Raw genomic sequence first — 72089 nt, forward strand, 5'->3', positions numbered from 1 at the left:
CATGACAGGTTACAAAGACATGCTTAACTGGATACACAGATTACATTTGTAAAAGGCAGGACCTCAATAATCCTAAGGAAATGTCACTAAGGTGAATAAAACTAAACATTTTCCCTTAAGAAGTGCATTAAAGAAGTTACAATAACAATGTACTTTCAACACCTCGAACCAAAAAACACGAATGAGACTCGAATTGAATGCCCTACGGACATCGAAGTCATTAGAGACCCAGCTCACGCTGAGGCTGCGAAAGGAAATCGGCTGTGCCCTTTTAAAGGAACCATTGAGGCATTGGTTTTAAACGATTTCCGTGAATCACATAAAAACTTCAATCTGGATTGCCAGATGGGGATTTCAACCGCTGACCTCCCGAAGTGGAGTCCCGTGCCTTACCACTGCGCCACCTCCCCGCCAGTTGTAAGCAAATAAAATGTTACTACAGAAAATATGCTACAGAATGTAATCTGAGTAGCTTAATGTGGCATTTTAAAAGTTGCGTGTTACGGTAAAGTGCAGTGCTCACCAATGTTCAGTAGTATAAAGTTAAGAAATTGTCCTTACATATATTCTAGAATGCAGCTCCCCACGGACTCACCTCGCTCAAGAGCAATGAAAATAATGAAGGAAGAAAGTTTCGTGTGAAACTAAAACGGCAGTGCCCGAATAACCACAGTGCGATACAAGAAAACTCTAAAATACGAGTATAGGGTAACTATAATTAAGCTCTCGCTACTTCAGCCAGTGTGGGCGGAAAACAATTTATCGTATGGGTATTGTATTGTATGGTATTGTAAGTTAACTGGGGACCTAGAAACGACGAAGAGACTCCGTCCCCGCCGCAGCCGCAGTGGTCCACAACCCCACGACGACCACCGCAGTCCACTTCACCCCTCCGCCGCCCCACACCGAACCCAGGGTTATTCTGCAGTTCGACCCCCGGTGGACACCCCCAGGGAACGTCTCACACCAGACGAGTGTAGCTCCTATGTTTGCGTGGTAGAGGAATGGTGGTGTACACATACGTGGAGAACTTGTTTGCGCAGCAATCCCCGACATAGTGTAACTGAGGCGGAATAAGGGGAACCAGCCCGCATTCGCCGAGGCAGATGGAAAACCGCCTAAAAACCATCCACAGACTGGCCGGTTCACCGGACCTCGACACAAATCCGACAGGCGGATGTGTGCCGGGGACCAGGCGCACCTTCCCGCCTGGAAAGCTGTGCGTTAGACCGCACGGCCAACCGGGCGGGCTTCGTATGGGTACTTATTTATTATTTGTTTAAATAAATATCCATGAGGTAAATGGGTAATGGGTAATGAGTGGTAGGTACCCAAATTTATAGGAACGACGTTCAGACTGTGCACTGCATGATTTGCGTTGTTAGTAGTGTTAGTGTCATGACTTGCCGTCAGGCGCCGGTGCTTGTACGGCGACGTAGTGTCGAAACACAAGCATCAGTGTGCACTACAGCTGCAGACAGTCAACATGGGTCTGGAAAAGGAGAGAAAGGCTTTACTTGTAAAGCTGCTTCATGAAAACAAAGCAACAGTGCTACTGCTCTTCACGCGTATCGATACATCAAAGGAAAATGGAAAGTTCCCTTTACCGCACCGAGGTTGAAGAGCATGATTCGGAAGTTTGAATTGTTGCTGGTACAGACCAACGGCCAATGGTACCACGAATTTCTGAGGAAGCTACTGTTGCCATGGCTGAGAACGCTGGACGCTATGTGTGATCCTCAAGCAGTGCACGAGCTGTATCTCGACAGTTGTACTTCTCCTGCTTGCAATTGCGATATGGTATCTCTAGTTTGGTATCAGGCGGTCTGGGATGCAAATGATGATCGGGTTGAACAACGTTTGTAGCCTAGAACGTAAACATGGTACGCAATTAACAAATGTTACCCTGTCATGTGCAAATTAAAATGTGTTTCTGTCAATGATTCATTCGTTATTTCTCTTCGGCGAGTCCATTCAAATGTTTCACTAAGTTTCATTGTCCTATGATCACTCGTTTCACCTAAGGACCCCTTCAAAAAGTGGAAGATTAATTATAACCACCTCGTATGTCACTGAAGTAGATGTTTGTTACGTTTTACTTTTATAATCGTTGAAGTGTTGTGCTGATCCGTGTCCACGTCGGATCTTACTGATTTCCAAAGACGTCGAAGTGTTGGTACCCGCCTTGGAGTACCCGCGAAAACAGTTACAAATATTCTGGACCCTGTAGAGCGTGTGTACTTACTGTCTACAAACCACGTAGATTTCGTCGGAAACGTTGCCTGCTATATATTCTCACTGGGAAAAATATTATTCGTCCCTTTAAAAGAGCACATTGGTGCTCTGATGAGTCGATATTTGCTATTTTTAAAATGATGCCAGGCCCTGAGTTCACCGACGGTCCAGAGGGGCGTTTAACCCGCAGTGTGTGGAGGGTGTAGTTCACGTCGGAGCTAGTTCTGTGATATTTTGAAGGTGTCCCATGACTTGGATCCAACCATTTTCAGCGTAACCATCCAAGTTACGCTGAAAATGAAGCAGTATGTTTATTTCAAAATATCAGCTGACGAAGTGTAGTCCTTTTTCCCACATCCTCATGAGTAAACACACAGTTATCTTTTCGCACCTCGACTGACACGCTAAGTCACCCGCTGTTAATTGCATAGAAAAGGGCTGGAACTACATGGAACATAGGATGAAATGTAGCTGTCTCTACCCTCGCAATTTGGTAACTGTACGAGTACGTTCTGTGGTCTCTAGTCGTCAACGAGAGGCTTCAGCATCATATTGTTTACCTGAAGAAACTTGAAGACTGTCTTCTTCGCCAAATGGAGGCTGATATCAAGCCTGAAGGCGGTGTTACAAGATGCCTTCTGAGGGGGGGAGGGGGGGGGGGGGGTTGGATCTCATTTTTTGTTCTTGCTTAGAATAGTGGAACAAAATAAAACTTCTTAATTTAGACTGAAGGTCATTAAAACATGCTGTTCTATGTAATTAACAGACCATTGCATGGGGAAATGTTGCTTACAGCAATGTTAGAGTAGTAAATACCGTTTCACTAGGAAATGTGGGCGGAAACGTTATATACAAAATACTAGCTGAGTACCCGCCATTACCCAGGAGTCTATTTATTCCAGTCTTCTATTAGTGCATCTTCTCCTTCCCCGCCGTCTGTACATCTCCTCTGCCCCCTCTCTCTGTGCACTTCCTGCCCCACCCACTCTCTATCCATCTTCTTCCGCACCTCTTTCTGTCCACAACTTCCTGCCCTTCTTTGTGTCCATCTGCTTCTCCCCCCTCTGACCAGCAGCTCCTTCACCCTCTGTCCATCTCCTTCACCATCCTCTAATTCCTTCTCCTCCTCCCATTCTCTCTGTCCATATCATCTTGTCTTCTCCCCCTCCCCCCTCTCTCTCCCCCTGTAGGCCGCAGGCGATTCTATCCCTACAGCATTTCGTTCCAGATTGTAACTAAAATGTGTACCACATTTAATTGAAATCGTTCATCGTTCCAGGGGTTAGAGATGAGATTTTTACCCGTGGATTTGCCCGGATACACACATATCAAATATTTTTCACATATGTATAACATATTTCACACTTACTTGTAGACATACTTCACCTGTATCCCTAACGAATTTCGTCCTCTAGTCATTTTCACGCAGCTCAATGCTTATGACGTCGTATCTCCTAAACCATACAACATACAATGATATATTTTTTACGTGCATCCAGCGACATATATGGTTACTGTGTGCGAAATGTGTTGCGAATAGAGTTAGTGGTAGTGAAGTAATAAATTAAAAGGTCATGCTTCATGTGGGCAGTTTTACTGCATGAATAGCGAAAATGTAGTGAACGACAAAAATTTCTTCTTTCGTCATTTTGTAGGGATGCTCAACTGGAGACATGTTTGGCCATCTAGCAGTCCGAGGCAACATGTTGGCACTCCGTAGAGGATTTTGGGTTATAACAGCCGTATGTGAGCGAGCGTTATCCTGTTGAAAAACACCCCTTGGAATGCTGCTCATGAATGGTAGCACAACAGGTCGAATCACCAAACTGGCATACAAATTTGCAGTCAGGACGCTTGGATAGCCACCAGGGTGCTCCTGCTGTCATCCGAAATCGTACCAGACCAATTCTCCAGGTTGGCTGCAGCCCTCAACTGGCCTCCTTCTATCCAACACACGGCCATCACTGGCACAGAGGAAGAACCAGCGTTCATCAGAAAACACAACAGTTAGTGAACTGCTTATAGATGTTGACTCTGAAATTATTGATATATCGGAGCACCACTTAAATAATTTGACAATTTAAGGGCTTCCTTTACCAGGATACAGATTAGCTGGCTGTTTTTCAAGGAGTTCCTTCCGGGTTGGGGGAGTCTCCATGTACGTAAAAAAACAGTATTCCATTTGAGTCCATAGACGTATCAAGGCACTGCACTGAATAGATATTTGAATGTTGTGCAGGGTCAGTTGAATTTAGTGGAACTAAACTTCTAATTGTTGTTGTTTATAGGTCCCTTAACTCTGACTTCAGAGCATTTCTGCTCAAGCTAGAGAGGTTTCTTGATTCACTTTATAGTAAGTACCAGAAATTAATTATATGTGGTGACTTCAATATAAATTTTGTATATTATGATGCAAGAAAAAGGATGTTGGTAGATCTCCTAAACTCATACGATCTGATACAGACTGTTTTTCCAACTACGGTGCAGGGGAACAATAGCACAGCAATAGACAATATGTTTATTCATTCTTCATTACTAGATGGGCTGTACAGGATGGCAGCCAGTCAAGGAATATTTTTAGGCAATTGGTTTCAGAAATTTATTTCAAAGGCCCAGTGGAATCTTTACAAGTTTTCTACCAGAGTAATTCACGCCGTGTCTTTCAAAACCGAGGCAGTTCTGTCCAGTTAAAGCTGCTGACAGGAGACGCCCTGAGCCCTCTGCTGGAACTGCTAGCGAATTCACGCCATTGATTTTAGCCAATTAGCCAATAGCGTGCGCGGGATACCGATCACGTATGTGGACGCCGGAGCATCCTGCGGTGGAGAACACACTTGCTTCCCTCTCCTATAATCCAGACCTCGAGCGGGATAGACGTCTTTTTGGAAGGCCTCTGGCTCTGCTTTTCACTACCGGCCAACAATGTGAGTTAACATGAGCCACTTCCCCTTCCGTTGTCCATTTCAGTTAATTGCTCGACCTCGTAGACTGACCTAAAGTTGGTAACTTCCGACCCTAGGCGCGCCCCTTGTATACCGTACCCGAAAGTATATTCTCGTTATTGTACCTAATTTCCTATTTGTCATTTAACGGCAGTCCTGGATGCCCACTCTCTAATTCAGACCCCTCGACCTCCTGCACCCTGTCATCAAGAGACATATGTAACAACCGCCACCCTCCCCCCCCCCCTTTCCCAAACCTTGTATATATTTACAATTGGTGGCCAGAAGTGGGATCATATGCATTTACAGGGCATTCTGTTCTTAAAAGGGTGATGACCTTTCAGATCATGATGCACCAATTTATACACTAAACGGCTGTTGTACTCAAACAAATGTCACATATAATTACAAATTATCTAGGAAAGTTAATCCGACAGCAATAAAGAGTTTTTTAAACCTCGTCAAGGAACAAGAGTGGCAGGATGTTTATAGTGCCAATAACATAGTTGCCAAATATAATGCTTTCCTTAACACCTTTCTTATGCTCTTTGAGAGCTGCTTTCCATCAGAACGCTCTGTACGGGACACTAGCAGTAAAAGGCAGTCTGGGTGGCTGACTAGTGGGATAAGGGCATCAAAATGTTAGAAGTAGTCACAGTCAGCTACAGTAGTCCATTACAAACAGTATCGTAAGGTGCTTAAAAAGTGTATTAGGAAGGCACAGTTGTGAAAGAAGTGTCTGGTCAGCAGCACAAGGTCGACGATATAAAGTCAGTTTGCAGCAAAAATATTACTGTTACTGATAAATCATATATATGTGCCGTATTTAACAATCATTTTCTGAGAATTCCTGGTGGATTAAATAAAAATTTAGTTTCTACAGGAAATCATATAACTCTCTGGTCAAATGCCTTTCCGAGATTGATGTCAGGAGTACTCCTCTGTCATACAGACAAGGGGAAGATTGAGTCAATAATTAAATCACAGAAGAGTAAGGACTCTCATGGATATGATGAAGTGCCTAGCAGAACATTAAAGTACTGTGCTGCGCATGTTAGTCCTGTACTTACCCATACTTGTAATTTTTCCTTTAGGAATGGTCAGTTTCCTGAACGATTAAAGTTCACATTAGTAAAGCCGCTTTAAAAAAAGGGAGAAGGGGATAATGTAGACACTTTAAGACCTATTTCTATGCCACCAGTGTTTGCTAAAATTATTGAAAAGGCTGTGTATGTAAGGAAAATTAATCATTTCCTGTCACACGATTTGCCATCAATGTACAGTTCGGCTTTAGAAGTCGTTTAACAACTGAAAATGCTATAATCTCTTTTCTCTGTGAGGTATTGGATGGGTTAAACAAAAGGTTTCGAACGCTAGGCATATTTTTTGATTTAACGAAGGCGTTTGATTGTGTTGGTCACAAAATATTGCTCCAGAAGTTGGACCATTACGGAATAAGGGGAGTAGCTCACAATTGGTTCATTTCTTACTTTGGCAACAGACAGCAAAAGTCATTATTGACAGTGTTGAGAATGGCTGTGATGTGGGGTCTGAGTGGGGTACAGCCAAGTGGGGGATGCCCCAGGGATCAGTGTTGGGGCCACTTCTGTTCCTTATAAATGACATGCCCTTTAGTATTACGGGTAACTCTAAAATATTTATGTTTGCTGATGACACTAGCTTGGTAGTAAAGGATGTTGCGTGCAACATTGGCTCGGTTTCAAATAGTGCAGTTCATGACATAAGTTCATAGCTTATAGAAAATAAACTAACGCTAAATCACAGTAAGACTCAGTTTTTACAGCTTCTAACACACAATTCAACAAAACCTGACGTTTCAATTTCACAAAAAGGGCATATGATTCGTGAAACTGAACAGATAAAATTACGAGTCGTTCAGATAGATAGTAAACTGTCATGGAAAGCCCACGGTCAGGATCTTGTTCAAAGACTCAATACTGCCATTTTTACTATTCGAACAGTATCTGAAGTAAGTGATCGTTCGGCACGATAATTACTCTACTTTGCTTATTTTCATCCGCTTATGTCGTCTGGTACTATATTTTGGGGAAATTCTTCCCATTCTAAAAGGATGTTTTTGCTCAGAAACGGTCGGTAGGGCAATAATTGGTGGCAGTTCACAAACCTCTTGTCGACCCCTGTTTACGAGTCGGGGTATTTTGACATTGGCCTCTCAATGTATATATTCCTTACTGTCATATCTTGTTAACAATATTAGCTTACTCCCAAGAACCGCTCGGCCACTCCAGCCGGCTACTGGATCATCAGTTTAGTAGCATTCAGTCAAGTTGTTTATGATGTAACACCCTCTGTCTTCCTCAGAGTAGAGGGTGGATATGATTAACCTTTCGGTACGTGAGAGGGTCCCTATCAAAAATGACTGATCATAAGACAATGAAATTGCGGTGTTTCTGAAGAGGAAGATGCTAAAACAAGGCTGGTACCTCGTAACGCAGCCACAAGGAAAGATAGTCGCTGCAAGCCGCACCGACGAATGAGCAACACCGACGTAGTCACACCCAGGAATGTTTCGCTGCGCTGCCGCATCGGCTATTCTATTTACAGCCGAGCACAATACCCCTTAGCGAGTCCGCGATCATCGATTTAGATGACAGCACTGTCTTCTAGTAGGCCAGCGGTATGAGCAATGTAGTAGGCAGAACAATAAGTGAAAGTTATTGTTAAATGTACTTTGAGTGAGAGACTTGTATTTGTCTGTATCCAGTGATGCGTTAATTGTCAGAGACAGTTGTGAATATTGATGACATTTCTGTAGAAACAGACTATAGAAAGTTAAGAAATTTTTCTTACCTATGTTGTAATAAAGTGAAGTAATATTCTATGTCTTACAGTATCCATTCGGTCTCCTTTCAGAGGAAAGTAGGAATCCAATGTTGTACCAACGAGTGTATTTTCGTTCGGTACAAAAGAAACTTGGTGGAAGCATTTGTAAGGGTATGCGGAGGGGGAAAGGGGGGAAAACGAAAAAAACATTGAAAGAAACGCATTTAAATTTCCACATGAGAGCGTTCAAATCTGGTTATCTTGCTGCTTACGCAGTTTGGAACGATCGAACCATCATTCGGTTTTCTCACAATTTGTTACGAGGTAACAGAGTGACCTCACGAGCAATGTGAGGTGGAGCTCCATCGTGCATCGGAACAGCTGAGTCTAAAATACTTCTCTCCCGGAGAGCAGGGATCGCATATGGGCGAAGCACATCACAGTAATGTGCGCCGTTTACTCTGCATATCCTTGGTCCTATCGATCTGAGTTCCTCGAAGAAAAATAGATCAGTCATGAACTGCACCGTGAAGTTACACCACTCAGTGACCCATTCACTATGCAGGCAAACTTCGTGAACGTTCGTTGCCGGTGACGAGCCCCAGATGCGACAATTATGAGTGTTCGTTCTGCCGGCGAACGTAAAGTATAGTTCATAGCTCCACAAAATGTTCCAAGGCCACATGTCGTCAACTTAACCCTTGCAAGAAACGTGAAAGCAAATCTAATCGAATGTCTGCGTCGCGTGGCAAAAGCTGGTGAGAAGTGCGAAGTTTGTACCATTTCACAACTGTTAGCAGCAACTTTCGAACGGTGGACCATGAAATGTTCAGCTGTCGTGACACAGGTCGAGCACTGCTTGAAGATCTCACGTTGCGTCCAGTACACCCAGCCTGCCGCCCAGCTAGCCGCGCGATCTAACGCACTGCTTTCCGAGCGGGAAGGCGTGCTGGTTTCCGGCACGAGTAAGCCCGGCGGATTAACGTCGAGATCCAGTGTGCTGGCCAGCCTGTGGATGGTTTCTAAGGCGGTTTTCCATCTGCCTCGTAGACTGCGGACTGGTTTCCCTTATTCCGCCTCAGTTAAACTACATACATACATACATTAATCCTTGTTCCATAGATCATAAAATCGACATTTCGTAATGATGTGGAACGTGTCGCTTTAACATAAGTTTTCTTCACACAAAAAAATTAATTAATTAATTTAATTGTTTTAATTTTTTTATTTGTTTTTTTACAGTTACTATTTCATATCTAAGAATTCATCTATTGAGTAGGAGTTGTCATTCAGAAATTCTTTTAATTTGCTTTTAAATGTTGGTTGGCTATCTGTCAAACTTTTAATACCATTTGGCAAATGACCAAAGATTTTTGTGGCGGCATAGTTCACCCCTTTCTGTGCCGAAGTGAGATTTAATCCAGAATAGTGAATATCATCCTTTCTTCTAGTGTTGTAGCTATGCACTTCGCTGTTATTTTTGAGTTGGGATGGGTTATTAATGACAAATTTCATAAGTGAATATATGTATTGCGAAGGTACTGTGAATATCCCAAGTTCCTTAAATAAATGTCTGCAAGGTGATCTTGGGTGGGCTCCAGCTGTTATTCTGACTACACGCTTTTGTGCAATGAATTCTTTCTCTCTTAATGACGAATTGCCCCAAAATATGATGTCATATGAAAGCAGTGAATGGAAATAGGCATAGTAGGCTAATTTACTAATACGTTTATCACCAAAATTTGCAATAACCCTAATAGCATAAGTAGCTGAACCTAACCGTTTCAGCATAGCATCGATGTTTTTCTTCCAATTCAATTTCTCATCAATGCACACACCCAGAAATTTTGAGTATTCTATCTTAGCAACAGACCTCCGTTCATAGTCTATATTTATCAATGGTGTTACGCCATTTACTGTACAGAAGTGTATAAACCGTGTTTTATCAAAGTTTAGTGAGAGTCCATTTGCAGAGAAACACTTAATAATTTTCTGAAAGACATTATTTGCAATTTCTTCAGCTGATTCTTGCTTCTTGAGCGTGATTACTATACTTGTATCATCAGCAAAAAGAACTAACTGTGGATCTTCATGAATATAGAGTGTCGATTGCTGTGCAAAACACTGAGGCAGAATAAAGGGAACCAGCCCGCATTCGCCGAGGCAGATGGAAAACCGCCTTAAAAACGATCCACAGACTCGCCGGCACACCGGACCTCGACAGCATTCCGCCGGGCGGATTCGTGCCGGAGACCGGCACGCCTTCTCGCTCAGAAAGCAGCACGTTAGACCGCACGGCTAACCGGGCGGGCCACCTCCTGCCTAACTGTTATAGTACTTACAGTGGATCCTGATGAAGTGTGGAATTCCTGTGTGACGGTCGGCCGTAAAATAGCTTCACACAAATAATATCAGTCGATTATCTGATGAATGAATAACCTTGCAAATGTTCAGTGGTAATTTTGGATATTGGCTCAGTGCTGTGCAATGCTGTCTGCATCGAAACTGTTACAAACATTAATACTTTCCTGATTCTGGCACATATTTTTTTTATTCTGTTTGAAAATTAATTTTTTAAAAAAAATACTCATTGGATTTAAACAAACACAACACGGTATGGATGAGGTACTGATAACAGGATATACTAAGACCGTATGGTTCAGTTTAAAAAATTGCGTTCAAAATAAAGTTTCTCCTTCACAAAATCTGATATGAAACATTTCACGTTAACTTCAAAATCAGTGAACTTCTTAACTGTTCTACAATTCTCACTTACTGCCGTTGTTAACAATACTTGGATTGTTACATGACAAAATGTCTTTCATCGTTTGATAAAATAGATTCCAAAATTTAACTTCCTTGTATCAGGTTTACAAAATACACAAAATATTAGAAATAAAGTGTACCTAATCAACCCATAAATAAAATCTGATTTAAGATACTTGGTCCCTACATTCAAGGGTCAGTACTGTTAAAATTAGCAAAATCCACATTGCGTTGCTGCATACTTAATACTAAATGTACAACGTTTCATTACCTTACCAAACTGTATTACACGGCGTCCATAGGCCAACAGCTAAGTTCCCACGGCTAGCCACTAGCTTAAGTCTTACATCCTAGCTTTAACAGAGTGCAACGGCAACTGCTACTACGCTCCGCGCGCCCCTACTTAAAATCGATTCTGCCACTTGGACAACATCTTTGGTTCAGTGATGTCAAAGATACAATCTTTTCTATATGTGATAACCACTTCATATCATTTTTCATGAAACATATTACAAAATCGGCCTCCACGTACAAGTGGACCCCTCACAAACAGTCGGCGGTCTCTGTCAATCAACAGACGAGATCAGCCTGTACGCTTTTGTGCTGTACGTGTCCCTTCACGTTTCCACTTCACTATCACATCGGAAACAGTGGACCTAGGGATGTTTAGAGGTGTGGAAATTTCGCGTACAGACGTCTGACACAAGTGACACCCAATCACATGACCACGTTCGAAATCCGTGAGTCCCGCGGAGCGCCCCATTCTGCTCTCCCACGACGTCTAATGACTACTGAGGTCGCTGATATGGAGTAACTGGCGGTAGGTGGCAGCACAATGCACCTGATATGAAAAACGTATGTTTTTGGAGGGGTCCGGATAATTTTCATCACAGAGTGTAGAGCAGAATCACCAGGCAGAGAAAGATGGTTGAGGCTCGCTGCAATTCTAGACAGGCAACGGCGGCAGTAGTAGCTGGATAAGGTATCCTGATACTACTTTTAGATGAGTATGTGGCTATCATAAAAATTTTAGCATAGTTCACGAACCTTTGTATACGATACACATGGAGACGTATTACGCCCAGCCCAACGTCTCTTATGATTTCTCCAGATCTGGATGCCCGTATGCTGCAGATACTATTCATGCTTGTATTAATATACGTGTCGATAAGCCCTTGCGCGTTTCAAACAATCCCAGCTTGTGCTTCGTTTCTAATAACTTCGATGTCGACAGGACTTTAACTCCTAATCTTCCTTCCTTCCTTCCTTCCTTCCCACTCTTCCATGTACTAGTGTAGCTTTCTTCATCTTTCATTGGGAACAGCAAAGGCACATCTTTGGGAAGTTGCTTAAACTATGAGATTAGCCAGCAAATCTTACTGCTTTGCATGGATTATCAGTTAGCAAAGCTAACATGGCTCTGGATTCCTCCTTGCTAAAGGCATGGACGTGCCGAACTGTTCAACGTAGACGCTTTGCGATGTAATATTGAAATGGGTACACTAAAGGGACTTAGACTAGGAATGTGGTGAGATGGCTAATAAAATATGTTTCTCTTTTTTAAATATGTGAATGGACTGCACGAGCATAGTGACATGTGCTCAACTCAGTTGTTATATTAGGTAGCTATATATGCATTTTTAATGCTAATGTGCTGCAGGATTGGATACAAAAATAATGATTAAAGGGTTATGTACATCGATGTGTTTTCTTTTGTTTTAGGAAGTGTATACTAACATCCTCCATTCATGATGCTTTAGCTTTTATTAAACAAAACCTAATAAAATACAAGCAATTCTCCCCAGCAGAAATCATAGAATACATCTACCTTCTGGAACTTTTAATGAAATATAATTACTTCTTTTTCAATGGAAAAATCTACAAGCAAACAAATGGCTCTGGGTGCTAGCACATCAGGAACTATAGCCGAAATATTCCTCAACCACCTAGAGCATATAATCCAACATGAATTCAACAAGTTCTGTTCTACGGAAGATATGTAGGCGATACACGTCTGATCATTGGTTGGGAAACAAAGATGATGTACAAGACGTCCTCCAAACGTTCAACAAAATACACAAGAATATAAAATCATCAGTGAACAGTAAATAAACAACACCATTAACCTTCTCTATTTAACCATCTTCATACAAGATAACCGACATATCTTCCAAATTTACGGGAAACGGACCACCACAGACATAAACATACATGCTTCCTCCTTCCACCCATACATGGACAAACTGGCAGTATATCGCTCAATGGTCCATAGGACCCTAAACATCCCACTGAGCGCTGAATGCCTACAAAATGAAATAAAAATCATAAAACAGATTTCTGTAGCTAATGCGTATAAACCCACACTAACAGACAATTTAGTTAAACATGAACAAAATAACCTTCAAGTTCCAAGAAAGTACACTAACAACATTTATCTTCTTCCTCGATAAAATCTCCCAAAAAATTTCCAGTATCTTCAAGCGATGCAAAATAAGAATTGAAATCGAAACAAACAATAAAATGCGCCTAAAGCTTCCTCATAACTTCAAAAGCAGTCAAGGTAAACTTTCATCCTCTCGCATATATAAAATCATATGTATTAAACTCCTGGCTTAGAACATAGGTCAAACAGGTCGTACCTTTCACTCCAGATTCGAAGAACGCAGCAACGCCTTCCGATAAAACACACCACACCAATCTGCAGTAGCCTCCCATATATATAAGATACAGGACATCTATATGACAATGTAGAAAGCAACCTTGAAATACTACATACTCTGGACAAAGGACACGGGACGTCTCTATATGAAAAAACAGAAACCTATATACACAGAAAGGAACATGGGGAATATGTACTCCAGGACAATTGTGAAACAGACTCAACCAACTGTTTACACAAGCTTTGACAAAATTCTTAAAGCATTCTCATAATTTACAATTTCAATGCGCAGAAGTTAATGTTATCATTCCCACTCATCCCTCAATAAGTTCAACATATAATACATATGCATGATCTATTGTAATCCTTTATATATAAGAAATTAAAATAATAATTGAAGTGTGCACATTTCTATACGTAAGGCCAGTCCACTCACATTTTTAAAACAAAAGAACATTTATCTATCATGTCATCATTATTTTGTATCCAATTATCCAATGTTGCAGCACATTAGCATTTTAAAAAGTCTGTACAGCTGCCTAATATAATAACTGAGTTGTGTACATTTTAATATTTTGGTGCAGACCATTTATATATTTATAAAAGAAAAACATATTTTTGTAGAATCCACTGAATGTTGTATCTCTGTATACAATGTAAACCAACATAGCTGTAATATGCACAACACCTTCGAAACGACAGTGTAAATCTAATGTGCAGTGTAGAGGACATAAATCAGGCAAGAGTATACAGAAATTTTATAACTATGCCGTCCCTGTAGGTGCAATTCACTGTCAGAAATTCATGTTTCTTAACCTCTAAAGGGCCTTTTCTAAATACACAATTTTTATCATTACCAAAAGACTCAAATTAGTCTACACTGCCCTTGGTCCGTGACTGTAAAAAGACGTCTGTACTCTTCACCAACACCAGCAATGTAAATAAACAATTCTCCATCTGAAGACTATGGAGGGAACCATCGAAATGCGCTGTGGCAAAATAAACAGGTGACTGACACAGAAACTGTTTTATTTGTATCGATCAACAGTCGCAGCCCCTATAATGGCAACCCTTATGGACCAAATTTTCACCTGATCTTTTTGTCAATATATTATACTGGATAGTTACAATTAATGCGCAGCTAGTCATGGAGACCCAGTGTGGACTTAATTGTCATATGGCAGCGAAACTTGATAGACATTCTAATATGTTAATGTGAAACCGACTTACGCTGGAAAAAAGTTAGTTCCAGCTTTGGTCACCAGGTGAAAATCAGGCGCTGTGAATGCAAGAGAAACGTACAGAAATGTTTCCATTTGTAATGGAACGTTGGCGGAAAATGTTAACGAAGTAAGAAAGGCACAATGTTGATTTTTTTAACCGCCGATTACGCAATTTGTTAAGTGTGAGTACCGGAAACTTCGACGAAAAACTGAAACCGCAAAACGGCGTGATCAACAGCTCCTCGCATGAGTTCCGGTGGAATCTAAACAACGTGTTCCTGTGTACTGGCCGTCAGATCATGTGGAGACCGAATGCGTCCCTTGCAAATGTGTTGTTTTAGATATCTCCAGAGACAAAATTCATATGAATACAGATCAGTGGACCTTGCTTTCCAAGGATCTGGAAAACCTCTGGAAGTAACAGGCCCGTGGAAGGTTGCATTTATCAGATCTTCCAGTGGGTGAGAGACAGGAGGTGTTGCTACATCTTGCATGAAAGCAGAGGTTTCCACACAGTTGCGCTCTTCTAAAGCAGGAATCACATGCTGTACAAGTACGTCTCGATAATGTGCAGACGTACACCTGACAGGCCCTCTGGTTGTATTCTCTTCAAAGAAGAACGGAGGAAGAGGAAGCGTGATCGTGAATCGATACCACACAGTCACATAGGGCGAGTGCAGTGGCTCTTCGTACACAGCACGCGTTGAAGCAGTACCGCAAATTCGGCAGTTCTGTGTATTCATTGCACCATGTAGTGTAAAATGTGCCTCGTTACTCTGCAGAGTATCATTCGGCCACATGTCATGAACTTCCACCCATGCCAAAAACCGAAGAGCAAATTCAGAACACTGCTGCGGATCACGAGGCTTCATTTGCTGTAACGTCTGTATCTTGTACGTATACCAGTGTAAATTAAACCAGAAAATTTTCGGTACTGTTGACCATGGGATGGATAATTCTCGTAACTTTCCACAAACACTGCCACTACACATGGCACGTGCTGCGTGGTCAGTTACAGCAGCAGCAACCACGTCGATAACTTCCACCTGGAAAAGACACCTTCCTCTTTTCAGGTGAAACAACAACCACACCCGATTTTTCAAAATTTATTATCATCTTTTTTAAATCATTTGGTAACATCGATACTCTCCTTAGACACATTAGCATATCTACCTTGTTTCGCTGCTATACGACGATTACAGTTCACACTGGACCTCTCAGGGTAGCTGCACTTTAATTATAACCACCTGGTGATCCACCTAAAATTATATTAATATATTTCTTATATTAGAGTGAATTTAAAGCTTATCTATTACAACAATAATTTTTAGTTTTGACCAGTATATTTACATGAAATATCACGAATCTGTGTTTCGGAGTCTGTCTTGTTTTTTTTTTCAGTTATTCGTATCTGAAGCATAATTATAGGGATCATTCACCTAGATGATCACAACGGACAAAACATTACCCACATCACGCTAATGCCGTGTAATGAAGCTTCTGACCATGGAAGTAGCCTCAGTATAGCGAGAAGACAGTCCTCAGGTTTGTTCAGGTATGCGGCATCCATCTGAAGCTATTATTGATGGTTAGTTACCACAGAGATACCAAATTGCGCTGATGTTGATTGTTATACATCAACCGCTGTTCCTAATAGTCCTATATATTTTCTATGGGGTTACGATAGGGCGATTTAGAGGGCCTTTCTACGCACAGCTGCATGCAGTAATGTTCGCCAAACCGCAAATGTATTCGTGCAGGCCTGTGAATACAGCTGCTATCGTTATGGAAGGTGGACCTCATCATACTCGTTATGAATATTTAGAAAGAAGGACCACACTTGGTCACTGAGAATGTTCAAATAAACATACTAGTTCACATTCACCCTAACTTGAATGAGTAAGCCCAAATCGTGGTACAAGAAACACTCTCAAAGCACCAGGGGAGCATCTCCGGTCTGAACTATGGCTTTCACATTCTGCTGATTAAACGCCTCATTGTCCGTCTGAAAGCTTGCTATTACCTGTTCCATTTCAACCTAAGTGCATAGCAGTTATGACCCCGGTGGTAATGCCCTGAAATTATTTCCCTTCTTGTATAAAATTTTGACCCATAGATGAACAACGTGGTATGGGAACTGTTCATGAAATATTAAGTAGTAAGTACACTTCCATAGTGAAACGGAATAAATGAAGGGATCTTTAACATGTAAAGTAATGCCAAAGTCAACCATTTTAACACAACCTATACTGTAACTGCGTTTTCCCTTTTACCGTGATGATGATGTTTGGTTTGTGGGGCTCTCAACTGCGCGGTCATCAGTGCCCGTACAAAGTCTTAATTTTTTACACAGTCCGATTTTCTTTTCACAGTCCAATCTAGCCACTTGCTACAAACGATGATGATGAAATGATGAGGACAACACAAGCACCAGTCCTTGGGCAGAGAAAATCTCCAACCCGGCTGGGAATCGAACCCGGGACACCATGATCCAGAGGCAGCACCGGTAACCACTAGACCAGGAATTGCGGACCCCTTATACTGCGTAACACCTAATAGCAAGAAGCCCGAATCACAAAAGAACCAACTCTCAATATATTCAGGACGCCACCATATCACTCGAAATCCTCTGGATCGCAAACCTACCTTATATCGGATGAAAACTGCATCCAAAAGAAAACTTCTTGCCTGCAATTATTTAATCTTTGTGACTGGATAATGCGGCAAATGCGTTGGTTGGCCTCTTGACTGTAATGCGGCAAATGCATTGGTTGACTGCTCGACTGTAGTGTAGCTAATACTTGAAAATCCAACCACGCATTCGTTGACTGTATAAACAGTGATTTTATAACTTGCAAGCTATTATTCGTGCAGATGCGCGTGGGGGCTCCCGAAATAGAAGTTTATTGTACTGTTATTCTGTGGAATCAACAAAGTAGCCGAAAGTGTCAACTTCTCCAATTTTATCCATACAGTCACAATCACATTTTCTCAAACAGAAAAAAATTTCCCGTTGCCTTCAAGTCCCCTTAATAGTATTTAGCGAGTGAGAAATCAAAACGGAAAGGGACTAATATCTGCAGATGGCTCAAACAAATGTAGATACCAATCCTCGCTAAATGAGAGACGCGTGCCGCACAATGGCCTAACCTTGCTTGCCACGAAAACACATCTGCAAAGCAGAAAAATAATGTAATAAAGAATTACGCCAGTGCAACGCTAGTACCAGAAATCCCTAATACTACAGCTGAGGAACGCCTATCTCAGCAACACACAAGACAATAATGTCTGAACTTAATAAGTAGAACGATGTTAGCTGCTTCAAGCGACGACCGCGGGAATAAAACAGAGCAAGAGCAAGACCTTGTCACATAGCTCTATTCAAACAGAGTCTAACCAACTAGCCCCTGATAAATTGGCATAGCTCTGCAATCAAAGTACAGATTGCAGATATGTTTCACTATACACCCAAAGAAGTGACATTTGTACCCGGCGTGAACACTGAATACATAGTCTTTGAGCTAGGCAAGTGACCCGCAACTCACATAGTGATGCATAATACGAAATATGTTTTTAACAGACGACACTACACACCTTCAGACAGCTACTGTCAAGTTTTGTTTTATTTTGCCCACTGAAAATGTTCAGCTCTATGCGTCGCTGCGAGCAATGGGATTTTGTGAGGTAACCGACTCCGCATATCCATTTCATGCAGCAACTATGGCTCGGAAAATGGTTGAGATGACCTGCAGTCACTGACAGCATCAATGCCTGACGGGTTTGAAATCGATTGTCATCAAAATTTCTCCGATGCCATAGATTTAGGATTTTTTTACGACCCCCGTTATTATGCTGTATTGCATGGCTGTTTGTGGTACGACATTCCATGCAGACATCTTGGACAGTCTACGCCAGTATATCAACAAATTGGACAACTTCATTCACGATGTGATTAGGGGTACGTCCAAACACGATAGCTCTTTTCTGCTATTCTGTCATATCTAAAAGTCGACCTCGACCAGCACTGTCACAAGATAGGTCAACGGAGGAGGGTCATATGACCTTTTGCTATTAGTTCTACATGAACCATAGCGTGCCCGCATCTCGTGGTCGTGCGGTAGCGTTCTCGCTTCCCACGCCCGGGTTCCCGGGTTCGATTCCCGGCGGGGTCAGGGATTTTCTCTGCCTCGTGATGGCTGGGTGTTGTGTGATGTCCTTAGGTTAGTTAGGTTTAAGTAGTTCTAAGTTCTAGGGGACTGATGACCATAGATGTTAAGTCCCATAGTGCTCCGAGCCATTTTTTTTTAACCATAGCGTTCCAACGCGACAGTATGCCCGACATATATTGTTCGGTGAGCGTAAATTTGTAGAACAACATAGTACCTATGGTCCCAGTGTTTTCCGAATGGACAGAAAACTGATGTCCGGTCTTTACGTGTGATACGAGACTTTTCACAATTCCGTCTTAAAAGAACACAATGAAATGCAATTAAACCGATTAAATAGTCGTACAGTCTTGTGAGTTTAACTTCTGACCAAAAGATATCCGTCCCTTCAAGTTAGGCACTTTAGATCACAGAAATACAGCATCCAGTTATATTGATTAACCCAAAGTGTACCAGCCGCATGTAGCACTAGCACAAGTGGGCAAGCTGAAAGGGACAATCGTGTGCTGGCAGATCTGTGACTCTGCGGAGAGACTATATGTAGTGCTTCACACTGTTTTTCCTTGGTGGGTGCCGGAAGATCCATACAAGCGTAGTCGACGATATAGATAGGTACACATATGTTGAAGTGGGTTACGAAACGGAAGGTAGTCGCAGGGAAATTCACTGAAATCTTGAGAATGCTCTCACAGCCATTCCTGGACACTTCTGTCTGTTTGATGAAGTTAATTTTCTCTGCTAAATGATCCCAATATTCTTCGGGAATACACTCATTATATACCTGGGAAAAGTCTCCTGCGGGGAACTAATACAAAATAAGTAAGGAATGATATCCCTATGCATAAATAAAATGGTTCAAATGGCTCTGAGCACTATGGGACTCAACTGCTGTGGTCATAAGTCCCCTAGAACTTAGAACTACTTAAACCTAACTAACCTAAGGACATCACACAACAACCAGCCATCACGAGGCAGAGAAAATCCCTGACCCCACCGGGAATCGAACCCGGGAACCCGGGCATGGGAAGCGAGAACGCTACCGCACGACCACGAGATGCGGGCTCACGGATTTCAAACATGGTCAAGTGATTGGGTGTCACTTGTGTCATACTTCTGTATGCGAGATTTCCACACTCCTAAACATCAACAGGTCCACCGTTTCCGATGTGATAGTGAAGTGGAAACGTGAAGTGACACGTACAGCACAAAAACGTAAACGCCGACCTCGTCTGTTGATTAAACAGAAACCGCAGAAAGTGGAAGAGGGTCCTAATGTGTAATAGGCAGACAAACGGTGAACGTCATCTGCCAGCGTGTGTAGTGCGAACAGTAAAATTCGGAGGCGCTGGTGTTATGGTGTGATCGTGTGGAGGGTACTTGCACCCCTTGTTATTTTGCGTGGCACTATCACTGCACAGGACTACATTGATGTTTTAAGCACCTTCTTGATTCCCACTGTTGAAGAGCAATTCGGAGATGCCGATTGCATCTTTCAACACGATCGGGCACGTGTTCGTAATTCACGGCCTGTGGCGGAGTGGTTTACGACAATAACATCGCTCTAATGGTCTAGCCTGCACAGAGTCCTGGCCTGAATCCTATATAACACGTTTGGGTTGTTTTGAAACGCCGACTTCGTGCCAGGCCTCACCGACCGACATCGATACCTCTCCTTAGTGCAGCACTCCTTGAAGAATGGACTGCCACTCCCCAAGAAACCTTCCAGCACCTGACTGCCTGCTAGAGTGGAAGCTGTCATCAAGGCTGAGGTTGGGCCAACACCATATTGAATTCCAGCATTACCGATGGAGGGCGCCACGAACTTGTAAGCTATTTTCAGCCAGGTGTGCGGATACTTTTGATCACATAGTGTACATTGAGATGAAACGAGAGTGGGGACTATAATTCGTAAGAATGGAAAAGCGTAAGGCGCAGCTACTTGTAGAGCAACTTGCCTACCGCTTGAGCTGTCCGTTGTTATGCATACCAATGATGTACTGGTGAACAGCATGAAGTATAAATGGATAAGTCCATTATTGGAGGCAGTTCATTTTATTATGTCTTATCCCCATTTCTAATGAGTGCTAAAAGTAATCGTATCAGCCTAATCGTAGAGCAGTCGCAATTTATCACCCTAGCTGACAAGCCTGTAATTGCAGTTTCGTTCAAGTACATTTTCACATATTTTTGACTGATTGATCGATTGTCAACACCTCGTACTTCAGAGTGTTTCTAAACTACCTTTTAATGCAGCAAGTGTCAGCTGCCAGCAGAGCGTTTTCTTCCCATCGTATAGATCGTCTCTGATCCCCGCCGACCACTGATCACTGCGTTGGAGGATAAATATTGTATAATGATGAAATTGTTTGTCTTACGGCCACGCCTCTTTTAGTCAACCATGGAGCAAGGACTGGCGGTGTAGGGGAGGTATGCCTACTGGTTCCGTGGTAAAAATGCTTTCTTCCGATTGTTTATATACATTAGTAACGACACAACATAAAATAATGGTGAGTGAAGGGGGGCACTGGTCGGTCTGCCAACGGACAACATTATTGGAGCCAGTTCATTTTATTATGTCTTATCCCCATTTCTAATGAATGCTAAAAGTAGTCGTATCAGTTTTTCACAATATATATAAATGACCTAGTAGATAGTGTCCGAAGTGCCATGCGGCTTTTCGCGGATGATGATGTAGTATACAGAGAAGTTGCAGAATTAGAAAATTGTAGCGAAATGCAGGAAGATCTGCAGTGGATAGGCACTTGGTGCAGGGAGTGGCAACTGACCCTTAACATAGACAAATGTAATGTATTGCGAATATATAGAAAGAACGATCCTTTATTGTATGATTATATGATAGCGGAACAAACAATGGTAGCAGTTACTTCTGTAAAATATCTGGGAGTATGCGTGCGGAACGATTTGAAGTGGAATGATCATATAAAATTAATTGTTGGTAAGGCGGGTACCAGGTTGAGATTCATTGAGAGAGTCCTTAGAAAATGAAGTCCATCAGCAAAGGAGGTGGCTTACAAAACACTCGTTCGACCTATACTTGAGTATTGCTCATCAGTGTGGGATCCGTACCAGGTCGGGTTGACGGAGGAGATAGAGAAGATCCAAAGTAGAGCGGCGCGTTTCGTCACAGGGTTATTTGGTAACCGTGATAGCGTTACGGAGATGTTTAGCAAACTCAAATGACAGACTCTGCAAGAGAGGCGCTCTGCATCGCAGTGTAGCTTGTTCGCCAGGTTTCCAGAGGGTGCGTTTCTGGATGAGGTATCGAATATAATGCTTCCCCCCACTTATACCTCCCGAGGAGATCACGAATGTAAAATTAGAGAGATTCGAGCGCGCCCGGAGGCTTTCCGAGAGTCGTTCTTCCCGCGAACCATACGTGACTGGAACAGAAAAGGGAGGTAATGACAGTGGCACGTAAAGTGCCCTCCGCCACACACCGTTGGGTGGCTTGCGGAGTATAAATGTAGATGTAGATGTAGATGTAGATGTAACGGTCAGGATTTAGTGGCACCTGCTTACTAAGATCAGTAGCCGTGGTGGTCTAGAGGATAGTGGACTAGACTGCAGCTCTGGAGGTCCCAAGTTCAATTCCGTATAGGAGTGGTGACGTTTCCTGCTTCAGGTTCCTTAGGTTCCTTTAGGACGGCCCCAGATTCATTGAGCATGCTATCAAATGAGTATCAGGGATCTCCCTCGGTATCAAAAGACGGCTTGGGCAATGGACCTGCTACCGTCCCCAAACTAGTCACGTAACGAAGAAATGCTGCATTCTTCCTACAGTCAGGCTGATGTAGCTGGTCACGGACTTGAGCCGTAGACATTTTTTTTGTCGGAGCTGGGTTCAAAGAGTGCACATTTTCGTCCTATATGTGCTCAATAGGATTTATGTGAGGTGAGCTGAGAGGTCGTACAAGCCTCCTCATATCTGTGGAGTGTTTCTCAAACCATTCTGACGCAATTCAGAACAGGTGGTGAATGGTATTCCTGAAAGTACAGGTCACATTTGGGATACTTTAGGTGGACCTCACTTTCGTGTATCGTTTCCGGGCACCAGACGACGTAATATGTATAAAGGTCTTCATTTCATCTCATGACAACAGCCCCTGTACTATAATGTCCCTATCGCCTGACTTAACGATTCCCTTTTGGCAGGTGGTATGCTTCGTCTAATGTGGCGTTCGATGCATTCGCACCTTGCTATCAGAGCAAACCAAGACCTAATACGACTTATCAGTGGAGGCGACCATTTTCCATGCTTTAGGCACGCAACGGTCCTGTTACTGGCCCAAATTAGTCTCTGCTCTGTAACGTGCGGTGGTAATAGTTACACAGTTGAGAAAGTTGCTACTCTAGCCTACAACAAGGAGCTGTTTCTGGATGATTTGGTTGCTCATCGCCTGTTGTTACACAACATAGAAATGACGAGTGGTTTTGTGCACTGTTGCCTGTTCAAATGGCTCTGAGCACTATGGGACTTAACTTCTGAGGTCATCAGTCCCCTAGAACTTAGAACTACTTAAACCTAACTAACCTAAGGACATCACAAACACCCATGCCCTATGTCTTCAAGTTATGCACGATCACTCACAAGGAGAGTTCTCTCGACTTTCACACAGATAGCCAGTACAAGGTATCATGTCATCCCAGTCATGCGACATGTCGAAATATTCTGTTCGCGGTGGCATTGGGAGCGCTCTGTCTTTTATTCGGCAGCTAGCTAACAAGGGGCGGCCACGACTTTGGAATCAGAGATTTACTTCAAACTTGGTACACATTTAGTAGGCCATTAAAACAATATAACACAATGCGCGCATTAGTAGGTGCACTACTCCTGCAATTCCGAGTAAATGGCAACAGAAGTTTTACGCTTTTATTATGAATTCATGGTGGTGAAGTGGTTAGCGTTCGAGATTCTTAAAGCGAACGTCTACTGGGCGACGGTTCGACTACCGCTCAACATTAATTTTTAATCCATGTTGTTTTCATCACTGGTGATATTTTTTAAATGTTTACGCCATTTGAAAGGTAAATAATTTAAAAAAATACTTGTAATTGCATGAAGTCTTACTGAATTTCATGTTATTTGACTAGTTACTATTTTAATTAAATTTAATTACTAGGACAGACTTATTTATAACTATCGAAAAATAAACAAAGAAGGGCATAAAGTTTTACGAAAAATGTATGCCTGTCGTGGTTTGCGAATTCCCTTATACATGCAATCTGATAAGGTAACCGCCGGCCGGAGTGGCCGAGCGGTTCTAGGCGCTACACTCTGGAATCGCGCGACCGCTACGGTCGCAGGTTCGAATCCAGCCTCGGGCATGGATGTGTGTAATGTCCTTAGGTTAGTTAGGTTCAAGTAGTTCTAAGTTCTAGGGGACTGATGACCTCAAAAGTTAAGTCCCATAGTGCTCAGAGCAATTTTTTTGGTGAGGTAACCGGAACTATTTTACACCTCGACACTTCGAACTAGCAGGCCCCATTTGGCAGTTAGCCGGCATAGCCGTGAGACGTTGTTAATGTAGCAAGAACGAATAGTGTAAGTGCAAATTTTTTGAATATCACAGAATTTACACTTTTACTACAGAAATTAAGTGTACTCCCTGTTCTTCAGCTACTGCAGATAATGAATGTCATGCCGATGCAATGCATAATGCAGTTACAAAACGACTGTTTAAAGGTGCGTTCGTGTACTGTGAAATTCTTCTTCAAGAAGCGGACCTTACTGATAAAGATCAATCACCAACGATTTCTGCAGATGCAATAGGGATTCGAGACGTACTTTGTCATTCTATTGTCGAAATGTTAGGAGATAAAAAAATACAGTAAAAAATAGGTCTGAACGGGATTCGAACCATCGTTTCGCCCATGACTCTATTGCATACCGCGAACGCCAACGACTTTCTTTTTTTTCATTTTGTTTCTTATTGTTCGTTGCTTTTATGTCGGGGCGGAAGCCACATGACACCCGTTCAAGTTCATTGTTGATCCGTTCCCTCAGGTTTGTTTTTTATTTATTTATTTATTTATTTTTATTACGGAGGGCAGCTACCACTTGGTCACAAGAACTTCTTACGGGAGGCATCTTCGTACAGATGCATCAGTTACATAACAGACGCGTAGAACTTTTGCCATTTTCTGGGAATTGCCAGAGTAGTACACCTTACTACCCACACATTATGTTGTTTTAATATCCTACTGGGGAAGTAAATTCATTAAACGTCGTGGCCTCCGATTGTAAATACAGTGAAGAAAAAAATTATTCACCCCAGGAGAGAGCATGCTAATACCGTTTAACACCTCCGTAATGCTTGATAATGGCCGTTGAAATAATAGGTAGTGTTTGTGAGTTTAGATTTTCCCACCGTAGGGAAATCTTTAATACACTCCTGGAAATTGAAATAAGAACACCGTGAATTCATTGTCCCAGGAAGGGGAAACTTTATTGACACATTCCTGGGGTCAGATACATCACATGATCACATTGACAGAACCACAGGCACATAGACACAGGCAACAGAGCATGCACAATGTCGGCACTAGTACAGTGTATATCCACCTTTCGCAGCAATGCAGGCTGCTATTCTCCCATGGAGACGATCGTAGAGATGCTGGATGTAGTCCTGTGGAACGGCTTGCCATGCCATTTCCACCTGGCGCCTCAGTTGGACCAGCGTTCGTGCTGGACGTGCAGACCGCGTGAGACGACGCTTCATCCAGTCCCAAACATGCTCAATGGGGGACAGATCCGGAGATCTTGCTGGCCAGGGTAGTTGACTTACACCTTCTAGAGCACGTTGGGTGGCACGGGATACATGCGGACGTGCATTGTCCTGTTGGAACAGCAAGTTCCCTTGCCGGTCTAGGAATGGTAGAACGATGGGTTCGATGACGGTTTGGATGTACCGTGCACTATTCAGTGTCCCCTCGACGATCACCAGTGGTGTACGGCCAGTGTAGGAGATCGCTCCCCACACCATGATGCCGGGTGTTGGCCCTGTGTGCCTCGGTCGTATGCAGTCCTGATTGTGGCGCTCACCTGCACGGCGCCAAACACGCATACGACCATCATTGGCACCAAGGCAGAAGCGACTCTCATCGCTGAAGACGACACGTCTCCATTCGTCCCTCCATTCACGCCTGTCGCGACACCACTGGAGGCGGGCTGCACGATGTTGGGGCGTGAGCGGAAGACGGCCTAACGGTGTGCGGGACCGTAGCCCAGCTTCATGGAGACGGTTGCGAATGGTCCTCGCCGATACCCCAGGAGCAACAGTGTCCCTAATTTGCTAGGAAGTGGCGGTGCGGTCCCCTACGGCACTGCGTAGGATGCTACGGTCTTGGCGTGCATCCGTGCGTCGCTGCGGTCCGGTCCCAGGTCGACGGGCACGTGCACCTTCCGCCGACCACTGGCGACAACATCGATGTACTGTGGAGACCTCACGCCCCACGTGTTGAGCAATTCGGCGGTACGTCCACCCGGCCTCCCGCATGCCCACTATACGCCCTCGCTCAAAGTCCGTCAACTGCACATACGGTTCACGTCCACGCTGTCGCGGCATGCTACCAGTGTTAAAGACTGCGATGGAGCTCCGTATGCCACGGCAAACTGGCTGACACTGACGGCGGCGGTGCACAAATGCTGCGCAGCTAGCGCCATTCGACGGCCAGCACCGCGGTTCCTGGTGTGTCCGCTGTGCCGTGCGTGTGATCATTGCTTGTACAGCCCTCTCGCAGTGTCCGGAGCAAGTATGGTGGGTCTGACACACCGGTGTCAATGTGTTCTTTTTTCCATTTCCAGGAGTGTAGTTCTCGGATATTCAGTCGGGTGGCGCCGTCCAAAAGGCGCTTTTTGGACGACGCCACCCGGCTTAATACCCGAGAAATATTCAAGAACCAACAATTAAATTTTTGTCACGTCTGTCTCGTTTTCAATTGACTGCTTCTTATAGATACTGTCTGAAAAAGGTGTTGCTAATAGAGTTAGTAGAAAGAAGTAATAAATAAAAACGTCATGCCTGATGTTGAAGTTTTACTGCCTGCCACTTTAAGCTGAAACTAGTTTTTCACTTATCGAAATGTTTATGACGTCATATCTTCTGAATTCTGTGTCGTAAAATGATATTATTTTGGTGGTGCGTTCCGTGTATGTGGATACTGTCCGCGAGCAGTGCTGCTAATAGTAAAGAAGTAATAAACTAAAACGTCATGTCTGAGTCTGCAGTTTTACAGCACGAAGAGCGAAAATGTAGTATGTGATACACTTTTTCCTTTCATCGTTGCGAGAGACGTCAGCGAGAAAAAGATTTTTAAGGGTTTGAAATTATGTGTGAAGTTCGTTGTTAAGTCGCTAACTCCTTTCATTCTCAAGCACTGGATAAATGAAGTCAGGGTATTTGCACGCCGTCAGTCTCGTTGACTCAATACGAACACATAGTATCTAACTCTAATGCTTGTCTTATTGCGTTACACTTTTATCACAGGGTTATATCTCTTAATGAGTAGATTACAACGGAATTCTAAATTTTCAAATTCGATCAATAACCAAGAGAAAAATAAAAGTTTTGTTGACCCTGGAAGCCGCAAGGTAGGCAACCAGAGACTGGATGGGGTTCGCTTGCGGGATAGTCGCTTAGTGACTTAGGGGCGATCAAGAAGTTTCCGTTCGAAGGCCGTACAGTCCATAACGGGTACGCCAATCAGGAAAATTCACCCAGAGCATTAATTCAATCATCCCATCGACGCATTAAGTTGAAGATACCCGTTTGGTACAACGCTGTCTTGCTGCACGAAGAAGTTCGTAAATGCCTGCTGCACATCCTCGTCCGACAGGAATCGTCTACCCTTGAAGGCATTTTTTAAGGGACCGAAGACGTGATAATCGCATAGGGATGGATCAGTACTATACGGTGGGTGCTTTTTTTGCTTTGTGATAGATGGCGCTGTAATAGTCACAAACATAAGCGAAAAAAGTTGTCCAACTAAAACATTCATATTTCTTTACGTACTACACGAATATGTAATAAAAATGGGGGTTACTATTTTAAAAAAAACACAGTTGATATCCATTTGGCCTATGGCAGCGCCATCTAGCGGGCCAACCATAGCGCCATCTGGTTTCCCCCTTCAAGCTAGACTAGTTTCGTCTTTGTAGTTTTTTCGTTTGACGCTTATTTCGTGAGATATTTGGCCCGGTCACGATCAATGGACCACTCTGTTCACCCTCAGCGGAGAAGCGTTACGTTTAATATACGCCGCAGCAAAGTCCTCAAACGGTAACTTTGTGATCGTCCTTTATCCAAAGAGGTACGCTAACACAGCGTGCTGTTATAATCGCAGACCACTGTGACTTACAAAAAGGAGTACTTAGGTGCTGAAGAACTTTAGCTGCAAACTACTACTGGCTACAGTTTTACTGCCTTGTGACGGCTGCCAAACTGCGAAAGTTCTGAATAGATTGCTGTTGCGTTTCGGAGCAGCTCGGTTGTAAGTGATCAGCCAGCTGGTGCTCACGTTTTATGTCAAAACATGTACCTACTTCGCCAGTGCACGTCATGTGGCGTGTGCCAAGAGCCACGCACTGTAGAGCTGAGAGATGTGAGTCCATTGTGTTTAGCAGCGGATGCGGGCACGCGCACGTGAACCAGAGGACTCACAGAATATAAATACACACTACGTCTTATTCTCAACGGTCACGGAAATCTATATTCTAGTAGGTGTTATGCATGCGGGCTGACGCGAGTGCGATTTTATTTGGGTGTTGCTGCGCGACAAGCTGTGCCGTCGCTCTGTATAATTGGGCGGCGACTAGAAATAACGCGCGCGCAGACTCGTCCCTCTTAATTCTTGTGTCCAGCTGCAGCGGCGGCGGCGGCGCATGCAAAGGCCTGCCGTCACGCTCGCCCGCCAATTCTGGCGACAATAAGCAGCAGTAAAGCGGGCGCACTTTACGAGCACGGCCTCAGCAGGCCCGCCGCTGCTTTACGACTTAGGCGCGCCCGTCTCCACGCTCACACACTACTTTTTGCTCTTTTCCACCGAATGTCTCTCCAGTTGCGACGTGATGGCCTTTGGGTAACAGGACGCACGGACGAGAATACGCGGTTGTCACCAGCTGTGAGACGCGGAAGGGGTGAAACTACGACAATAAAGACCGCTAACAAGCGGCACAGTGTATACTTAGCAGTGTATAAAGCAAGATGCATCTTTAAGAGAACAGTAGTTTATCTTGATCTAGACGAGAGATACCGAAACGGGGTTTCAAATAACATATTGTCCCTCCTTTCTACAGAAGAATGTGTACATATTTAGCCATGTCGCGTCAATCACAATAAGTTTCGTGACTGTTGGTACTTGTTATGGTGGTATGGACGTAAGAATGTGGGTAGTGGGACATGCGCAATTGCAAAGGACAGTATACCAGGTGGTGTTCCAACCAGCAGCCGGCCGGAGTGGCCGAGCGGTTCTAGGCGCTACAGTCCGGAACCGCGCGACCGCTACGGTAGCAGGTTCGAATCCTGCCTCGGGCATGGATGTGTGTGATGTCCTTAGGTTAGTTGGGTTTAAGTAGTTCTAAGTTCTAGCGACTGATGACCTCAGATATTAAGTCCCATAGTGCTCAGAGCCATTTTTTTGTTCCAACCAGTAGCGTCATTCTCCTGTGTCAGGCCAGTGTATGCTTCGGGTTGCGGATAGGACATTTAATACTTATTTTCGTGTTACTTTAGTTGTGATGGGGGTTCTTATCATTTGCAGTAATCATTATGGCTGGCATATACCAAAAAAGACAAATACTACGCTAAAAAGTGAAAGCTAGAGATATACGAACATATAAATTTGTCTCGAAAGAATGAAAAGCAGAAACAACGGCACAATGAGGCACTCACCCAAAAAGTGATTTTTCCCAGTGTAGGCGACGGCTGGAGTAATGTGGTGTCGTTGACCATACTGGAGACACTGCATGCTCTATTCCTCTGTACAATCGGCTCACACAGTCGCTTATTTGCGTAGTACTGCGTATCACACGTTTTCTCCGTGTGCGTCTTGTTGTGGCCTCGATGGAAAGAATGACCTTCTCCATTCCAGCCATCATATAAACTCTAAGACAAAAAACGACGCCCGTCGAAGTAATTAAAAAAATGCCTCTGAGCACTATGGGACTTAACATCTGAGGTCATCAGTCCCCTAGACTTAGAACTACTTAAACCTAAGAAACCTAAGGACACCACACATATCCATGCCCAAGGCAGGATTCGAACGTGCGACCGTAGCAACAGCGCGGTTCCGGACCGAAGCGCCTAGAACCGCTCGACCACAACGGCTGGCCGAAGCAATTATCCAAATGAAACGGAAATCAGTAGATGTTATGAACATGTACAGACAAACAAATGCTTGCAATTTCAGAAAAACTGGATGATTTATTCAAGAGAAAGAGCTTGACAAATTGAGCTAGTCAATAATACGTCAGGCCTCCTCTGGCCATTGCGCAAGCTGTTATTTGGATTGGCATAATTGAAAGAGTTTTTAATGACCTCCTGGTTGAAGTGTTCTGCCCATAACGCTCCGAAAATTCTGTTTGGGAGATATGTGGCAGTTTTCTGGCCAAGTTAGGGTTTGGAAAGCACGAAGACATGCAGTAGAAACCCTCGCCGTGTGCGGTCGGGCATTATCTTGATGAAATTTAAGCCCAGATTGGCTTGCCATGAAGGGCAGCAAACTGGGGAGTAAAATATCTTCGACGTGCCACTGTGCTGTAAGGGTGCCGCGGATGATAACTAAAATGCTCCTGCCATGAAACGAAGTGGCACCCCAGATAATCACTCCTGGTTGTCAGGCCGTATGGCGGGCGAAAGTCAGGTTGGTGTCCCACCACTGTAAGGGACGTCTCCATACATGTCTTCGGCCTGAAATCTCTTTGACTGGAGTAGAATTGCCTTCGGTGAAGAGTCCCTCTTCGAACTGACGACCAGCGAAAACGCGTCCGGAGACGCTCCCGACACTGATTGAATAACACCTCGACGTACAGCCGATGGTCTGGAGTGCCATTTCTTTTCATAGCGGGACCCATTTCGTTATTACGCGCGGCAGTCTTACAGCAAGCTGTACGTAGACGATGTTCTACACCCCGTTTTCTTGCCCCACATGGCAAGCCATTTCAGCAAGATAATGCCCGACCGCGCATGGCGAGAGTTTCTGCTGCTTGTCTTCGTGCGCCGCCTGGTGTGGCCGAGCGGTTCTAGGCGCTTCGGTCCGGAACCGCGCAACCGCTATGGTCGTAGGTTCGAATCCTGCCTCGGGCACGGATGTGTGTGATGTCCTTAAGTTAGTTAGGTTTAAGTAGTTCTAAGTTCTAGGGGACTGATGAGCTCAGATGTTAAGTCCCATAGTGCTCAGAGCCATCTGAACCATTTGTCTTCGTGCTTGCCAAACCCTATCCTGGCCATCAAGGTCGCCGTACCTCCCCCCAGCTGAGAAAGTCTGGAGTCTTATGGGCAAAGCCCTCCACACAACTCGGGATTTTGACGTTCTAACGCGCCAATTGCACAGAATTTGGCACAATTGCCTCAGGAGGACATCCAAATCTCTGTGAATCAGTGCCGAGCCGACTAACAGCTCAATAAGGGCCAGAGGTGAATCAACGTATTATTGACTTGCTCAGTTTGAGGAGCTCTCCCAATTTTTTTCTGAAATTTTGATCATTTGTTTATCTGTACATATACAGCACATCTACCAATTTCCGTCCCATTCGGATAATTCATTCGTGGTGCGTTCTTATTTTTACATTTATAGTGTATACCGAAAACATTGGTCATACAACTCACGCTTTTCTCACATGACATCCTGGAATCAAGAGATCATTTCGATGAGCCGAATGCAATATTTATTGACATACGAAAAGCTTTGACTCAGGACCACACCAACATTTATTACCAAAGGTACGATGAAAAGGGGTATCATGTAAAATTTGTGAGTGGATTATTTCTTGGTAGAGAGATCGCAGCGTGTTATCTCGCGTGGAGAGTCTGCAACAGAAAAAAAACTGACTTGAGGCATTCCCCAGGAAAGTGTGTTGGCAGTCTTGCTGTTCGTATTGTACATTCAAGAGTTTGTGCACAATATTAATAACAGCATCAGATTTTTTGTAGGTGTTGCTGTTATCTATTATTAATACACACATCAAGAAAAGTTTTGCATGACCACTTTATTTCGAGATTTATAGCACAGAAAACAAACACTAGCTGTGAGATACGCGTATATATTCATCCGTAATATGTCAAGGTGATAGAAAATTGTGTAACTACAAAATTGTCTGTTTACCTTGGGGTGTTTTGCGCAGCACCCGTGAGCAACGTCAATACGTGATGGAACGTACCCTTCCTCGGATGCAGGCTCGAATGCGTCATGGCATACCCTCGAAGAGATTATCAAGCCACCTCTGACCCAACTTGCCCCACTCTTCAATGCCGATTCTGCATAAGTCGTGGAGTGTACGTAGTCGTTGTCGACTTCCAAAAACAGCTCACTACAATCATCCCACACATGTTCGATTGGGTTCATGGCCGAGGAACTAGTACGCCACTGCGTTCCTCTGATACTAGCATGCTGAAGGAACGTGTTCACGAGAACAGCAAGATGAGCACGCGAATCATGATCCATCGAGATTAAATTGTCTCGAAAATGTTGGTGATATAACCCCACTATTGGTTGCTGAATCTCGTCCCTGTACCCTGGAACAGTGAGATTGTTTCAAGAACCACGAGGGGTGTAATGCCATTCCAGAACATCATTCCACTACATTGTTACACATGTGAGACGCAATGTTGTTTCCAAACACGTTGTCTGCGATTATCAGGACACAAACTCATCCGAATTACGTCCGTAAACAGCACCCGACGCCAATCCGGGCGTGTCCATTCTCCATGATTTCTTCGAGCATCCGTACAGGAATACATGGCGTTGTGGAGTACGCGGTGGTGCTCGTCATGGTCGTCGGGAATGGAGATTTGCCTCATGCGATAGTCTCCTAATAATGTGATACTACATAAGGCGTCACTTTGACTCGGGTGCACATGTTGAGCAACTTCCCTGGTTGACAAGCCTTCTGCGCATAACGTTATGATGCGGATCCAATCATTGGTCACGACTACCCTTCGTGGCATAACATACGTTCACTCGACTTTCACAAACGTCTCTAATGCGTCTGTGCTGGTTCTTTACTTCCAGCTGAAATGCTACAATCCATTCTAGTGCAGCGTTCTACCCGTAGGTAGCGCTCAAGGTAACTCGATGTATGTTTACAGCTTCCGGGGTGACCTTCCGATCCGTACACAGGAATAGTCCCAATAGCAACACACTTGTACTAGATATTGGGATGATGCAACACTTTTGCTGGTGTTTGTATTATCTGAAAAAAGCTGCGCAAACATCCAATCAGATCATTTTAGGACGCTACGACACTAGACCTATATTCCGGAGAACAGCAGTTCCAATCCCCTTCCGGCCATCCAGATTTACGTTTTCCTGGTTTGCCCAGATCACTTAAGGTGAATGCCGGGATGGTTTCTCTGAAGGGCAATGCCGATATCCTTTCCCGTCCTTCTCCAGTACTAGCCAGTCCTCTATCTCTAATGATCTCGTAATACTCTACAGTTACTTCTGCTCTCATCAAGGACCAGCCGCTGTGGCCGTGCGGTTCTAGGCGCTTCAGTCCGGAACCGCGCTGCTGCTACGGTCGCAGGTTCGAATCCTGACTTGGGCATGGATGTGTGTGATGTCCTTAGGTTAGTTAGGTTTAAGTAGCTCTGTCCCATAGTGCTTAGAGCCATTTGAACCATATTTTTCTCAGCAAGGTTTCAGAGTAGTGCAAAGATTGTGAACTTGCTTTAAATGTACAGAAATTTAAAACTGTGTGCTTCACACAATGCTGAAAAATATTATACTATGATTACTATATCAATAAGTTACGGCTGGAATCAATCAACGATTGTGAGGATATGAAACGGAATAATCAAAATGGTTCCATCGTAGGTAATGTAGGTGGTAGAGTTCGGTTCATTTGCACAATGCAGGAAATAGCCAGTCAGTCTACAAGTGCGACTGCTTACAAAACACTGGTTCGTCCCATCTTGGAGTTTCCTGCAGAGTGTGAGGCTGATGTCAAATAGGACTTATTGCAATTATTTAACGTATTCAAAGAAGGGCAGCATGAATGGCTGCAGGATTGTCTGACTTACAGCAGAACGTCACGGAAATGCTGAACAATCTGAACTGCCTGTCACCAGAAGATCATTCCGTGAAAGCCTACTACCAAAGTTTCAAGTGCCAGTATTACGTGAAGAATCTAGAAACTACAGTTCACCTTCGTAAATATCCCTCACATGGGAATCACGAAAACAAGATTAAACTAATTGCAACGTGTACAGAGACATTGGAGCTGTAATTCTTCTCGCTCACCTTACGTGAATAAAACGGGAAGGAATGCTAATTATCCTCTGTCATGTGATTCACTGTGGTTTGCGGATAGGTGCGTGGATATAGCCGAGGCACAGAGAACCTTGGAAAGCCATAATGATCCATAAAAACCACTCACAACTCACGGAGACAGCTCTAAGTTAGGTACAAGCCACACAAATTCCCTCTAATTTGTGGAGTACCCTGAAATCAATGCGGTGCAGTTCAGGAGCAATTAACAGGTGAACCGTCTTGAAGGCACAGTTGACATGCAGGTTGCTGTAGGCAAACAAATGGTTGCATATAATTGGACAGTATATTCCTGGACCACTGATGAGAGATTGTGACAGATGTATCGTGGAGGCCCATTTCCCCCCATTTGGTTATTCCCCACACGAGACTACTTGCTACACAGGCGAAAACGATACCCTGACAGTAATCACTATTTGTTGCCTGATATGATTTTCGACTTAATATTAGCCTGACATCATAGTGTTGCAACATATACAATCACTCATGAGTTAAAATTATCTTTTTCTGTTCCTTAAGCATCCAGTTCTAATTCTTGTAATCAGTTCCGTCCAACGAGCGACGATGCACGTGCACGGAGGTGGCTTCTGTACCCCTTAGCTAGACGTCAGTATGGCGTTACAGCTTTTACTGTAGTCCATAATTGAAATGGCGGTGTTCAAACGTTGAACAGATGGTAGAAGTCCAGGTCTGGAGGGAATCTCAATTCTGTTTTGCAAAGAGTACTCTGCGTCATTGGCCCGTTACTTAGCTCTTATTTATTGCGAATCTATCGCCCAGCGCAAAGTCCCAAGTGTCAGGGAATAAGGGCAGGTGACTTCTGTATATAAAATGGGTAACGGACCCGCAGAATGTGAGACCAATTCCTTAACAGCGGTTTGCTGGACAATTCTGGAGCATATTCCGTGTTCGAATATAATAAATTTCCTAGAGACCAAAAAGCTTATGCCAACGAATCAGCACGGTTTTAGAACGCATCGCTCGTGTGAAACTCAGCTTGCCCTTTTGTCACATGATGTAATGCGAAGGGCAACAGGCAGATTCCATATTCCTAGATTTCCGAAAAGCGTTTGACACGGTATCCCACTGTAGATTGTTAACGAAGGTACGAGCAAACGGAATAGGTTTCCAGATATGCGAATTGCTCGAAGACTTCTTAAGTAATAGAACCCAGTATGTTGTTCTTGACAGTGAGTGTTCATTAGATACAAGAGTATCGTCAGGAGTGCCGCAGAGAAGTGTGGCAGGACCACTGTTATTTTCTATGTACATAAACGATCTGGTGGGGCGCAATCTGCTGATAATGCTGTGGTTTACGGAAAGGGGTCGAAAATGAGTGACTGTAGGATGAAAGAACATGGCTTAGACAAAATGGATGGCAGCTGGCTCTAAATGCATACAGCATTAGCAGTATCTTGCTTGACACAGTCATGTCGTATAAACATCTGGGCGTAACATTGCGAAGGGATATGAAATGGAACGAGCATGTGAGAATTGTGGTAGTGAAGGGGAATGGTTGACTTCGGTTTATTGGGAGAATTTTAGGAAAGTGTGGTTTATCTGGAAAGGAGATCGCATATAGGACGCTAGTGCGACCTGTCGTTGAGTAGTGCGCAAGTGCTTTGGAATCCGCAACAGGTCGGATTAAAGGAAGTCATCGAAGTAGTTCAGAGGCTGATTGCTACATTTCTTACCGGTAGGTGCGAACAATTCGCAAGTGTTGCGGAGGTGCTTTGGGAATTTGAATGGAAATCTCTGGAAGGAAGGTGACGCTCTTTTCAAGGAAAACTATTGAGAAAATTTAGAGAACCGACATTTGAAGCTGGCTTCAGAACGATGCTACTGCCGCCAACCACGAGGATAAGATATGAAAAATTAGAGCTCGTAAGGAGGTATATAGAAGGTCGTTTTCTCCTCGTTCTATCTGTGGGTGGAGCGGGAAAGGAAATGACTAATAGTGGTACAGTGGCTTGCGGCGTATGTGCGTACATGTAGAAGTAGAATTACTTTGCATTAGTTTCTGGGCAAGTAATTAACCCAAAAAATGGCTCTGAGCACTATGGGACTTAACTGCGGAGGTCATCAGTCCCCTAGAACTTAGAACTACTAAAGCTAACTAACCTAAGGACATCACACACAACCATGCCCGAGGCAGGATTCGAACCTGCGACCGTAGCGGTCGCTCGGATCCAGACTGCAGCGCCTAGAACCGCTCGGCCATAATTAATCCACCTTACCTTAATATTCACTACATGAACTGCTTGTAAGAAGCTGCAACCAGTAAAACCCAGTCTTAAAATAATGGGGAAGTGCTTTTTGAGTCTTCATTCGAGAGTTCATGTACCCAAATCTTTTAACATTTTTGAAACGTTCCCACGAAACAAATGCTCTCGAAACCATTTTTGCTTTTCTTTACCTTTACTTTCAAAGGTTAGTGTTAGATCCTCCGCTGATGGGTATTAACGAGTTTAATGATCAGTATACACTGAAGACGAAGTGCAATTTATCTTTCGTTGTTTTCAGTATCTCAATGTTTTGCCTAAATCTTCCAACACGAGAAGCTGCAGTCTCGCTTTCTCGCTTACTATCAGATGTTTCGACTAATGTGTCTCAGTGGACCATTAAACAAGCGCGATTTGTGAATTTTCTCCATAACAAAATTGCACAAATATCCTTTCACCCTGAGCTTAAAAGGACTGATAGGATCAGAGCCAACAAGTGCCAATGGTGTTCATTCTTGTACATTTCTGAACAGACAGTAGTGGTTTAGAATTAATGTGACTTCATGTGTGAGCCGTGTGCGACTCGCGGTCATTCCGTTTGTTCTTTGGCATTTTGTCACATCGAGTGGCGTCTTGTTTCTTCCTTACATACTGGCGTAACGAAGTTGCTGAGTGGCAGCAGCAGCGCTTATCGATACTAGTCCTATCGTACTATCTTTGGTGTGACCGCTAGTATTTCCGGGTGGTGGTGGTGTGTGAGGTAGTCAGTCGGTTGGGATGGAACAGCAAGGAACTCTCCGCGGTGCGAGGCCAGGCCGGGGCCGCTGGCGGCGTGCACGGTTTGTCGGATCGTGAGGCGCTAGCTGCGAGAGCGACAACGATCGTTGCCCACCGAACCTGAACGCTGAAGTTGAGTGATCAGTTAAACTGTTATGAAGCTTCAACTATTGTGACATCTCTTCATTCATTTGCAGGTTGTTGCTCCCTAGGTTGTTCGGGCTACCAGCAACGTATGATGTATTGGGGTCAGTGAAATCTTGCAGCCGTCATCCTATATTGTGATGAATTATTAAATTGACTGTTACTTACCAGCGAAGTGCACTAGCGGTGTTTCTGCCCTGTGGCCGTTAACGCCCCAGTTACCTGCCGTTGTCATTAGCGTACATTTCCAGCAGTGTGCCTTTCCTCGTCATGCTGATGCTGTCTGGTACTGCGTGTAGCTCGACAGCCTTTTAAGTTGTTTGGTTCATATTTGTTTAGAGGGTTATTGTTCCCTTGGCTGTTTTTAAACGCCAATTTCTGAAGACGCAGTGCTGTTCGTATCCTTGTCCTCGGCCGATACTTTTCATCGTTGTGCCGTTGGTCGGACAGAAGGGAATTGGCTAAATTGTTGGTCGGTCCTTGGGCAGTCCCTAGTTTGGGTTGCCATCCGATTATTTAAGTTCAACTTTTGGCTGTCTATCTCACCACACCTTACGTTTGAGCTACCTTCTCAGGCTGACCCTTGGAGCACCACTTGTTCTGGTAGTTTTAGATTGTGATTTTCATTTTAGTTAGAAGTATTATGCGAGGCCTTCCGCCATATATTAATTAATTTTTTTAAAATTTTACATAAAGGCTTTCAGCCATGTTAAATTAAACTTTTGAAGATTGATTTTATTTTAAAAAATTTTTTTCCTTAAAATTGGTTGTATCTGAAATTGTTTGAAATCCAGGCCCTAAGCCGTTAGTTGTTCGATGTGTTATGTGTGGCCTTCAGCTGAGGATATACGTGAATCCCTTACAATAAGGCATTCAGCCGTGTGTATTCTTTACAGGAAAATTTTTTATAAGAGGGACGGTGTTTATTTTAAATTGTATGTCTGACTTGTTCGGGCCTTCAGCACTGTTTCAAATTTGTTTGTGGCCTTCAGCCGTGCAATAAGTTAATATTTCTTTAATTAGGCTTTCGGCCGTCCTGTTGTAAGTTAAAAAGAAATTTCTTGGTCGGAAAAATTGTTTATTAATGTGTTTTAATTATAGTTGTCCTTCAGACGTGTAGTGTAGGCCTTCAGCCGCTAATTGTTTTCAGTTGAATGCTTTTTTAAAAGGAAAAAATTTTTACCTTCTATTTTTAATTGCTTTTCATTTCTAAGCCAGGCCTTCAGCTGTTCTTGTTTTTGGTGATGTTTTGGGCCTTCAGGCCAGAAGGCATCTCAAGTTCTTTAACTGGGCCTTCAGCTGTATTGTTTGATTGTGATCGTTTAAAGGAAGGTGTAAATGAGTGGCTCTTACAAAAATAAAGTTGTGTGTTTGATTGTGCAACTCACAGTAACGGTTTACGGCCCCATCCACAATCATACCCTTATTCTGTGCGCTCTCTGAGTACCTACCAATCAGGTCTCACACTATGTGATCAAAAGTATCTGGACACCCCCAAAAACATACGTTTTTCATATTAGAAGTTTTTTGTGCCGTCTGCTGCTAGGTACTCCATATCAGCGCCCTCAGTAGTCATTAGGCATCGTGAGAGAGCAGATTGGGGCGCACTATGGAACTCACGGACTTCGGACGTGGTCAGGTGATTGTGTGTCACTTGTGTCATACGTATGTACGCGAGATTTCCACACTCCTAAACATCAATAAGTCCACTGTTTCCGATGTGATAGTGAAGTGGAACCGTGAAGGGACACATACAACACAAAAGCGTACAGGCCGACCTCGTCTGTTGACTGACGGAGACTGCCGACAATGGAAGAGTGTCGTAACGTGTAATAGACAGACATTTACGCAGACCATCACACAGGAATTCCAAACTGCATCAGGATTCACTGCAAGTACTGTGACAGTTAGGCGGGAGGTGGTAAAACTTGGATTTCATGGTAGAGTGGCAGCTCATAGGTAAGCTACACATCATGCCAGTAAATGTCAAACGACGCTTCGCTTGGTGTAAGGACCATAAACATTGGTCGATTGAACAGTGGAAAAACGTTGTGTGGAGTGACGAATAACCACACACAATGTGGCGTCCGATGGCAGGGTGTGGGTATGGCGAATACCAGGTGAACTTTCATCTGCCAGCGTGTGTAGTGCCAACAGTAAAATTCGGAGGTTATGGTATTATGGTGTGGTCATGCTTTTCATGGAGGGATCTTACACCCCTTGTTGTTCTGCGTGGCACTGTCACAGCACAGGCCTATATTGATGTTTTAAGCACTTTCTTGCTTTCCACTTTTGAAGAGCAATTCAGGGATGGCGATTGCATCTTTCAACAAGATTGAGCACTTGTTCATAATTCACGGCCTGTGGCGGAGTGGTTACACGACAATAACATCCCTGTAATGGACAGGCTTGCACAAAGTCCTGGCCTGAATCCTATAGAACACCTTTGGGAGGTTTTGGAACGCCGACTTCATGCCAGGCCTCACCGACAGACATCGATACCTCTCCTCAGTGCAGCACTCCGTGAAGAACGGGCTGCCATTCCCCAAGGAACCTTCCAGCACCTGATTAAACGTGTGCCTGGTAGAGTGGGAGCTGTCATCAAAGCTAAGGGTGGGCCAACACCATATTGAATTCCAGAATTACTGATGGAGGGCGCCCCGAACTTGTAAATAATTTTCAGTCAGATATCCGGATATTTTTGACCACATTGTGTATGTAGGTAGGGTGGATTGGAGATTAACGAGCAGACGGATGTAATCGTGTTTGCGAGACGGAACAGCAGTTCCGTCCATGGAAGTAGAGCATTGTAACTACTGCACCACCTCCCTCGAATCATGTTTTGATTTCTTGATTTTTACATTTGTATACTTCCGTGGTCCCATTTCAGCTAAATGAACTCAAGCATACATAGTCTCACCTCCCCTCCCCCCCCCCCCCTCTCACTCTTTCTTTCTCTCTGTCTTTGTCATCCACACACACACACACACACACACACACACACACACACACACACACACACACACACACACACACTGAGGAAGCCTCTAATACAATCCAAGGAACTTCTGTACATAGTAAAAGGATTCGGCCACCAGGAGATCTGCAAAAGAGCAAGTATATTAGTGACTTTTTCTTTCCTGTTGTATGTCTGTTGAAAATGTATCTTACATAACACTGCATACCTTTCTGAACAAGTGTTAAAGAAGTGGTATTCGAGTGCAAATCGTTTCTGCCTAGTTTGCCTAGTTTTAATACATGAACGCTACAGTTCCTCTAAAGGAATCCGTTTTCTAAACGGCAAGTTGCTCGCCTTTTCCAATGAAATGTCGTATTGTTCGATTAGCTGTAATCACAGCACGTAGTGCTTCTGTTACTTTTGGGGATGTGGGGTTATTTCTGTGGGGCTATCGTGACTTAATTAACATTTATAAACCTGAAACCGAATGAGGACAGGACTGAACAAGACAACTAAAGCCTTCAGCGTAAGTGTTATACGAGTATTAGAAGATACGATACTTTCAGATCAGAAACTAATGGTCGAAAATGAATATTTCAGGGGTTAAGACGTTCTTCAGTGAATAATGCGTATGATTCGTGTGTCTATAAATTGCTTATGTCACTGCATTGGTATTTGTGGCTCTACCTCGAAACACAATACACAGACTGATATGTCCACGGTGTGTTTTTCTCCTATGTGCTTACATGGGGATGCTGGTGTATATAACCCCAGGTAAAAGCTTTCTGGTAGGGCCTTAGTCATTTTTCCCGTTGCACGACAGGCAACAGGGATGTCTGGGAAGGTAATAAACTTTCATGCAACGTTAAAATACCCATCTGGCTACCCTAATTTATGTTTTAGGAGGATCCCTTAGATCAAGGCCGGCCAGAAATTCTGCACGCCTGCGGTGCTCTTGCACATGTGCAACTTCCGGGTCACAGCGTGCACGCCGCAGACGTCAGCGTTCATGTAGTGCATGTTTCTACGCACAGATGTCGCTCCTCTGTTACAGAAAGTACGTTATCGACACCTCGTATGTATATCACAACCTGGGCTGTACCTGCAAGATCTGTTGCTTCATCGAGCGCAACAGAGAAAGCAACAAAGTATTTAGCCTTATTTATTAGCTGCCTGTGCAGATCGCCGGCCATAGCACTGATACGTCTTGTCACTGTTTGTTTGGATAGACTGATTTCATGATACCTGCTAACGTTCGTGGTACACACAAGTTCTGCAGCATCAATCATACACCCTTTCACAAACTCCCCTTCGGAAAAGGGTTTCCCAGATTGTGCAATTCTTAATCCGATTTTAAAACTTGCTCGCAGTGAAGATTTAGTGTGGTTGTCATCCTGGAAAATTGAAAACAGTACATTGTACAGCGTGCAGTAAAACAGACATAAATGTAACACAAGAAACCAAGAGTTCAAGAAGTATCAGTTACTTTGACGTACAGTAAAATCGAGTTGATGTGTCTCATCCATTTTCTGAAGGACATTTAATTTTGCTTGCCGTTATTCACTGTTGAGTACAGTACACTCGCCTTTGTGCTATGTATTGTAATGTCTTTCAATTGAAAACTTACGCTGGACGCCTATTATTCGGCGGCACAGCAAACACTGTGAGTTTTCACCAACGGCTACAAAAAAGAATTGCAGTTCACAGCCATTTTTAAACGACTGAGAACATAGATCTCCCGTCCTTTGCTTTTTCACAGTACTTGCCATTTCTCAGTACTTCTCTGTTAAGGTTACGGTCACCAGGGGTAAACGAGACTGGATATGTTGCGTTCTTGCTTGTACCACAGGGAAGTGGAGCCGCCACCGTCTAATCGTTTCTCCACGATCCCTACGGAAACGATACGCAGAGGGTTGTAGTACGCTCCTAGAGTGTTCATTTAAAGCCGTTTCTTGAAACTTACTAAGTTGCCTTTTTCAGGATAATTCGCGTCTACCATAATGAGTCAGACAGTTCACTTCTTTCAACAGGTCTGTGACAGTCTCTCAACGGTCAAACAAACCTGTGATAATTCTTGCTGCTTTTCTCTGTAAGCCTATACGTTCAATATCCCCAGTTAGTTCTTTATGATACAGGTCCCATGCACTTGAAGCAATATTCTATAATGTGCCGCACGAGTGATTTGTCAGCAGTCTCCTTTGTTGACTGATTGCATTTCCTTAATATTCTACCAACAGACATAGTCTCACAATGATAACTGCTTTACTTACAACTGGGAATATGTTATCGTTCCATTTCATATCCCTACAACGTGTTAGACTCACTCAGGTATTTACATGAGTTGACCGATTCTAGCTGTAACTGATTGTTATTATAGTTAAAGGATACCGCGTTTTCTAGTTTCGTGAAGTTTTAAGTTTTACGTTTCTAAACATTCAAAACAAAATTGCCACTGTTTGAACCACTCTGAAATCTAATGATCTGATTGAATATTTGTGGAGCTTGTTTCAGATAGTACTACACTATGGATAACTAAATCATCTGCGAAAGGTCTGAGATTACTATTAATTTTGTCCTTAATGTGATTAATGTATACCACGTACAGCAAGGGTCCCAACATATTTACCTGGGGCACTCTCGAAGTTAATCTTACATCTGTCGATGATTATCTGTGCAAGGGAACTTGCTGTGTCCTCCTTACTAAAAAATGTTCAAGTCAGCCACAAATATCGCTTGATACCCTATACGATCGAACTTTTGATAATAAGAGTAGATGTGGTACTGAGCCAAATGCTTTACGGAAATCGAGAAATACTCCATCTACTTGACCGCCTAGCTAGGGTGATTGCAGGTACTAGTAGATGGGAACAATGACAGGAGGGTGTCCATAATGAGGAAATCAAAGAAAAACTGGGAATGAACTCTATAGATGTAGCAGTCAGGGCGAACAGGCTTAGATGGTGGGGTCATGTTACACGCATGGGAGAAGCAAGGTTACCCAAGAGACTCATGGGTTCAGCAGTAGAGGGTAGGAGGAGTCGGGGCAGACCAAGGAGAAGGTACCTGGATTCGGTTAAGAATGATTTTGAAGTAATAGGTTTAACATCAGAAGAGGCACCAATGTTAGCACTGAATAGGGGATCATGGAGGAATTTTATAAGGGGGGCTATGCTCCAGACTGAACATTGAAAGGCATAATCAGTCTTAAATGATGATGATGGTGATGATGACTTGACCGCCTTGATCCATGGTTTTCCGTGTGTGATGTGACAAAATTACGAGTTGGTTTTAACGTGATCGATGTTTTCGGGACCCATGCTGATTGACATGGAGGAGGTCATTCTGTTCAAGACACCTCATTACATTTGATTTCAGAATATGTTCTATAATTCTCCAGTAAATGCGTGGCAAGGACATTATACGGTAGTTTTGTGGATCACTTGTGCTACCCTTCCTGTAGACAGGCGTGATGTGTGTTTACTTCGAACTAATTCGATTTTTTTTTCGAGGGATCTACGATAGATATGGATAAAAGAGGGGCTAACTCAATCGCAAATTCAATGTAGAACTTGACAGAGATTCCATCGAGCAATGGAACTTTGTTCAGTTTTAACTATTTCAGATGTTTCTCAACGCCACTGACATTAACACTTATTGCACTCATCTTTTCGGTGGTATGGGAATTAAATTGAGGTAGTATTCCTAGGTTTTTCGTTGTAAAGTAACATTTGAAAACAGTGTTAAGCGTTTCTCTTTATGCTTTGCTACCGTAAATTTCAGTTACTGTCGTAGCCATAAGTGATTTTGCATTAACTTTAGTGCCACTAACAGCCTTTACATGCGATCAGAATTTCTTTGGGTTTTTTGAAAGATCATTTTACAGCAATAAACTACAGTGGCCACTGAAGGCTTCACGTATTACTCTCTCGACAGCCAGACGCGTTTCATTCAGCATCCCTCTGTTTATAGCCCTGTGCTCCGTTTTACACATATTATGCATTAGTATCTCTTACTTTAGAAGTTTCTTTACAGTAATTGTATACAATGTACCCATCACGAACTGTTCTGCGGAATGTATATCTATCCAGTGAATGGTCAACTATTCTTTTTACTTCAGCCACACTTCCTCTACATGCACTTTTTCTGAGCTAAGACTTTCATGTTCCTCATTAAGACATGACACTGCTGCTTCATTATCTAGTTTACTGAACTTGTAAGCCTTTCTACTTGTTTTAGCTGCCCTTTGTACTTTCACGATAGTTTTTTCTACGCTGTCTCATGGTCACTAATACTAGTTTCGATGTGGCATGCTCAAAGAGGTCAGTTCTATTTGTTGATCTTAGATCTAATACACACTAATGAGCGAAAACATTTTGACCACATACTTAATAGCTTGTTTGTCCGTGTTCGGAACGAAATACATCACTGCGTATCAGGGATCTGACAGTTTGTTGGTAGGTTTGTGGAGGTATGTGGCATTAGATACCTACGCACAGATCACGTGATTTGCTAAAATAACGGGCCGCTGATATCCCGATAGGTTCCATAGGATTTACATCAGGCGAATTTGATCACCGTGACGTCAACGCGATTCCACTATAGTGCTCCTCAAACCATTGTAGCACGGTTCTGGCTCCGAGTCACTGACAGTTATACTGCTGGAAGATGACATCGCCGTCGGGAAGACATCAAACATGGAGGGATGCAGGTGGTTCGCAGCTGTCAGTCTGTCTTCGATTACAGCCACGGGTCCCATGCAAGCGGAGGAGAATGTTTCCCACAGCATAATACTGCTCCCACCAAACTTCGTCCTTGGCGCGTTGCGCGTTTCGAGTAGCCGTTCATGTCGACGACAGCGTTTGTGAAGACGACGAGCGACACAGTGTAGCAAAAATGTGATACACCTCAAGAGCCGACACGTTTCCATTGATCGACGGTCGAATGCTGATGGTCCCGTGCCCAGTGCGATGATAACTGACGATATCGTTGAGACAACTTGTAAACACGTTGCGGTGGGCAGTTCCAACAATGTATGATGAACGGTGTGCTCTGAAACACTTGTGCGTGCACAAGCATTGTGCTCTTTCGGCATAGATGCCGCATATCACCATCTGTCCTACTTTACAGAGCAGACAAGCCTCAGAACCCGATGTTCTGTGAAGAGTCGCGGACGTCCAACCATTTAGCGCCTTGTGGTAGTTTCACTGTCCTTCTACCTCTTCCTGTAGATGCTCACCACAGCAGCACGTGAACATTCGACCACCTTCGCCGGTTCTGAAATACTTGATCACAGGCTCTGCGTAATAACAATCGGCCCTTCTCCAAAGTCGCTTATCCCAATGGACTTCCCCATTTGCTGCCCACGCCTTTGCTTGGGTGATTCCCCGTCCGTGTCCGCTCCGCTTACATATTTTTGTAACTGCGTCACGTGCCCGCAAGGCCACCAGGAAGCGTCCCACTTCTCGGTGGGCAGTAGTCATAATGTTTTAGTTAATCGGTGTAATTTCAGTATAAGTGGGGTTCAGAACTACCTGTCCTAGGTAGTTTTCGGAGAAGGCATTTAATAATTGTTCAGTTAATGTCTTGTCACGCTCTTCACTAACAAAACTGTAATTATCCCAATTGATTGCAGGAGAATTAAAGTCTACGCTGATGATTATAGAATGATTGAGGAATTTATGTACAACCGAGCTGAGGGTCTCTCCAAAGTTTTCGGTTACATCAGGAGGTGATTCAGGTGCTCGATAAAGGGATTCTACTACAGTTTTATGCCCATCTCGGATACTTAGTCTTGCCCAAACAGCCTCGCATCCAGCTTTAATTTCTATCTCGTTGGATTTGAGTTTCTTGTTTTCTGCAACAAATACACCTCCATTTTCTGTCAGCCTATCCTTCGATATACCCTGAAATTTCCCCCAACAATCTCAGTGCTGTCAGTTTCACGTCTTAACCAGCTTTCTGTAAATAATTTTATGTGAGGTTTATTGCTTTTTAGGAACACTTCAAACACTCTCACTTTTCTGCGAATTCTTCAGCAGTTACTTACTAGCTCTTTACACCGTCGCCGGTGGGAGGCTTTTTTTTTTTTTTTGCATGTTACGCTGATATTTCTTCACCTCCTACAGCTATCGTTATCTGGACTGGATGGAGAGTCCCCCAATCTAAAAATCCCCTCAGTGTATGCCATACGCAGTTAGGAACATAGGTAGCATCCTCTGACGAGTAGTCCATACCTGAACTATTTAGGGATACTTTACAGAACTGAACCCCTTGACCCAAGTCTAGGAAGTCTCAGCCTAGCTTGTCATAGAATCTTCAGTCTTTGGTTCAAGATTACCACTCGATTCAGAACCAAGGGGCCATGATCTGTTCTGGGGACAATGCTGCCGATTGCGAACTTCGCTGAAACTACCTGATCAATGCTGGTATTCTCAACTTTCTTTGCATGATCCAAGTATGACCTCGAAGCCCAGAGGAAAGGCGTCCTTTATCGCAACGTGCCCCACAGTCTGCAGTTGGTTGATTCCTGCTCCCTCAATGCCTGCCAGCGTAGAATCTAGCGCCCTCTGGCATACACACTGAGTTCACATGGTGTTCTTCTTCCATCGCTACCTTTTCCCTAAGGCCCATTTCAAACTTGTGCGCCGGTCGCGGTGGTCTCGCGGTTCTAGGCGCGCAGTCCGGAACCGCGTGACTGCTACGGTCGCAGGTTCGAATCCTGCCTCGGGCATGGATGTGTGTGATGTCTTTAGGTTAGTTAGGTTTAAGTAGTTCTAAGTTCTAGGGGACTGATGACCACAGCTGTTAAGTCCCATAGTGCTCAGAGCCATTTGAACCATTTTTTCAAACTTGTGCGGCAGCCATACACACTCGTGATATGGAGAGCCATATGGCACATATATGCGGCACGGACCGTTGCCGTCCAGTCGGCACACGGCATCAGTGGAGCAGCAGTCCCACTGCAGTGGACGGTTTCTGTCCCGTTGGCACTATTATGTGTGGGGCAGTGGGAGCTTCGTAAGCATTGGCGCCTTCACATCTGTAAGGCACGGCACGGGAAGGCAGAATTCGAAGCAACAATACGGTGTGCATCAATTCATTCGTTTTTCTGTTGTTTGTCTTTCTTTTTGTGTTCGTAAATTTTTCTCGTTGTGCTGCACATGGTTTAGGAACTAGACATCGAGCGATTAATTTCTTCAATGGAAGAATGGTCACTTTTGTGGGACAATACTCTAGAAAATTGCAAGGGCATGATTCAAACAAAAAATATGTGGATCGATGTATTCAAGGAAACGATGAGCTGAAAAATCGTGATGGTAAGGGAAAGTACACCTTGCCTATTTATAGAGTTCAAATGGTTCAAATGGCTCTGAGCACTATGGGACTTAACATCTATGGTCATCAGTCCCCTAGAACTTAGAACTACTTAAACCTAACTAACCTAAGGACATCACACACATCCATGCCCGAGGCAGGATTCGAACCTGCGACCGTAGCAGTCGCGCGGCTCCGGACTGAGCGCCTAGATCCGCTAGACCACCGCGGCCGGCCTCTTATAGAGTATTAAAAATAAAATGACATATCTTAAACCCGTGGGAACCACCACCCTACTCATACCAAAGCTGATCATTCTGCAGAAGGAGCTTAATTAAATGTTGCATTTAATGTACAGAATTATTAATTTGTGGCAAAGAGCTTCATGGGTAAAAGTAACTAGAATAAAAATTCGGTTCGCCTAGGCAAACATGGAAATATTCGTATCTTGACTTAGGTAAGAGTGCATACGAGGGTTGGAACTTTAATAGTGGCAACTATTTATTTACAGCCCCTACAAAATAGATACGTGTTTCGAAGTTTTACTGACCTTCAAAGTAGTCACCAGCATTGTATATAACCCGTTGATAGCGATGCGGAAGTGGTAGGATACTCTTAACTGTGCTACTTGTGTTGACAGTTCAGCGAATGCCGTAAAGTATTTCCTTCAGTTTGGAAATCGAGTTGAACTCACGAGGGCTTAACTCAGGGGAGTGCAGTAGGTGATATAGCACTTATCAGTCCCATCGGTCAAACAAATCAGTAACAGCTTGCACTGTACGTGCTTGAGCATTGTCCTGCAAAATGAAGGGCAGGTCCTGCAGAAAGTGTAATCACTTCTGTCTCTATGCTGTTCATTTCTGGAACACAAGCTACGACCAGCTTAGAGACAGAAGTGATGACACTTTCTGCGCCGGCCGGTGTGGCCGAGCAGTTCTGAGCGCTTCAGTCTGGAACCGCGCCCCCGATACGGTCACAGGTTCGAATCCTGCCTCGGGCATGGATGTGTGTGATGTCCTTAGGTTAGATAGGTTTAAGTAGTTCTAAGTTCTAAGGGACTGATGACCTCCGATGTTAAGTCCCATAGTGCTCAGAGGCGTTTGAACCATTTTTTAACACTTTCTGCAGGGCCTGACCAACATTTTGCACCAGTGGCGAAGGTGGTTGAATGTTCACGTGCTGCTGTGGTGAGCATCTACAGGAAGAGGTAGAAGGACAGTGAAACTACCACTAGGCGCTAAATGGTTGGACGTCCGCGACTCTTCACAGAAAATTGGGTTCTGGGGCTTGTCTGCTCTGTAAAGTAGGACAGATGGTGATTGCGGCATCTCTGCCGAAATAGCACAATGCTTGTGCACGCACAAGTGTTTCAGAGCACATCGTTCATCATACAGTGTCGGAGCTGCCCACTACTACGTGTTTACAAGTTGTCTCAACGATATCGTCAATTACCATCGCATTGGGCACGGGACCATCGGCATTCGACCGTCGATCAATGGAAGCGTGTCGGCTCTTGGGGTGTATCACATTTTTGCTACACTGTGTCGCTCGTCGTCTCCACGAACGCCGTCGTCGACATGAAACGTGCTCGAAACGTGCACCGCACCAAGGACGAAGGTTGTTGGGAGCAGTATTATGCTAACGGAAACATTCTCCTATAAATCTGTAGCTTTAGTCAATGTACATCTAGTGCGCTAGCCATTAGTTTCGTAGTAGTTTTTAATCCAAGACAGCCATCTGTACATGTTAATGTTGCTATCCCATGACTTCTGTAAGTGTAATGTTTCTACTGGAGCCGTTATTTGGAGGCTGGTAGAACTTCGGGGTTGCAGTATTTCAGTATTTCACAACGCAGCGGTTGGGTAAACGTCATTATAAATAACATTAAATTAAAATCAGTGCATAGAAATACAGTTGGATTTGTATATATCGCCCAAAAATCACTTTTATCAACAAAAATGTAGCCCAAGTGGCATCTGATGCATCTCTTTAAAAAAGTTGCACAAATTTCTATCATTAGTAGCTCAATTGTCAAAATATCGCCCAATCCGGTCACCTGGGCGGTACTAAGTTATGAAAACCAGTTCCGGTACGGAAAGATGGTTCAAATGGCTCTGAGCACTATAGGACTTAACATCTGTGCTCATCAGTCACCTAGAACTTAGAACTACTTAAACCTAACTAACCTAAGGACATCACACATATCCATGCCCGAGGCAGGATTCGAACCTGCGACCGTAGCAGTCGCGCGGTTCCGGACTGAGCGCCTAGAACCGCTAGCCCACCGCGGCCGGCACGGAAAGATGGGGCAGGTTTTGTGGAAAGTGGATGGGGAATGTGACGATAGCACACTGTACACTGAAGAACGAAAGAAATTGATACACCTGCCTAATATCGTGTAGGGCCCCCACGAGCACGCAGAAGTGCCTAAACACGACGTGGCGTGGACTCGACTAAGCCGGCCGGTGTGGCCGTGTGGTTCTAGGCGCTTCAGTCTGGAACCGCGTGACAGCTACGGTCGCAGGTTCGAATCCTGCCTCGGGCATGGATGTGTGTGATGTCCTTAGGTTAGTTAGGTTTAAGTAGTTCTAAGTTCTAGGGGACTGATGACCACAGATGTTTAGTCTCATAGTGCTCAGAGCCATTTCAACCATTTTTTGAACTCGGCTAATGTCTGAAGTAATGCTGGACGGAACTGACACCATGAATCCTGCAGGGCTGTCCATAAATCCGTGAAATTACGAAGGGGTGGAGATCTCTTCTGAACAGCACATTGCAAGACATCCCATACATGCTCAGTAATGTTCATGTCTGGGGAATTTGATAACCAGTGAAAGTGTTTAAACTCAGAAGAGTGTTCCTGGAGCCACTTTGTAGCAATTATGGACGTGTGGGGTGTCACATTGTTCTGATGGAATTGCTCAAGTCTGTCAGAATTAACAGAATCTTCCGTCGGTTCTTGGTAGAACAACATTATAATAATAAATGAAAAGCACCAGTTTGCTTTTGTTCTACAATATTATTTTTATTGCTAACCGGTTTTCGGATTGGCCTTGTAAGCCGAAAATCTGTCAGAATTCACAATGGACATAATGGATTCTGGTAATAATAATAATAATAATAATAATGAGCGTATGGCACTGGTTGCCGGGTGACTCCTCGCGGGGCGGTTCGGCCGCCGCCCCACAAGTTCTTTAACGCCACTGAGGCGACTTGGGAGTGACTGAGGATGAAATGATGACAAAAGACTCACAACACCCAGTCATCTCGAGGCAGAGAAAAGCCCTGGCCCCGCCGGGAATCGAACCCGGGACCCCGTGCGGGAGGCGAGAACGCTACCGCAAGACCACCAGCCGCGGACGTGGATGCAGCTGATCAGACAGGATTCTTACGTACGCGTCACCTGTCAGAGTTGTACCTAGACGTATCAGGGGTTCCATATCCCTCCAACTGCACATGCCGCACACCATTAGAGAGCCTCCACCAGCCTGAACGGTCCCCTGCTGACATGCAGCGTCCATGAATTCATGAGGTTGTCTCCATCCGCTCGATATAATTTTTAACGAGACTTGTCCGACATGTTTCCAGTCATCAACAGTCCAATGTCGGTGTTAACGAGCTCACGTGAGGCGTAAAGCTTTGTGCGGTGCAATCATCAAAGGTACACGAGTGGCCTGTAGACTCCGAAAGCCCATATCAATGATGTTTCGTTGAATGGTTCGCACTTGTTGATGGCCCAGCACTGAAATATTCAGCAGTTTGCGGAAGGGTTGCACTTCTGTCATGTTGAACGATTCTCTTCAGTCATCGTTGGTCTCGTTCTTGCAGGATCTTTTCCGGCCGCAGCGATGTCGGAGATTTGATGTTTTACCAGTTTCCTGATATTCACGCTACCGTCGTGAAATGGTCGTACGGGAAAACCCCCACTTAATCGCTACCTCGGAGATGCTGTGCCCTATCGCTCGTGCGCCGACTATAACACCACGTTCAAAGTCCTTAACTCTTGATAACCTGCCACTGTAGCAGCAGTAACCGATCTAACAACTGCGCCAGACACTTGTTGTCGTATATAGCGGTTGCCGACTGCAGCACAGTACTCTACCTGTTTACATATCTCTGTATTTGAATACGCACGCCTATACCAGTTCCTTTGGCGCTCAGTGTATAATTCATTCATTTAAAAAAAAATCCTTTAACCCCCACCGGCACTTGATTCGTCTAGTATATGTTTACGCTCTTGTAATAGTATATTAACTGAACCGGGAATTCAGTGCACAATTAAATCTTGAAAATGCAAGCATTCATTAAATGGCCAAACATACGCAATTTAAGAAAAAATCGTGCAATGTCATAATTCCTTAGTTTGCTGCATGCATTCAGTTTACGAAAATGTCGGGGTCAGTTCCTTACTGTAGACACAACTAACTGCTTGAGATTTCCTTTTTACCTGTCAGATTCCAATTCCCTTAAAGATGCAGCCTCTCTCCTTAAATAAAAGAGCTGCATCGAAGGTGAGTCGAACATCTCATCGGATACCCTAGGTACTAAAAGCCATAAAGTAAATAAATAGTAATCCAAAATCTGATCATTTAGGCTCGTGTTTTTGTCCGTCGAGACACTCTTTAATGCAGAAAATCTTTCTACATGGCAAGAAGTGACAGATGCATACTTAAATAAGGAAATTTGGGAAAGTGTGTGGTTCAATGGCTCCAGATCCTTTGCATTTTCGTCATCAACAATTGTTCTCACTGGAATCGCATTCGGGAGGACGACGGTTCGATCCCGCGTCCGGCCATCCTGATTTAGGTTTTCCGTGATTTCCCTAAATCACTCCAGGCGAATGCCGGGATGGTTCCTTTGAAAGGGCACTGCCGACTTCCTTCCCTAATCCGATGAGACCGATGACCTCGCAGTTTGGTCTCTTCCCCCAAACAACCCAACCCAACAATTGTTCTACCTTCTGTGTCGATCAGAGCTCTCTTTGCTCTGACAGCCCTGTCGGTGATTATCACGCTGTCCTCCGTGTAGAGACGCAACTTAAAACAATTAAGAAGGGAAAGGCTTCTGGTCCAGATCGCGTACCAGTCAGGTCCCTTTCAGAGTATGACGATATAATAGGTTCTTACTTAGCAATGATATACAGCCTATCGCCCGCATAGTGTTCAGTACCAAAGTCTGGCAAGTGGCACAAGTCACTCCCAAGAAAGGAGATATGAGTAATCCAGTAAATCACAGACCCATGCCCCTAACGTCGTCTGGCAGTACAATTTTGGATCATATGTTGTTCCCTAACATTATGAAATTACCTCGAAGAAAACGATTTATTGACAAAGACCCAACACGGGTTCAGAAAAAAACGTTCTTGTGAAATGCGTGTTATCGACAGGAGACGTCAAATTGATTCCATACTGGATTTTCAGAAGGCTTTTGATGCCGTTCGTCATAAGCGACTTCTAATTAAGTTACTTGCCTATGGAGTATCCGTCCCAGTTGTATGACTGGATTCGTGATTGTCTGTTAGAAAGGTCACAGTTCGTAGTAAGTGACGGATAGTCATAGAGTAAAGCGTAAGTAATATATGGCGTTCCCTAAGGAAGTGGTATAAGCCCTCTGTTGTTCCTGGTTTACACAAACGATTTAGGAGAGAATCTGAGTAGCCCTTTTAGATTGTCTGCAAGATGATGCTGCCATATACCGTCATGTAAAATCAACAGGTAAGCAAAACGAATTGAAAAATGATTTAGACAAGATATCTGTATGGTACAAACATGGTAACTGACTGTAAATCATGAAAAGTGTGCATTCATCCATATGTGAACGAAAAAGAATTCTCCAAATTTCAGTTACACGATAAATTACACGAATCTGAAGTCTGTAAACTTAACTAAATGCTCAGGTATTAGAATAACGAATAACGTGAATGGGAACGATCAGATAATGTTGTGGGAAAAGCAAACCAAAGACTGCAGTTCGGTTTATTGGCAGAACTCTTAGAAAATTTAACAGGTATATTGAAGAGGCTGTTCACACTACTTTTCTCCGACCTCTTCTGGAGTACTGCTGTGCAGTGTGGGATCAACATCACATGGGATTGAGAGAGGGCTTAGAAAAAGTGCAAAGAAGAGGAGCTCGCTTTGTATTATCGCGAAATAAGGATAGAGTGTCACGGATATGATGCACAAACCGGGTTGGTAGTCATTACAAATTTCTATGACCAAGTTTCTTCTCAGAGTGTGTAAATAGTTTGTTGGTGCCCACCTACACAGGGAGAAATGATAATCATTGTAAAATAAGAGGACTTACAGCTCGCACGGAAAGATTTAACTGTTCGTTTTCTTGCGCGCTGTTCGAGAGTGGAACGGTAGGAAAGTAGCTTAAAGGTGGTTCGATGAACCCTATACCAGGCACTTAATTCTGAACTGCAGAGTAATCACGTAGACGTACGTATACGTGGATATAGATGGCGCATAAAATTCGCTCGTCCAGTCCGTATCATTTCCTGAGCTCAGATACAGAGTGAATGACGAATATTGTAAAATTACTTTGGAGGGTGAAGGGAAATTGGAGCATGGCTGCTGTGCCGAAATACAGCGTTTCTAAGCAAAGAGATTGTACCTAAGTTTGGTGAAAACTCCGAGATCATTGTCGAATAAAATGGTTTATCGTTTTATATGGAAATTTTCAGAATAAATGAAAAACATTAATCTTCTTAAGGTCCCCTTTAACAAATCGCCCCCCCCCCCTTCCCCCCCCCCCTCCATTTTTGACAAAATCCTGGCTACGCCCTTGGACGGGTCAAGTTCGCCGTCTACAATAATTTTAAGCAACCACTCTCAATACGAGGTGCGGCTAGAAAAAAACCGGACTGATGCTGGAAAAAACATTTATTTACAATTATTTACAATTTCATGTTATCTCCTTCAATGTACTCTCCTCCTCGGTCTCTACACCGCTCCATACGAATTTTCCACTGTTCATAGCAATGCTGCAGATCATTTTCGGTAAGTCCATACATTACTTCCGTCGCTTTTTCTTTTACTGCTTCAACAGTCTCAAATCTAGTTCCTTTCAAAGCTGACTTGACTTTATGGAAAAGAAAAAAGTCACAGGGGGCCAAATCAGGTGAGTAGGGTGGATGATGTAAAATGGAAATGTTGTGTTTTGCCAAAAACGTCTTCACTGACAACGCACTGTGAGCTGGGGCATTGTCTTGGTGAAGGATCCATGACTTTTTTCTCCACAAATCGTTCCGTTTTCTCCGTACTCGCTCACGTAGGGTAGCCAGGACGCTAATGTAGTAATGCTGATTCACTGTTTGTCCCTCTGGTACCCAATCAATGTGCACAATCCCTTTGATGTCAAAAAAAACAATCATCATTGCCTTGAATTTCGATTTTGACATTCGTGCTTTTTTTGTCGTGGAGAACCAGGAGTTTTCCAATGCATCGATTGGCGTTTAGTTTCGGGATCGTAAGTAAAAAACCACGATTCATGGCAAGTAATAACATTTTGTAAGAAGGTGGGATCACTTTCAATGTTTTCCAGGATGTCAGAACAAATCATTCTTCGGCGTTCCTTCTGTTCAATTGTGAGACACTTTGGAACCATTTTTGAACACACTTTGTTCATGTTGAAACTTTCATGAAGAATCTGCCTAACACTTTCCTTGTCAACTCCTGTTAAGTCAGACACTGCTCTGATTGTTAAACGGCGATCTTGTCGAACAAGTTTACCGATTTTTTCAATGTTTGCATCAGTTTTTGCTGACAATGGTCTGCCAGTGCGAGTGTCATCACTGGTGTCTTCGCGGCCACCTTTAAATCGTTTAAACCACTCAAACACTTGTGTTCGCGATAAACAATCGTCGCCGTACACTTGTTGTAACATTACAAACGTTTCACTTGCAGATTTTCCTAGTTTGAAACAAAATTTGATGTTAACACGCTGTTCTTTCTGTACACTCAACATTTTCCGAAGCACAGACAAAACGTCAACTACTTAAAACAGACGCCACGGGCAGACTGAGTGCAAGAGGCAGATGAAACTCGAGCAGTAGGCGGAGCGAGAGTCACGTGACAGGCCACGCGACTTTCAGCCTTATTGCATTCGTTTTATTGTTTCACCAGTACTAGTCCGGTTTTTTTCTAGCCACACCTCGTACATCCAATCTTTTCTTTATCATGTCGAAGTAATACCCGAAAATAAGAAACGTGGTAGTATTTCAGGTGCATAGACTTAAGTACAGAATGAGAAGACGTAAGTTTAACATCTGTGTCTTGTGAAAGCCATGTGACACGTTCTTTCGGGCTAGCAATAATTATCTGCAAAATGTTTTCAGTCCCTTTTGAAGTTCGAACTGAAGGCTTACAGACAGGCGGGAAATCGGGAAAGAGGGGGAAACTGTGAAACCGCTGCATTGAGATGGCAATGCAATCGCAAGAAACATTGAACATCTTGAATTCGGCTTGATCTCATATCTCATATAAACATAGGTCACAAACTACTGGCATACGGACAGACGCCGACCATTTCGCAGATTCTTGGTATCCAAGTTGCCACGTAATCTTGACTTAATTAGTTTCATAATTGACAAACGCCTTTCAAGCGCATATATTGATCTAAAGATTGTCAGGTTTGAAACCTTATTAAGGAGAAGCGGTACCTCTACTCAAAGAAAACATCATAGAGCTGCGGAACGGCTCCGTCTTAAAACAATTTGTCTTCTTAATAGGAATTGCTTTGCAAGTTGATCGGTTCCATCTGCACATGTACAGAGGCGGTTTCAGCCGAAACGGCTAACGGTGTCGTAACAGCTCAAAATCTGATGTGATAATGGCAGCCATTAAAATTGCTGCACCACGAAGATGACGTGCTACAGACGCGAAATTTAACCGACAGGGAGACGATGCTGTGATATGCAAATGATTAGCTTTTCAGAGCATTCACACAAGGGTGGCGCCGGTGGTGACGCCTACAACGTGCGGACATGAGGAAAGTTTCCAACCGATTTCTCATACACAAACAGCAGTTGACCCGCGTTGCCTGGAGAAACGTTGTTGTGAGGCCTTGTGTATGGAGGAGAAATGCGTACCATCATTTGATAAAGGTCGGATTGTAGCCTATCGCGTTGGTCGAGATCCAATGACTTTTAGCAGAAGCCGGCCGCGGTGGTCTAGCGGTTCTAGGCGCTCAGTCCGGAACCGCGCGACTGCTACGGTCGCAGGTTCGAATCCTGCCTCGGGCATGGATGTGTGTGATGTCCTTAGGTTAGTTAGATTTAAGTAGTTCTAAGTTCTAGGGGACTGATGACCACAGATGTTAAGTCCCATAGTGCTCAGAGCCATTTGAACCATTTGTTAGCAGAAAATGGAATCGGTGGGTTCAGGAGGGTAATACGGAACGCCGTGCTGGATCCCAACGGCCTCGTATCACTAGCAGTCGAGATGACAGGCATCTTATCCGCCTGGCTGTAACGGATCCTGCAGCCACGTCTCGATCCCTGAGTCAACAGATGGGGACGTTTGCAAGACAACAACCATCTCCACGAACAATTCGACGACGTTTCCAGCACCATGGACTATCAGCTCGGAGACCATGGCTGCGGTTACCCTTGATGCTGCATCACAGACAGGAGCGCCTGCGATGGTGTACTCAACGGCGAACCTGTGTGCACGAATGGCAGAACATCATTTTTCTGATGAATCCAGGTTCTGTTTACAGCATCATGATGGTCGCATCCGTGTTTGGTGACATCGCGGTGAACGCACATTGGAGCGTATATTCGTCATCGCCATACTGGTGTATCAGCCGGCGTGATGGTATGGACTGCCATTGGTTGCACGTCTCGGTCACCTCTTGGTCGCATTGACGGCTCTTTGAACAGTGGACGTTACATTTCAGATGTGTTACGACCCATGGCTTTACCCTTCATTTGATCCCTGCGAAACTCTACATTTCAGTAGGATAATGCACGACCGCAAGTTGCAGGTCCTGTATGGGCCTTTCTGGATACAGAAAATGTTAGACTGCTGCCCTGCCAGGCACATTCTCGAGATCTCTCACCAATTGAAAACGTCTGGTCAATGGTGGCCGAGCAACTGGCTCATCACAATACGCTAGTTACTATTCTTGATGAACTGTGGTATCGCGTTGAAGTTGCATGGGCAGCTGTACCTGTACACGCCATCGAAGCTCTGTTTGACTCAATGTCCAGGCGTATCAACGCCGTTATTACGGTCAGAGGTGCTTGTTCTGGGTACTGATTTCTCAGTATCTATGCACTCAAATTGCATGAAAATGTAATTACCTGTCAGTTCTAGTGTAATATATTTGTCCAATGAATACCCGTTTGTCATCTGCATCTCTTCTTGGTGTAGCAATTTTAATGGCCAGAAGTGTACAATAAAGGGAGGAAAAAGAAATGACACTATTGCTCCCCCTCCCCAGGGCGCCCCATCCCCTCACCTCCTTCCCCAAGAGCTGATTTTCCTCCTCCCCCCCCCCCCTCCTTATGTTTCTGGACTCCCTTCTCAGCTGTTTTCTTCTCCCCTCCTTCCCACTCTGACTTCATTCGGCGCGCCCTCATCCCATCTCCCCTTCTCTCCCCTCCTTCCCTCTCTGGCTCCATACCTTCATCAGTTTCTTCCCTTCTCTCTCGTATACCTAACCCTAGCAGTTCCTCCCAGTTTGTTTTTTGTCATCACTGTGCTATGTTAGTATTGTGTTTGTGCCAGTCTACCATGATCTCAAGTGCTATGGTTTTAATCATATGCTTGACTTTATCCTCTGGCCATACTTTGCGTTTTGTTATTGTATTTGTTACAGTGTGTAGTTTTTTGTGTAACATACTTTTTAGATTTTTATCTCCTTTTTAAAGTCACACCAATTTGCATACCCTCTTCCCTAATGTCTGAAAATGACTTACAAGTTCGTGGTGCCCTCCATTGGTAATGCTAGAATTCAGTATGGTGTTGCCCTCCCCCCCCCCCCCTCCCCAAGAATTGATGACAGCTTCCACTTTCGCAGGCATACGTTTAATCAGTCGCTGCTAGGTTTCTTGGGGAATGGCAGCCCATTCTTCGCGGATTGCTGCACTGAGGACAGATGTCGATGTTGCGTGGTGAGGCCTGGCATGAAGACAGCTTTCCGAAACACCCCAGAGGTGTTTTATAGGATTCAGATCAGGACCCTGTGCAGTGTGTGATGTCCTTAGGTTAGTTAGGTTTAAGTAGTTCTAAATTCTAGGGGACTGATGACCATAGATGTTAAGTCCCATAGTGCTCAGAGCCATTTTACTCGATCATGTTGAAAGATGCAATCGCCACCACTGAATTGCTCTTCAATAGTGGGAAGCAAGAAGGTGCTTGAAACATCATGTTGGCCTGTGCTGTGATAGAGCCACGCAAAACCACAAGGGGTGCAAGCCCCCTCCATGAAAAACACAACCACACCGTAACATCACCACCTCCGAATCTTACTGTTGGCACGACACACGCTGCCAGATGACAAAATCAAATGGCTCTGAGCACTATGGGACTTAACAGCTGAGGTCATCAGTCCCCTATAACTTAGAACTACTTAAACCTAACTAACCTAAGGACATCACACACATCCATGCCCGAGTCAGGATTCGAACCTGCGACCGTAGCGGTCGCTCGGTTCCAGATTGAAGCGCCTAGGACCGCTCGGCCACACTGACCGGCGCCAGATGACGTTCATCGGGCATTCGCCATACCCATACCCTGCCATCGTCACTCCACACAACGCTTTTCCACTGTTCAATCGTCCTATGTTTACGTTCCTTACACTAAGCGAGGCGTCGTTTGGCATTTACTGGCATGATGTGTAGCTTATCTATGAGCAGCCGCTCGACCATGAAATCCAAGTTTTCTCACCTCCTTCCTAACTGTCATAGTACTTGCAGTGGATCCTGATGCAGTTTGGAATTCCTGTGTGATGGTCTGGATAGATTTTCTGGCTATTACACATTACGATCGTCTTCAACTGTCGGTGGTTTCTGTCAGTCAACAGACGAGGTCGGCCTGTATGCTTTTGTGCTACACGTGTCCCTTCACGTTTCCACTTTACTATCACATCGGACACATTGGAGCTAGGGATGTTTAGGAGTGTGGAAATCTCGAATACAGACGTATGACAGAAGTGATTGCAAATCAGCTGTCGAAGTTTGAAATCTGTGAGTTCCACGGAACGCCCCATTCTGCTCTCTCACGATGTCTACTGACTACTGAGGTCACTGATATAGAGTATCTGGCAGTAGGTGGCAGCACAACGCACTTAATATGAAAAACGTATATTTTTGGAGTGTCAGGATGCTTTTGATCACATAGTGTATGTTCTGCCATATTTTCTCTTTTATGTTGTTTTAAATGTCTTCCTGTTATGTACTCACTGTCTCTCAGCTGAAGAGCAGCGCCTATGCTGCTGCCAGCCCGCAATCGATGGGGAACTGTAATTCAATAAAGGGAAAAAGAAGACTGTGTTGTAATTGGTTGCGTGACTGCTTGTGGAGTAACTACAGACCATGCCACACCCAAATTTTTGTGATAAATTTTGCAATCATAGTAGCTGAATATCTTTAGCCTTTGTCTGCTTCAAATCTGCCATAGGAGTGCCCATCTCCCAGACTAAGGAGAATGAATGGTCGATCATTTATTTTCAATTTTCAAACAGAATATTTGTTTTTGTTGTAAGTTACTTTAATGCGAATACCTCAAACGATCAGCCGATGAAGAATTTTGCTAGCACGGAAACGAGGCTAGCCCAGTGCAGTTGCGGCCTGGCTGACTTCCGGATAGTGTTGGTGCAGACATGGAAAGCTGGTATAGGGGTATCGGCGTATCCAGAGCGTTCTTCCTTTCCCCAGTGTGGTGTTAAATAGGGAAACAGCTGTTTGTACTATGTATTGTAGAGTTTAGGCTTACGATGCTGTGTATAATTATGTGCTGACCAAACATTAAAAACTGTTAGCAAGGGAATAACTGAACCTAAGAAAGACAGAATGGAAGTACACAGTGACTCGACTGTTATAAGTAGCTTTACAGGTCTCTTTGTCTTAGCATGACGTATTCTTACGTCATAGACCAGCTGTGCCATTATTCCATGCCTTGCATTCTGACGGGATACTAAGGCTGTACCGGTATCCCAGATGTAGATTCCTGACGTCATAGAGCCTGTCTTAGTATTCTGGGTCAGCCACATTGCATTGCCATTTTGGATTCTGACTTCACAGAACCTGTGCCAGTAATCCAGGTCAGCCAGCATGGCAGTGCACCATCTTAAATTTTTGCATTTCTTCCAGTTTATACTTAGGACAACAGCGTTAAGTCATCGGAAACATATTAGCACAATTGGATTATTTTTTATTTTCCCGCCAGTTTTGAATCTCCTGCCAAAATTCGAATTTCCTGCCATTTTATACATAGGGCAATTGGTCTTCGTAATTCGTGGGAGGAGAAGAAGCGCCATGACTCATCGTCGACGGTATCGGTGACACACTTTGGGCAAGAAAACCCGCAATATACATACTGTTGTAATGCCGTTCCATAACAGTTTTACAGTACCCGTACATTATGCGACTGCGTAATAGATATCAAGAATTCTCATCCTTACCTCCTGTGATTAACATTCATTTTTAAAGGCTGGGGCGATAGATCGCTAGACTGCCTCTTATTGTGGTAGTAACCACTGTACTCATAAACTCCTCTTATTCCATGAGTAAAAACAAAATCTAAACAGCGCTGACACCATGATTCTGCGGAACTGAAAAAAAGTCGTGCCAACGGCAAAATGCATCAACAAATTCAGGAAGTAACAGTGTCACATCCCAGTGCTAAATGAGATGTCGCGCTATACTGAGTGGTTCAGAGAATAACCGAGTAAAGCCGAGACATACCGAGACAGATCAAGCCTCAGACCGCACACGTGCAGCACACCGTGAACATGTGAAGTTTCCCACGCCTTGGCCGACACTACCTTAGGGCATCATTCAATATATTTTCTTCCAACTGTTCACTCTGCGCTCCCTGGACAACTGTTTCATGTATTACAATTAATCAGTTACAACTGCTAAGTAACAAAAACAATGTAGCACATTATCTATATGGTGGGCCATAAATTAACTGTCAAAAATGTGTTTGGTGCATTAATAAGACACAAATAAAAATTCAAATTTATTATCAGAACAGAAACACATGTGGAGCTCAGGGAACCTACAAAAGAAGGTCTCAGGGGCTTCCATGCTTTTCTAAGAGAACGCTGCATCTTATCAACATTGATTTACAAATTTTGCTGCAAATCTTCTCGGACTTAAAGGTTTTCAAATTATGATCGGATTCGTTCCTTCAAATACTCAACATCACGCTTCTTGATGGAAAAATCCTCATTTTTAGTATACTTTAGACCGATAACTCTATCGGTGTGAAATCATGGAGGTCATTCTATACCACATCATGTACCAAACTACTCATCAAAATTTTTATTTAGAAAGCCTCTCACAATAACTTCGTAGCGAAAGGGTGCTCCATATGGTTGCCATATCAGCTTTTCGTTAACCGGCTGCAGATGTTCAAACAATGGACTATTTTTCCATTCTAATAACACTTCTTGAAGTATATTCATCCTATTTACAGAACTCAGAATACCGTTAAAAATATGACCCAATTGTCTTACCACCGAAAACCCTTGCCCATACACCTATACAAGGAGAGTTTAACTCGGTCTCTATCGCCAGAAAAGGATTCGAAGAATCCCAGCAGACACAGTCACGTCTGTTCACACTGCCATTCACCTTAAATGTCGCTTCGTCGCACCAAAGAATTCTTTTGGAAAACTTGACATGGGCTTCTTTCGGACTCTGATTTCAAGCATAATGGATATGAGGGCATGGTTATAAAAATCAATGCTAGAATGTTGGGACAACCACCTATTTAAAGTTTAAAACATGAGAATTTACGAGTTTCGATGTTCACTCATTCATCCTCAGAATAGCAGTACAGGAATCTTTATAGCTGGCCACTGTAAAATATAGGTAAAACAGTAAAAAAAATCATAACTCAACGCGGCTACTCCCTTTGTTACAGTGTCCTCTTAAGATACACAGATACGTCATGAAGAAACACCGACCACGTACGCATACAGCTGTTACGTGAGACTGCGAGAACCCAGGGCAACAAATGGGAATTCCAGTTTAATCTATTTTATCAGCTGACAGTGATGTGGATGTACATCCTAAGGTGACACAGATGCAAAGAAAGTAGCCACGTTATTTTATTATTGCTTTTATTGTTCTTGTTTATGATTTGTATTGGTCATTTTTAGAGATTCTTGTACCGTTATTCTGAGGAAAGCTTGACCTTCGGAATGCATAAATTCTAGTGCTTTTACACTGTAAATAGGTGGTCGGGCAGCCATTTTAACGTTGATTTCTTGTCGAATTTTGTACAACTCGCAGAACGCCACATGCCTGTCCGAATATCTTCATTTAGGCCTTGAAGTAAAGCAGGCCTATATCGTCTCAGTTTCAGCTTCTTCGGAAACCTATGTAGGCTAGTTCCTGCTATTTCATACCCCTTGGGTGCCTTTCTTAGAGATTTAGTCGGTGATTGTGTAACGGACTGTGTGGCAACATTCTTAGTGTTGTGACCAGAGGAAACTACTTTCGTCCAGTCGTAACTGGGTTCTTTGACTGCTATGTCCAAGGCTCATAAAACTAGAACACATGAAATATTACTTCACTTTGTTATACTAAGGAATAAAACAATTATTTAACTTTCACACACTTGTTTGACACAGGAGTACTAGATAATTTACAACTGTCATGGTCTATCAAAGCATTACTTGACGCACTCATTAACAAACTGTTGTCTTGAGATACAGAGATCATCATTTTCTAAAGTATAAATAAGGTCATCTGAAGCTTTAACAACTGATGGTCCTCCACTCTGATGTTGACTCCAGATTAAGTCACAATCTGTCGGAGCTCTTGTATGCTCGGGACTGTGAGGCACACCTATGCTGAAAGGGAGGCCTCCCATTGGTTGTTGTGGAATGCAGCGGGCCCTCGATAATGTGTGTGGTATCGATTCGCACTGACGACTTTATTGAGGCACCGCGAAATCTGGACGATACCACACTTAATAACGGTCTTGTCCCACCTGAACGAGGAAGCTCGGCTACCTACCCAGCCCCTTCAAATCTTAAATTTAATCTGCGAGTAGTTTGTCGAGATTGAGGTTGGACGTTTGGAAAATGTACCATAAATAGTTCACAAACATCACTGTACTGATGAGTATGTATCCATCATGCTTGCAGAATAAGTACACGCTGTTACGCAGTTAACTTCCTATTTGTTGTGCTTCAGATAACAAACAACGTAACTCCGAACTGCTAGTGTCAAATGACTTATAGGTATTACTCACTAGTCAAGCTCATAGCGAACTATCATTACGCCAGGCAAACAAAGCCTAAGGAGTGCTAGTGACAACTGAATTACGGCCCAGCCCGTATATTCGTTTATGACATTTCATATCAATAATGATAAAATTTTTACATCAAAGGAATACGTTTCAATGGTGAAATGCTTACATAAGATTAATTTTACATCTGTTAAAAACATACAACCGTAGTACAATGCAAATAAGTAGCAGGAAAACAATAAAAGTAGTAAACGTTGACAAAGTAACTGAACAGAGAGCCTTCTCTCGTTTTGTGGAAACAGTTTTCATGTGGATGAAATGCGACATAAACACATTGAAGTACATAGCGATCCATTGTTTAAAATTTGTTGAATCTAAAGAGTCTTTGATCGCAATTTCTTTTTTTTTTATTTTATGACCGGTTTCGTCCTGTATAATAATTATCAGATACGTCTGTCTTCCTAAACTACTAAACAAAAATTTTAAAAAATGTTGACCAAGATACGGACCGTCAAAAATGTAAAAACAAAATGAAACTATGGTAAACGCAAATAACTGGTAGTGTAGCGTCACCGTTAACATACAGCATTTGTTAACAATGGCACCACAGTATGAATCATTTGTGTTCATCCTACTTTTATTACCTTTCTACATATTTTAATGGTGTCTACCTTGGTTATAGGATTTGTGTGTTTTACATAGTGGTTTAGGAAGACACACACATTTGATGATTTTGATGATTGTCACACAGATCTAAGTCGGATCATAAAATAAAGAAAAATTTTGCAATCAGAGACCGTTTTCTATTCTACATATTTCGATGTTGGTGGTATTTCCTTGAAATGAAGTGCTATCACCGACTGCCACGGTTTTGGATCCATCTATGAGTGAAATATCGAACATGTAGTTGAGATAAAATCTCTAATATCTGGCGTCTTCCCGGAGTGGTCAATGCGGATGTTGATTCGCCGTAAATTTCGTTGTTTTCGTTGCCCTACTCGTTGCCGTTAAAACTACATCAAAGTCAAAAGGTGGCCGCAGAAAGAGAAATGTGATCGGTTTGTTTGTGCTGTGTAAGCAGCTTCTCGCATATAAACGTGTATCCCTTTATTTCCAGACTACCAAAAGTTCTTCGGCGCAGAAAATAGCATCTACCGTTTCTACAAACTCGTCGTGGAGTTGACTAAAAGAACTTGAGTTGATCCCTGTGCTGTGCGATATGTGATACACCCGGAGACGTGGAATGCTGAGCTGGTCAGCACCTAAACATAGCCCTTACGTCTCTGCCGAAATGCGATCCTCTCAGTCTTTATTAGGAATAAGCCCATGCGTGCGTTTCATGAGATTCTCCCTTTTTTTATTAAGAGAATAATTTTTCTTGTGTTCTGTGGTGCTCGGTTTGATACAGAGTGTTAAATTGTAAAGCGACCTTCTCTTCCTGCAGGTTATTTTACATTACGATCATTGTGCTGGCTATTTAAGAGCTCATTCCGTAAGTAATCTTTCTCTGATCCAGTCTGCCGGTGTCTTAACCGAACTCTTGTTCTTCCTAACGTAGCTTTCTTAATGTCCATTTCAGTTATAGACAGTACAATACAAAATGTGCTTGTCTTAATTTCCGGCAAGAATAATCATCAGACAAATTATATGAAAGATATCTTTCACTGTCAACATCAGTAAGTTGTCTGTAAAGCCAGCAGCAAGTTAATCTTCTTCAAACTAATGTTTTTTGTCTCCCGTTCCTTAATTTGGATGGAAAGAAACAAATGAAATTTATCTGCAGCTACGAATCTGGACAACCATCATCTGTAAAATGGAATGACGACAACGAAAATTTGTGTCGGGCCGGCACTCGAACCTGGATTTCCCGCTTATCGCGAGCGGTCGCCTTAACGTTAGGCTATCTCAGCACAACTCATTGCCCCAGCCAAACTTCCACATGTCGTCATCCATGTGTCTACAATCTGTACTCGTGCATCCATTATGTATATTCCCGAACAGTGAAAACATTTTACTTGAAAGTCGCTTGATGGTGTCGGCTGACAAATACGATATCGCAGTCCCTGTGTTATTCCGAATTACGAGGGTGGTTTGAAAAGTTCTCGGAACAAAATAAAAAAAAAGTACTTTCATCACTTGAAACTTTTTCATTTTTCAATTTAGTCTCCTTTTAGATTAATGTACTTGGTCCAACGATGTTCCCGTGCCTTGATCCCATCTCGAAAATGAGTTTCCTCCAGGCCTGCAAAATAGTTGTCACTCCGGCTATCAATGCTTCGTTTGAAGTGAATCTTAGTCCACCAAGAAAAATTTTCAGTTTTGGGAAGATACGGAAGTCTGATGGAGTCATATCACGTGAATAAGGTGGGTGTGGCCACAATTCGTACTTTAGTTCGTGTAATTTTGCCATGGCGACGGGACATATGTGTGGGCGCGCATTGTCAAGAGTCGCGGCACCCATCTTGCAGAAAATTTTTTCATTTCTAATTCTTCAGTTAAAATGTGGTATATCCTTTCAGATAATATCTTGCAAGCGTGAGCAATTTCACGCACTTTCAATCGGTGATCCTCAGTGACCATTTTGTGCACTTTTGCAATGATTTCTGGAGCAGTGACACATCTTTGCCGACCACTGCGCGTATCATCATCTAAGCTCTCCCGACCAAATTTAATTTCATTTGTCCACTTGGCAACAGTTGAATATGAAGGAGCAGAGTCCCCCAGTGTATTCTGGAAATCAGCATGAATGTCCTTTGCTATCATACCTTTCTTTACGAAGTGCTTAACCACTGCTCGAATCTGGATTTTTCCATCTTCGCAAATCACTACGCGGGAACAACAACAGAGCCACGTCAGGGCCACAGCTCTCTTTCAAGAGCACTGGCGTAGCACGTGTTTATAGGCAGCAGTCCAATGAATATCACGTGAACAACTCGTTGCGCCAGCGCTGACCTCTCGTGGTGATTCCGAGAACTTTTCAAACCACCCTCGTACGATGAAACGTTCCTTTCGGCATGATGCATATTCGAAGGAACATTGTATCATAATTCGCAATAAACAGTCACTGCAACATCGGATATAAATAATGTACTATCAAGGTAGGGTCGTTGGAAAGGAGAGAAAGGTTGATTTAGACAGGGATAGAGCGTTTTTTAAAGAATAATCTAGACATTAGCCTAAGATGATTAAGAGAAATGCCAGATCCGAAGATATCAATACTGCCATCGTCCAGATGAATGGCGACCTGTTTCCAGAGGTCAAAAAGGAGCTAAACCTAAGACTTAAACTAAACGTGATAAATTTTCAAGTGATTTTGGTAGTGCATGACAACTTAATTAATTCTGAATTCTGCAAAAAATTACTTCTCGATTGTGCCCCAATATAGTATCATAAAACGGTAAAGAACTTGAATGCAACTCGTATGGGATGCGTTGGGGGGATGTATTGCAACACGTTCGCATGCGCCGGCCACGGTGGTCTCGTGGTTCTAGGCGCCCAGTCCGGAACCGTGCGACTGCTACGGTCGCAGGTTCGAATCCTGCCTCGGGCATGGATGTAGGTGATGTCCTTAGGTTAGTTAGGTTTAAGAAGTTCTAAGTTCTAGGGGACTGATGGCCACAGCAGTTGAGTCCCATAGTGCTCAGAGCCATTCAACGTTCGCATGCTTCAACACTCATCCAGTAGTTGTCAACCGCTCTGGTGGAGGAATGGAACGCCTAACCACAAGAACTCCTTGCTAACCTTGTGGCCTGCATCGGAGGACGTTGCAGAGCATGTATTACCGTCCGTGGTGATCACACACCCTATTAAGAACCAAGATCCGCCGTTTGTAATGTCCAGCCGATCATCATGAATCGCAGTGACTTCAGTGTAATTATTGTCTTTGGATAAAGGTATCATTTCTGTTCGTCTCACTGGGTATTTCTTTTACTTACCTTTCGTATTATACTGTAGCAGTTATTTCTATGCAAGGCCCATGTTTCATCTAGCTATGTTACTTGGCTGTGAAAAAGTTACTTTAGTCCTTACGTTTTACTTGGCAGTGCTAAAGTTACTTTCGTCCTTAAGTTCTACTCACTAATGTCGAATGTCTTGTTAGATGTAAGAGTACACACATAAATGAGAATAATTCACTTGCTACCATATTCAGTTTACGAATGGAACAACAGGATATGACTAACTGTATTTGTCCACACGCAACCCAGCTGTCTTAACAGTCCTCTCATTGTCCTTGAGCGAGATACACGATGAAAGCAACAGAGCGATTGCGCATGGTACCTTTTATACAGTTCTCTAAATGAATCCATAAAAGTTGGCCCAAAAAAATATGCCTTCATACGAACAATTCCAAATAGAACTCCCTAACGGTCTCTGTTCTCCATTTGAACTATATCGGCCTGCACGACCCTAGCACTGTATGTATGAATTCCTTCAGACCAATATGAGAGTAGCTCAGAAAACTGAAGTATCTCTCTCTCTCTCTCTCTCTCTCTCTCTCTCTCTCTCTCTCTCTCTCTCTCTCTCCCTCCCTCCCTCATATATATATACAGGGTGTTACAAAAAGGTACGGCCAAACTTTCAGGAAACATTCCTCACACACAAATAAAGAAAAGATGTTATGTGGACATGTGTCAGGAAACGCTTAATTTCCATGTTAGAGCTCATTATAGTTTCGTCCACCTTCGCTCAATGGAGCACGTTACCATGATTTCATACGGGATACTCTACCTGTGCTCCTAGAACATGTGCCTTTACAAGTACGACACAACATGTGGTTCATGCACGATGGAGCTCCTGCACAGTTCAGTCGAAGTGTTCGTACGCTTCTCAACAACAGATTCGGTGACCGATGGATAGGTAGAGGCGGACCAATTCCATGGCCTCCACACTCTTTTGACCTCAACTCTCTTGACTTTCATTTACGGGGGCATTTGAAAGCTCTTGTCTACGCAACCTCGGTACCAAATGTAGAGTCTCTTCGTGCTCGTATTGTGGACGGCTGTGAAACAATACGCCATTCTCCAGGGCTGCATCAGGGATTCCATGCGACGGAGGGTGGATGCATGTATTCTCGCAAACGGAGGACATTTTGAACATTTCCTGTAACAAAGTGTTTGAAGTCACGCTGGTACGTTCTGTTACTGTGTGTTTCCAGTGATTTGAAGAGAAGTAATAATATGAGCTCTGACATGGAAAGTAAGCGTTTCCGGACACATGTCCACATAACATATTTTCTTTCTTTGTGTGTGAGGAATGTTTCCTGAAAGTTTGGCCGTACCTTTTTGTAACACCGTATATATATATATATATATATATATATATATATATATATATATATATGAGAGAGAGAGAGAGAGAGAGGGGGGGGGGAAGAGAAAGGGGGGGAGAGAGAGAGAGAGGGGGGGGGGGGGGAGAGAGAGAGGGGGGGCGAAGAAACATTCGCGCACTCGGACTTCGCAGCGAGGTTCCTCACATAAAGGCAACACAAAAATGTCTCCCACAAAATTTCGTCCTGCGTGTATTTCGGGCAGTAAATGGACATAAACATTGGATATCTGGCAACACTGTAATTACGTTCACGGTTACTACATCTGTCGGGAGATGGCAGTAGTACTGCGCAGTTGTTGCAGCGGATAGCGTTTTGGGTTAGCATGCCGGAGGTCGACGATTCGTTTGAGTCATGGTATGGGATCTGGGGTCTTAATGGTCATTCAGCGATTACAGTGGGTCTTCTACAAAAGATCTGAAGTTACATATTACCACCACAGAAACGGAAATAAAGTCGTTTTCATTGGTCAGCTTTTAAATAAACGCTCGCATCTCGTGGTCGTGCGGTAGCGTTCTCGCTTCCCACGCCCGGGTTCCCGGGTTCGATTCCCGGCGGGGTCAGGGATTTTCTCTGCCTCGTGATGGCTGGGTGTTGTGTGATGTCCTTAGGTTAGTTGGGTTTAAGTAGTTCTAAGATCTAGGGGACTGATGACCATAGATGTTAAGTCCCATACTGCTCAGAGCCATTTGAACCATTTTTTTAAATAAACCTTTTGCATGTCGTGCACGCGAATTGTTTCGGAACACTGCATCTACTAGATTCCAAACTTGTAGCTGGCCACTGTGGCCGAGCGGGCCGGCACGGTAGCTCAGCGTGTTCGGTCAGAGGGCTACGTGCTCTCTGTAATAAAAAACTGAGTCGAGGAATAAACGATGACCTTGATCGGATGTCTTGTGACGTCCGCACAGACCAAACGCAACGAACTATACCGAAAAAAAAGCGGTTCTAGGCGCTTCAGTCTGGAACCGCGCGACCGCCGCGGTCGCAGGTTCGAATACTGCCTCGGGCCTGGATGTGTGTGATGTCCTTAGGTTAATTAGGTTTAAGTAGTTCTAAGGGACTGATGACCTCAGATGTTAAGTCCCATAGTGCTCAGAGCCATTTGAACCAAACTTGTTTTTTGTTTACCCTCCCCCAATGGTCCCATCAATTAATACCAACATTCTTGTCACGTTCAGTGCATTACATTCCGTTAGGGCCTTACATCACCACTAGGGTTAGCAACGTGCTTTGCAAATAATTTTGGATGGGAGGGTGCACACAAACAAGTTTGGAACCTAGTAGATGCAGTGACGTGAAGCAATTCGTGTCTACGACGTGCAAAAGGCTTCTTTAAAAGCTGACCAACGAAAACGGTTGTACTTCCATTTCTGTGTTCGTAATACGTAACTGCAAATCTTTTGTAGAAGACCCTCTGAATCGCTATATGTCCATTAAGATGCCAGATACCGTACCTCGCAAAATAATTTTGTATTGGACGAGCAGAGGTGACGGATAGTGAATGTTACATCATATATGGTGGACAGCTGCGAATACAGACTCAGCAGCCCCGGACCAAGGTAAAACAAAACCAAATCCACTTTGCGTCTGTCTTGTAGCAAGCGGTAAAGTGGTCAGCCACTGCTCACCAGTGGCGCGGCTGAAATTTATATTCTGGAACTAACCCCCCCAGTCTTAACACTCTGACTTCCCTCAATGAGTCTACTCAACCCCACCTGATCCCAGGTCCAATCATTGTGGAACATTTTGATAATCACACTATTACCCCAGACGGTCAATCCATCGCCAGCATTACTGGTGCAACTGGTCTTTCGGATCCTGGGGCGGTCAGGTTAAAACGCAATGTGATTCAACAGAGGAACTCCGTGTCCTCTGGCTAACTTAAAACTAAAACAAATACATTTTTTGCAACAATTAACATAAAATCACTTTTGCAACCATGTGAACTTCATAAACTGGGTGATGCAGTAAAAGAACAGATGATTCAAAATGGCACTTCAAGAAACACAAATGACGAACAATGGATTTCGGCAACTATCGTCCTTTTAAAAGCAAAACTGATAAAAGAGTACTTAATAATACATCACATCTGGGAGTTGCTTTTGCAGTCTCCAAAAGTATTTTAAATTCAATAACGGAGGCAAAACCCACTAATAATAGACTAATGACTATTTCTCTTAAATACGCAGATAAAGCATACACTTTAATGAATGCCCATATGCCAGTTAATCTGGATAACCGCAAAAAACCTGAAGAAGTTAATGAAGCTTAGGAAACGTTAGAAAGCATCATCTAGAAAATTCCCTCAAACCATGTTGTAAATTTTAATGGGTGATTTTAATGCTCAATTAGGTAAAGAGAAAAAAGGTAAGAAAACGGTGCGCGGATTTCCTGGGCATGAATGGACAAACCAAAATGGCCAAAGACTTGTTGAAACGTGCAAAAACTTTAACCTTAAAATCATGTCACCACATTTTAAAAAGAACCCTTCTAAACAAAAAAACTTGGCAGACACCCAACCCATTTGCTGGGGAATTTCAACTAGATCATGTAGGACTGTCATATCCTAACTACAAAGAAATTTTAAATGTCCAAGTTAGGAAAGGAATAA

This window comes from Schistocerca americana, chromosome X, assembly GCF_021461395.2.
Source record: "Schistocerca americana isolate TAMUIC-IGC-003095 chromosome X, iqSchAmer2.1, whole genome shotgun sequence".
Lineage (NCBI taxonomy): Eukaryota > Metazoa > Arthropoda > Insecta > Orthoptera > Acrididae > Schistocerca > Schistocerca americana.